Source organism: Camelus dromedarius, chromosome X, assembly GCF_036321535.1.
Source record: "Camelus dromedarius isolate mCamDro1 chromosome X, mCamDro1.pat, whole genome shotgun sequence".
In the NCBI taxonomy this organism is placed as follows: domain Eukaryota; kingdom Metazoa; phylum Chordata; class Mammalia; order Artiodactyla; family Camelidae; genus Camelus; species Camelus dromedarius.
Window position 1 is genome coordinate 17,015,239 of NC_087472.1, and position 72,089 is coordinate 17,087,327.

Genomic DNA, 72,089 nt, shown 5'->3' on the forward strand with positions numbered 1-72,089 from the left:
CCTAGTACTACCCTCTCTCTCTGTGCACTATTTTGGGCACACTTGTGGTGAAGCACTTAAAGTGGTTTCCTGAAGTGCTTACATTCTGTGATTAATCAAGATAAATACCAAAGAGTTCTTTGTTCCCTTCTAGCCATGACTCTAGGGTTTGTACCAATGTGTTAGATTCTACTGTACATTTGTGCCATTGCTTAAATAAGGGCTTCCTTCTCTTCCCATCTTAGGACCTAAGATAAAGGTGTTTAGGCCATTGGAGCCTGAAGAAAGATATTTAAACTAGGTTACACTGTGTCAATATTTCTGATCAATTCAGTCAAACATATAATTAAATAGTAGTACGTTCATAAAATGACATTAAGTTGTTGATTGACTAAAACTTTGACAGAAAGAGTTTAATCTTTGCATATATGCTGTATCTCCCCCACGAAATGATTTTGCCAGTTTTTAAACAAATTTTCTGGCCCATCCATACTTTTTTTGTAAATTATACTCAAACAACCTGTTATGATGTTAAGTGAATGTGTGAATTACTTTTGCTTTTTAACCAATTTTTCCAGCTGCGATTTTAGACGTGTCCTAATATGTTAAACTATCTATATGTTGGTAAAACAACCAGTCAATCCAGTGAAAGTGGCATGAAATATACCAAACATCTGATGGATTTACTGAAATCTCACTCTTTGCTCAATTGTTCTGCTACCTGTTTTCAATTGACAAAGACTTAAAATGTGTAGCTCCTTAATCTCCATATAGGCCTAAGCAAAATCTGATTAATCAAAATGATTTCACAAAGACAACAGTTACCAGGGATTGTGAGGTGGGACTAGGCAAGTTTGGGGATGCGTGTTCCCAGAAGCCTCTAGAAAAAAGTAGGACAGATTCAATCAGTTTTGCACAATTTAGGTAGATAATAGAGCAGATGAACCACTGATGACTCTTTCAGCTTTAGAATTTTCTGTAGATGTAGACATAGCATCAAATTCCTATAAGTTGTAAATAAATAAAATGTAGTATATCCATACGAATGTTATTCAGCCATAAAAAGGAACAAAGTACGGATGCAGGCTACAACATTGATGAACCTTGAAAACATTATGAAAAGTTAAAGAAGCTGCTCACACATGGACCCATATATGAGTCCATTTATATGAAATGTCCACAGTTGGCAAATTTATAGAGACAAAAGGTAGAATAGTGACACTGTAAGACTGGAGGGAGGATTGGTGTTACAGGGGTAATAGTTGAATTGTACAGGATTTCCTTTTGAGATGATGAAAATATTCTAAAACTGGTCATATTCCACAGGTCTGTGAAAATACTAAAAACCATTGAATGATATGGTTTAAATGGGTGAATTGTATGGTATGTGAATTATTTCTCAATAAAGCTGTTACCTTAAAAATCCTTCTAAGTTGTATAGTTGTAGCAATGCTTTGTCCAGCTGTATTCTTCTGGGACTCCAGAGGCTACCTGGTCAACTAGAGAAAGAAAACAGAGGAGCTCTGGAGTCACTGGGAGTTGGTTTCTCATACCTGCTCAGTTACTGATAAGCCACACCATCTTGAAAAAGTCATGTATGAAATGGGAATATACCTAACCTCTTACAGGATTGCTCTAAGAATGAAATGAGATACTCTCAATAAAGAGCCTAGCACAGTGCTTGGCACATTTATAGCCACCCAAGAAATGTTAGCTCCCTTTCCACTTTCACAACCATGTAGAATTTCTCATCTGCTCAGATTTCATCCTTGTGAGCATGTACCAAAATGCCATTTCATCCCATCCTTCCTTGTGAGGTTACCACAGTACCATCAAACAAAGCAGCCTGAAGTTTTAGGTTTGAATAACAAGTAAAGAAAACTTGACTGTGTAAGTCATTAAACTTTGTGTAGAAGTGGGAAAGACACAAAAAGAAATAAAAATTAGGACTGGAGGACAGCAACAGAGAAGGGCATCTCATTCATAACAGAAGCGTTTTGCAGTTGGCGACACCCCCACAAATGACTAATCTCCAAGAAGAAATTTGACTCCTTCAACTGCAGGAAAAGAAGTTTAACACAGGCAGCTGTGGTGATAAATCTTCCTATCAGTTGTGGTTATAAGGCTGGAAAATCTTGAGTTAACTGTGCTGGTGAATCATACACATTTATTTCTACTTGTTTGAATATATTTTTCCTTTATGTACACAGAGATGGCTTGTAGTAAAGCTGCCATTAAACACTGGTGTCAAAAAACCACCAAAGAGAATGCATTTTCTAGCATCCATGATAATAATACAGATGCCAATTCATGACACATGAATTTCCTTTCTCTGTACAAATATTAAAATAATATTTCTGCTTGCAGTGTTCAAGATATTGTTTTCTTAATCCCAGCCACAGAAAAATAAATTAAAGAGAGGACTTTTTGATTATATGTACAAATTGTTAAAATACTCCTATTTACCAAAAATGTATAGTCTAGGTTAAAAAATAATTCACAATTCAGGTGCAACAATGGAAAGAAAGTCTTGTGGTGATTGAAAAATTCATACTTCAGGCTCAAAGTAATGTTTCCACTTTAGGAACAAAAAGCAGAAGGTCCCTGCTTTGCAACTGAATTGTCTAATGCAAACAGGGCGGGAGGGAGAATACTAAGGTGGCCGAAGACTAGACAGTCGCTGTATTTACCTAACTAAAATGAATGTTTACTTTCATCCTAAAGTACTTGTTGAGAATTTCTAAGAATGGGAAATTCAGCAATGATTCTGTGGAAAGAAGGACTAATCTTCTAAGAGAAACTTTTTTCTCCTTGGGCAAGTTTTGATGCATTCATTCTCTTCTCCCATAGTAACTGTTTAATTAGTGCTTTCAGGAAGTTTTCTCTCTTTTTTTTTTGCACTTCCCCACCACCACCCCAGATTTATTGAGATATAATTGACACATAACATTGCATAAGTTTAAGGTATGCAATGTGATGACTTGATACACTTATGCATTGCAAAATTATTACTACTGCAGGGTTAGTTAACACCTTCATTACATCTCGTAATAACCATTTCTTTTTTACGATGAGAACATATAAGATCTACTCTCTTAGCAACTTTCAAATATATAATATAGTATTAACTATAGTCACCATAGTGTACATTAGATCCTCAGAACTTATTCATCTTATAACTGAAAGTTTATACTGTTTGACCAACATCTCCCCATTTCACCCCCAGCCCCTCACAACCACTATTCTACCCTATGAGTTTGAATCTTTTAGATTCCACATATAAGTAAGATCATACAGTATTTGTCTTTCTCTGTCTGACTTATTTCACTTAGCGTAATTCCTTCAAGATCCATCCATGTTAGTTTGGGTTTAGCAGATACAAACTACTATATATAAAATAAATAAACAACAAGGACCTACTGTATAGCACAGAGAACTATATTCAACATCTGTGGTAACCTGTAATGGAAAAGAATCTGAAAAAGAATATATATATATATATATATATATATATATATATATATACACACACATATAACTGAATCACTGTGCTATACACCTGAAACTAACACAACATTATAAATCAACTATACTTCAATAAAAAATAATAACATTTAAAAAAACAGTCAGTGGGCCAATTTTGGCTCTTATGCTGCAGTTCACCAACTGCTGGTTCTAGAAGGGATGATGATTACTCCTGGAATCATATTCTTTAGCCTGGACACCACTTTGCAGTTGCTTTTTGCATTGTACTAACTGGACACCACTCATATACTAAAGGTCACTGCAAATAGAGGTTCCTTAAGCATACACAGCACTCCTTTGTGGATCTCTGTGCCCTCTGAATCCCTCCTACAACTAAGACCTGGAAACATCCTGTTGACCTCACAGTCCCCACCCCCAGAGTCCTCTGAGAAGGCTCCTTTTTTTTTCAGTTTTAGTATATTTTTTATTGACGTACAGTTTACAATGTGTCAGTTTCTGGTGTACAGCAGAATACTTCAGTCACATAGGGATATACATACACTTGTTCTCACATTCTTCTTCACCATAGGTTACTACAAGATATTGAATATGGTTCCTGTGCTATACAGTATGAACTTGTTGTTTATCTATTTTATATATAGTAGTTACTATCTGCAAATCTCATTTGAGAAGGCTGTTTTTAAGCCTTCCAGTTTTCATATCTCCTGCCCCTGGAGAGTGAAATTTCTGTCAATCTAATTATGAGGTGACAGCAATTTGCAGGAATTAGCACCCATCATGTAAAAATTCAGGTTTCCTTCAGTGAAACTAATCAATACTCAGACACATTGAGAGCCATTTACCAAAACAGTCTAATCTCCATTTGCACCAGAAGTTATGAGCATCCTTGGATGACTGAAGCCACTATTGGCACTAGGCACTTGGGTAGAGCACATGATGGAGAAGAGAAACTAGGGAGTAGGGCAAGGGGATCCCTGTAAGATGTTGAGTCCAAATGACTATTCTACCTAAAAGAGACCAGAAGTCTAGTAGTCGTTTCCATTGCTTATGTAAAAGCATGGTTCCCACTTGACTCTAGACTGAGTATTAGCTTTTCAAATGCTTAGAATTCTATTTTACTCAAATTTTAGATTAACTGGAAAAAATGGAATAATAAGGCTCTGTCTTACCCAGTCTCAATTCAAAGGACAACTCAGGCTAGAAGTCCTGAGGCCAGATTTCTTGTCCGGGTCTTTCCAGAACACCTGGGGCTTCCATTTTCGCTTCTGCAAAACAAATGGATCTCACTGGACAATTCTTCATTTTAACCACCGTTTTTTCTAATCGAAAGAGAAAACATGAAAGTCACAGAAAACTGTAGCTTTCCATGTTTAATTGAACTAAAACCACAGTGAATCCCACTGTTCAGTCATAATCACTAACAACATTTGGACCCTTTCCCTATTCCTATAACTGTTTTCGCAGTCATTATGTCAAACTATAGAATATGCTATGACCTGTTTCCCATTCCAGCATTTTCCCATGGCACTAGACAATCGTTCAGGACTCTACTAGCTCTATGATTTCAGGTATGTTTGGTTTCTTATAGTTGGTATGAAATAGACCATCAAAAATCATGGTGAATAATATTGGATTTTTTTAACCAGTAGTATAAAGCTTTTCATGGAAAATAAATGTAACAATTGTAAAAATAAATTATTCAGAAACTTAAGAAGAATTATTACAATCCTTTATTTACATTTGTTGTCCAGTGATTGGATTGTAGTCCAAAGAAAAGGCCAGTATGGTAAAGTGAAGACCTACTATACAATGCCTTTTTCCCCTGGGAGAACCATATTGTCCATAAGGCTAGAAGTTAGATTTTGTGACAAAGTAATGAAGATGAACAAAAATAATGTTTTAAAACCCTGAAAGATCCTCTAAATTAAGTAGTACAGAGTCTACATTTTTACCACCTGATAAAATATTGAAACAATGTCTATGCTATGTGGGAAACAAATGAAGATGATTGCCTTTGAGGATGATTTATGTCAGACTTTATGTGACAATAAAACATGATTGAGAACACAATAAAACAATGCTGAAAGTTCAGATGTTGGCAAAATATTGGCAGAGCACCTCCTACATACAAGGCATTGGCCCTTGGCACATAGCATCTCAGGACAACTAAAACACTGTTGTTGCCTGCAGGAACTCACACCTAGCTTGGGTCGGGGGTGAGGGGTGACACTGGGATAAGATGAAAATTGGTAAGCGTCCTAGCAGACAGGCATCTGAGGTACTGTAAGAATTTCTTTCTTCTTTCTTCTTTTGACCTGGAGCAATGTTCCAATGGATCATTCCATCCCAGGAAAGAATCCTTGGGCTGAGCAGTGTCATGTATCAACACAGAACATGCAGTAGTAGGCTTTTCCTTTCCACTTAGTAGAGACCTAAAGCGAATCCCAAATGTAACTCAAAAACAGCAGCATCTTTAGTAAATGGGGAGGTGAACACTCTCAAAATCCATTTATTAAAACAGCCGGGGAAGGAGGTGGAATCACACCTGCTATAGGCCATGGTATCAAAGGTTTCAAAGTCGCAAAGGGAAATGATTTCAAATCCTCCAGGATTAAGTCCCCGAGATGCAATTAGAAGGCTGTTCATGTGAAAGAGTTCAGAAGTACTTACAAGAACATGCCCAAGAGAGTTTCTTTCTGCATTATTAGTGCTAAATTTGCTCTCCTCCTTATTTAATTCTCTAGGTCTTTGGAAACATAAAAGATTTCATTGCCTTCTTCCAGCTTTTGGTTCTAAATGGCCTGGGAATCCAACATGTGCATTAAGTGGTACCAAATACCAGGATGAAAAGCAAGCAAATCTGCAATAGTCACCTGGATTGTTGATAAAACATTTAGTTTGGTGCTAACATCACTACCTGAGGGTAGCATCCTTGACTCCTCGGGAAGAAATCTGGTTCCTTTTCTCATGCTCACACTTACTTCTCTATGTTCTAATTATCTGTTCACTTGTGTGTCTCCAACACTGGCCTAATGGAATGTTCTATGGTGAAGGCAGTAAGGAAAGGACGCTGCCAAGGGTCGGCCAATACCTTGGAGATTTGTTTAAGTGGGTGGTGGTGCCATGGTTAGAGCTGCACCAGTGTGCAAGGATTTTTTCCTCACGCCAGTTGAGGGAGGTCAGGAATGGGGCTGGGGAAGCCAGTGTGATATCCTGGTACCATTTTCATCCCCAAATGAAGACCTTGGAGCCCATTTGGTACCGTGCCAGCATTTTAAAGATGGAGAAACTGCAGCCCAGAAAGGAATAGAGGTGGTCACTAAGGCATTAGCTAGCAGAGGAGACTTTCATACCTGTTTCTCCAGACATGCTGGTCAGTGTTTGTGCCTCTGCAATCAGCTGCGTCTCTGAAGAGCTCTGGAGCTCTACAGGCTGGACATTCCGTGGCAGCTCCACAAAGGAAGTAGCTGCATGGCCAAGGGAATCCTTTTCCCTTTTGCCACCTCAACTTCCCTGTTGGGAAAATCGGCCTTACAACATGTGACTCCCGGGGCCACTGTGAGCTTGGCCTGAGAGGAAAGAGTGCGTATAATGTTCCTAGCAGAGTGCCTCTCATGTAATTAGTTCTCAACTCTTAACTCCCTTCTCCTCACCTCTAGCGCATGAGGCCTTCCAGGAAAAGCAAAGGTGATGAGTGTCCTTAGCGGCTGGCAATGGTCAGGCATACTGGGGGTGTTACTGCTCGGACCTAGCTCATCCCTCAGGAAGCAAATTCAGAACTCAACCCGCATCGATGTGGTTTTGCTCTAAGGAGACTCTGCCTGCTCACTCCTAACATCCCCCAAGGAAACACAGCCTTCAAAACACAGGCTTTCCAATTTTCCTAGTAAAATGAATGAAAGACGCTTTTGGGGAATAAAGTGATTTCCTTTTAGCTCCACTTGTTTACTTTTCCACAAGCTCCCGAGATGGCTTACATGTTAGCTGTTAATCACACCATCTGTTCAAACAGTACTTCAGTAAATGATTCAATTCATACTTTTTCTTCTAAAAGAATCTTTTAAAAGACAGTGTTTATATCTCTGTTACCATTCATTTGGCAATGCAGCACGAGCTATTTTAACGTTGCTATCATTGTAAATACATATTGAATTCCCCATTCCTTAACTGTGCAGAAAATAGGACAAATTCTCTGCATTTGTTCCACTTGACTCTAGACTTGGAGGCAAGAGACTGCTAATAGACAGAGATTCTATATTTTTAAAAAGAAAAAAAATATGAAGACACAGAGTTCCAGCCAGTATTTCTTCTGAAATCTTGAATTTAGTAACAATGAGTAGGTTCCAGCAGCTTGAGACTTTTCAGGCCAAGGAACGGTGAACAGGGTGTCCTTAGCGCTTGGGAAGAGTCAGCTGTGATGAGAGGTCCAGCTGCTCAGATCCTTTTCATCTGCCAGAAGGCAAAATCACTGGTTTATAAGGACTTCTAGGAAGAAAGGTCTGACCCCTTACCCCCGCCCCAGCAAGTTCAGGCCCAAAGCTCTTCTGAACACAAGCCTTGGGGTAAAGCAAAAGGACTACTGTGGCTTCAGGCCAAGAGACAGCCCTGGAATGAGATTGAGAGGAGTAGGGGAATAGTGGTGGATTTCTTTTTGCTGCAGGCTGTTCTATGGACTGCTGAAGCCCCATCTCAGTGAGTGTCTGGGGAAGTTCACACAGCAGCATGGGTATGTCCTACCATTGGCCCACATGGATGCCCCTCTTCCCTGCTTTCTAAGACGTTTAGCCACAGGGGGAGTGCTGTATTGTAAAGTCATGTACAAAGTGTACTGAGTGAACAAAGGAAATTCATGCATGGGAGCCCTGATTAAAGAGGATCTGATTCTTCAGGCCTGCTTCAAGCCTTCCAAGATCTGGACTCAGCCCGTGTGCATAGAGTAACTTTATGATCCCTCCAATCAAACTTACTACTGTTCCAGTTAACATGTATATCCAACTCTGTGTACAGGATTGATGCAGTGTCTGCAAAATGCATGTGATTCTCAACTAGTGGAATTCCTACCCAACCCTGGGATCCCAGCAAGAACGTCTTTTCTAATATGAGCCGTCTTCACCTCACTTTATCTGGGCCTGGACAACCAAGGCCTCCTTCATCAGAGTGCAGAAACTGACCTATCAAATGCATTTGCCCACATCCCCCCATCCCCAACAACAGATACTAAGAAATCTACCTTTGAGGGAACAGGAGAGATTGCTTCACTTTCTTCACTTTCTTACTATGTCAACCCTCCTGCTCTCTATCACAGGATAGTTTAGAGAGGTCATCATCATTTTGATATCATACAGGTCATTGCACAGGACTCTGACAGTGATGACGTCATGCTAACTTGAGCTGATGAACAGCAAGTAGAAGATGCTCTGCGTACCTTAGGAAGACACGTGCCTGCCAGTGCATGAGAGAGAAACCCCATCAAAGTCAGGGGCCTGCCTCACTAGTGATGTCATTAGGAGTCCAGTGGCCTGAAATGAGTTGCCACACCTTTGCACTCTTTTTCCACCACCAGGAAAACAGCACAATACCTTATGGTCTTCTTTGGATTTTGTAGAGAACAGGCACCACATTCAGGTGTGCTGCTCGAATCCATTTACCAGGAGATCCATAATATTACCATTTGTGAGTGGGGCCAGAAGACAGAAAAGGTACTGCAGGAGAGCCAAGCTGTGATAAAAAACTGCCCTACTGATTGATTGTTATTCAGCAGACCTTAGAGTATTAGAATTGTTGAAGTGTCTGTGGCAGACAGAAATGCTCTGTGTAGCCTCTGGCAAACCCCAATGGGAGAATTACTGCCCAGATGCCTAGAGTTTTGAGTAAGGCATGCCCTACTTTGTCAGCAACTCTCTATTAGAAAAGCAACTCCTGGCTTGCTACTATGCCCTAGTAGACACAGAACACTGTATTATGGAATACCAAATAACTATTTAACCTGAATTTCCCATCATGGAATGTGTGTTGTTAATCCATCAAATCATAACATTGGATATATTAAGCAGTATTCCACTGTCCAGTGAAAATAGAATCGAAGGGCAGAGCTGCGTAAGTATGGAAGGCAGGAGGAAACTGCATGAGCAGATGGCTCCGGCCTCCATTGTTCATGCTTCACTGCTTTTCCTTCAACCCCCATAGAGTTTCCTGTGGCCAGTTAACAAGGAAAGAAAAGAATAGAACTGGTTTACATATAGATCTGCATGGATTGTTGGAACTACCAGAAGCTGATGGATGGTGTATTGTAGCCTTACTCTGGGTTAGCCCAGAAAAGTAGTAGTGAAATAGTACTCCTGGTCAGAACTCCAACTGTATACTGGAAGGAGAAATGGCCTAGAATAGGTATCTATTCATGGGCAGTAGTTAGTAGCTTGACCAACTGGTTAGCGACTTGGAAAGGGCAACATTGGAAGACTGGTGCCTAGGAAGTGGGAAGACATATATAGACGTACCTCTCCGTGTGAGCACAGAGTGTAAGATGTTTATGTCCTGTGTAAATGCCCACCGGAATATATCTACTTTAGAGAAGGCTCTCCATACTTAACCAGGCAAGGTGTGACAGGTTGCGAAATGACTGCAATTGATTCCTGTTTCTTAAATGCATGTCTCTTAGCAAAGTGACTTTGCCACTGTGCCCATCAAGAGGTAGAACCTGTTACTCCACTCCTTAATTGAGGCTTCACTGGGTGACTGGCTGTGGTTAGTGGTGTTTTAGCAAATGTGATGCATTCAAAGTGATTATGAATTGGTGCTTTCTCTTCCATGCTGAGTTCGGAACCCTGAGTCCATCTTCCTGTGAATGAGCCTGAGATAATTTACTGAAGAGGTCCCGTGGAGAACCGAGATGCTTCAGTCCACAGCCTGCCAGTCAACAGGTATGTGACTGATGTCTTACAAGATCATTCAGCCCCATTGCCAACTGACCTCACAATCATCTGAGGCATCCTGAACCAGAAGGATCAACCAATCAGCCCACAAGACAGTGAGAAATAAATATTTATTGTTTTAAGCCAGAAAAGAGAAACTATTTTACACAACTCTATGTAAGTAAATTTGGAAAGTTGGATAATTTTTATTATACTACTACTTGCTGAATGGACTCCAGTAGAGATAAAAGGTCTAGTAGGCCAGTTGCAAAAGAAAATGAAATAAATTTAGATAGAGATCTCTCTTTCTCCAATAAATGGCACCAAATTATGAAGACTTCACTGGAGAATTCTACAAAACCTTTAATAATAATCTTATTCCAATACAATTTAAACAACTTCAGAGCAAAGTAATCAATGCCTTCTGCTTCATTTTTAAACTTTTATTTTAAAATTATTTCACACAGAAATTTTGCATAGTACAAAAATTATCATATACACTTCACCCAGACTTTTCCATTTATTGTCCAGGATCATGCGTTGCATTTAGTTGTCGTGTCTCTTAATCGTTTTTTAATCTGAAATAGTTCCAGTCTTTGTCTATTATGACTCAATTTTTTTTGAAGAATATAGGTCAATTGTTTTTCAGAAAGTTCTTTCAATTTGGGTTCATGGGATGTTGCCTCATAATTAGATTCAGATTATCCTATCCGTTTTGGGTGGAGGGGTCAGAAATACCACAAAAGTTATTTTACTTCCTTCTAATTTCATAATATCAATATCGGAGGCACATGGCATTGTTTTGTTCCAATATCAATGGTGTTAACGTTGAACACTTGGTAATGGTGATGTATGTCAGAGTTTACTACTGTTTTCCCCTTTGCAGATATTTCATATTTCATAGGGAAATACTTTGTAAATATCTTATTTCTTATAAAAGTTCTACCTAATAGTTTTAACATAACATTCTCACTTTCTTAAGCATGATAGATTTTTTTAAAACCTTTTAAACATAATTCCAGAACTACAGAAAATTTGAAAGCATAGTACAAAGAATTTCCTTATATTTATCACTAGGATTACCAAAAGGTTACTAACACATTGTAAATTGAGTATATTTCAATAAAAATTTTTAAAGTTTATTTTATTATATTTGCTTTATCATTCTCTCTGTATTTATGTATGTATGTGTGTGTGTGATTTTTTTCTGAACCACTAAAAATAAGTTACAGGCACAATACTTGAGTTTCTATTTCTTAAAAGCAAGGGCATTCTCTTTAAAAACCATAGCACAATTACAAAAACCAAGAAATTAACCTTAACACAGCTGATCTACAGACCTTATTCAAATTTTTACCAATTATCTCGATAATGTCCTTTATAGGGAGAGAAAATTTGAATCATGAGTTGCATTCAATTGTCAGGTTTCTCTATTTAGTTTCCTTTAATCTGGAGCCATTCATCAGTTTTTCTTTGTCTTTCATAACCTTGACATTTTTGACGAATACACAGCAGTTATTTTGTAGAATGTCCCTCTATTTGGGTTTGTCTGATTTTTCCTCATGATTAGATTCTGGTTATGCCTTTTTGGCAGAAGTATCACAGAGCTGTTGTGTTCTTCTCAGTGTATTATATCCAGAGGCAAAAAAAAAAAAAAAAGTCCATTTATCCCATGACTTATGCTGTTAACTGCTATAATTTTAATCATTTCATTAAGGTGGTATCTCCCACTGTGAAGTTATAATAGTCCCCTTTATAAATAATAAGGATATCCTGAGAGAGGCTTTGAGACTAGGTATTAATCAGTTATACACCAAATGTTTAACCCTCGTTTTAGCATCCATTGTTGATTCTTGCCTGAATCAGTTTTATTATGATGGCTGCCAAGTGGCGATTTTCTAACCTTATCATTTCTTCTACACTTATTCATATTCATATTCCATTGTAAGGAAGAGTTCTTCCTTCTTCCACATGTATTTATTTATTTCAGTATAATGGATTCTTTTTTTCCTCAATGAATTATAATCTGTTATTGCCATTATTTATATTGATGTTTAGATTGGTCCTCATTTGGCCATTGGTACACACTTTAAGCCAGCTTCCCTGTCCTTTTGACACATCACACCATCCTTTGACCACTTTCTTCTCTTCTCAACAACATGATATTCAAGGGTCATCATGTGCTTTCCCCGTCTCAGCCCTGGGATTAGCCAGTTCTTCAAAGAACCTTGATTCCTTGTGGTAGAGAATGGTATTTCTGAAATAAGATTTGAATAAATAAGATTTGAATACTAAGTATACTCATTGCTAGCGTGGTGTCACATTTCTAGGCTCTCTCATGGACAGAACTAGGAAATATGTGCATGTATACACATATATGTACATTATTACGTGTGTATGTAAATATATATATACACATACATACATATAGACATACACCTATATCTCTTTCTATATATGTTTGTCATTCTGTCATTCTACCTATCTATCTATATATCTATAGCTACTTCAAAAGTAAATTTTGTGTAGATATCCCAGGTAATAAGTTCGTTTTTTACAGTTACACATTACCAGTTTTGAAACTACTTTCTGTGGACCCTAGTGTTAAGCAAAAAAGTAAATACATTGTGGCAATGGAGGCCAGGTTTCTCACTGTCAGAGAAGGTAGTTACAAATATGAACAGGAGAATACTAAATAGAGCCATGTTTTATTAAGTTGGAATTGAAGGTATTAGTATGAACTCATGGTTTGATAGAAGACAGGTTAACAGATAGATACATAGATAGTTTCAAGTGCTACGTCTTCAAGTTCACTAATCTTTTGCCATTCCTAAGGTGATGTTAATCTTATCCAGCATAGTCTTCATTTTAAATACTGTAGTTTAAGCTATAAAATTTTGATTTCGGCTCTTCTTATATCTTACATGTCTCTTTTTATCCTTTTGAACATAGACATACAGTTATAATATGTTTTAATTTCTTTTTCTGCCAATATTAACATCTTTGTCTGATTCAGGTCAATTTCAATTGGTTTCTCCCTCATTATGGGTTGTATTTCCCTAATTCTTTGCATGCCTGTAATGTTGGTTTGCATGCCAGACACTGTTACTTTTACCTTATTGGATACTGGGTATTTTTGTATTTCTAGAAATATTTTTTTACCTTTTACTAGGATGCAGTTTAATTACTTGGAAACACTTTGATTCTTTGGATTTGTTAGGTAGCACCAGAACCATGTTTCGTGCAGGAAATATTGTCTCCCACTACTGAGGTAAGAACTTTCTGAGTACTCTAGCCAATGCTCTTGAATTCTGTTATTTTTAAGTCTAGCAGGTAGAAATAGGTTCCATTCTTAGCCCTGCGTGAGTGCTGGGTACTGTTCCCTCCAGCCCTTTTGGATAGCTCTTTCCCCAGTTTTGGGTAGTTTTCTCTCTGTGAAATCTCCTTCCTGGTACTCTGTCTAGCAAAATGTAGCCACTTCATTTTTCCCAACACTTCTTCCCATCTTAACTCAGGGAGTCTGCCAGGCTCTGCTGATGAGACCTGGAAACTCAAGGCAGTAAGCTGGGACAATTGCGGTACGTTGTCCGTTGTCCATCTTTAAGGGTCACTATCCTTTGTAACACGATGACCAGTGCCTTGATAACCATTGTTTCATTTATTAGTAGTTTCTGGTTGTTCATGCATGAGAGTAAATTGGTCTCCATTATTTTATACTGACCAGCAGTGGAATTTCCTTTTTTAGATCTTTAAGCATTGTAAGCATAGTTGTTTTATGGTCTGTGTCTAATAATTACATTCATTGAGATTTTGTGTGGCTTATTTTTGTCTGTTTTTCTGCTTGTTCTTGCCCACGGGGCCTTGTCTGTTTATGTGCCTGGTTATTTTGGTCATCATACTTTATCAATTATCTGTAGCAATAACTTTATGCTGGGATGGAGTCATATTTCCCCAGAAAGGATTTCCATTTGCCTCTTCCAAATGGAGCATTTGGGAATTATTGTGGGACCTCTCAGTTGAGGACAATCTTAAAGTTTGAGGCTTGGGATTCCCTACATATCAGGCAAGTAGAACCTGGGAAGAAATTCTGTTTGAGGGCTGGGCCACATTCTACACCCTGGGAGTGGAGTCTTTTTGGGTGCCAGCTCATTAAAGGAAGGCTGTCATGTTAGACTCCCTACTTTGTATACATCTTGACCATTGGTTTGTGCTCCTCTTCTCCTAAGAGGTTATCAGAACAGTTTTGTGATTTGGGAAATACTCACATGGTAGATAGATGTGGCCTGTGGTCCTCATTTGTCTCTCTAGGTTTCCATTTTCCCTTTATTTTGTCCTCACTTTACAGCTTTTCAAATAAGAAAGTATTGTTTATATTTTATGCAGCTTTTTAAAAGTTGTTTTCAGAGGGAAGGTTGGTATAAATAACCTAGCTTATCTTAACAAAAACCTGGAAGTGTGCCATGGATTTTTGGAGGGTGGCCTCCGACCTTGGCAAAGAGATGCTAGTGAAACTGCCCAACGTGATCATACACTATCTGGTCGTTCTTGTCTTTGAAAATATTGTTTTGGTGCACGACCTTGTTCTTCTATTTGCTAAAATTATTCTTGAGATACATTCATTAGGAACACTTGGTTCTGTTTCTTGAATTTATACCTAGTTTATTAGCAAAGGGGTCATGGGCTGGACACATCTGGTTGATTAGGTGATATAGCCAGTTAGCTCTCCAAAGGACCTGCAGGCTGGCTTTTGAAGGAAGGTGCCTAATTCTGCACTGAGGCTCTGCCTGCCTGGACTGCCTTCATTTCAAGTTTTCTTAGCTGGGGTTCAGCCAGGACAGTGAACAACTCGACATCGTTAACATACAGAGCATTTAAGACATTCCTAAATTTGGGGGTAGAAAAGTAGTTAAATGAGGGAAACTGCGAGCTGTGCAAGTTCTTGGTCAAACAGAACTCTGCGCTTGTGTGGCAGGTCAGCCTTTGGGGAACCCTGGGACCTCTGACTAGTCACTATCAAGCAGAATTATACACTTGAGTGGGCTCAGCACCGGCTGCGTGGAAGCCTGGCTAGTGTCCCAGGGGCAGCATTTTATCCCTGGGCCCTAAAGCTGTGCTCCCAGGGTAAATATTTACGCCAGAGGGCAAGGCTTTCTATCTGTGCTGGAGGGAGAGTCTCCTTTCTCCCAGGTGTTCCCAGAGAGCACTGGGACTCTAGCAATATACTGTCAGGCCTGTCTCCACACAGAGCGTAGCAGCAGCATCACCAACACCAGGGCTTCGTAGACAACTAGGACCAGAAAGCAGTTAGCAACCGCCAGACACTGTTTGATGAAACCAGGGTCAATGTGAAAGACAGCAACAAGAACCTCTAATGGGAAACACCAAAAAGAAAAAAAAAGAGAGAGAGAGAGAATTTCTGCAGCCTAACTATGAGAGTCTAAGATGACAAATTGAATAGCTAACATATATGCCAGGTATTGTCACAAGTGTGACAATAATCCCATAATCACTCCACGAGGGAGGTACTATTACAATCCTCATGGTATACATGAGGACACAGAGAGGTTAAGTGACCAGCTCAAAGTCACACAGCTAGTCAGATGTGGCCCATGACCTTAGCCTACAGTACTCCTAGTTGTTGGCTGGGCTATGCTGAGGCCAAGACCGAACCTGGACCCCCGTCCTCTACCACGTGCACAGCACTGGTCCCGTCTGATTTTATTGGTGGAAATAGTCGTGCACACTGTGTGATCAGGGAAGGGTGAGGATTCTAAAGGGAGGAGTGTTCCAGTGTGAGCAGGAAGTCGTTTTCAGCCTTTGTTCACTCAAAGACCTGTGTGAGAGGTGAGAGGAAGATATGGGGGTGCCAATTTGTCCTGAGCCCTAATTTCAACCCCCTGATGAAGACAAACTTGAGCTGGGAAAAGGCCGCCCTCAGCTCCTGAGACAGGAGGTATCCAGCCAGGTCTCTGTCGGCATCTAGTGGCCACTGGGGCATAGGACACCCACTGTGGATCACGTAGGTGTGAAACTGACTGCAACCTGGGGGGACAGAGAGAGCAGCGGATCTGAACTTGGGTGTCCAGTGGAAGGGCACGGAGGTTCTGTGAACATAAAACCTCTTGGGCCATGTGTAAAAGCAATTCTGGGGCATTTCTCTGTCACTGTCATCAGGTCTTTCATCCACCCCTGTCTGTACCATATGCTGTTTTTCTGGTGAAGTAATATGTAAACTATTCATCCTGAATCCATCCCTTAACCTAGCACTTTCTTTCACCTTTCATTCACTGCTCACCTGACCTCTAACCCTAACTCCAATCCAATAACTTAACATGTGTAAAATCAGTACTTTCCATGACTGATTATACAGAAAACAGGTGTCCCCCCATGCTCACAAAATTTCTGATTCATCCCATTCCCTAACTCCTGTCCTAACATTCATATAATAATCATAATAGTAAAAATGCTGTTTTGACCATTTAATGTGAAAAATGGACACACATGACCCTCAACACATCACTGACACTCACTTGGTACCTTACTCCTATCAAGCCCCTTTTCAGTTATAGATCAGTCTCAGTGTTCTTGTAATGTTCAAAACAAACATCTCTGATTTCATCCCATCACTGACCCCGAAACCATCTTTAAATCTCACCAACTATTTGAGTTACACCTGCTCTTTTATCCACTGTAATACCAGTGATTGTGTGCTTAGCAAGGAATATGAGAAAGAAATATCCTTAATTTTGAATCCATCCCTAACCATCATCCTATTTAAAATCACTCTTTGTGCTCTGAGTCATGTTGTAAACAGAATTCTTTGATCCTCATTCACACTATTGACAGCTGCCATGTAATTCTTCAATTTAAGATAAACCACTATTTTATATTATCAAGTATCTCCCCCCAAAATGAACCTTTGTAATGCTCATCATACACACGATCCTCATCCATCACTAACCCTTACATCGCATCTGCCACTCAGTCTTCCTAATCTTTATGTCATACTTGATGACCATGCTATTCTATGTCTTATGTAAATTCTCCATTTTCCAAAATCACCAAGTAATATAACAGAGATGATTCTTGTATACCTGTGGACATCATTTAGCTCCATAACTGTGCATCAGAAAAAAAGAAAACACATTACTCTGGGAGGATGAGGCTAGAGGTGTTAATGAATGTGTGTGTGTATGTGTGTATGCAGGGAAATTCACCTCTTTCTTCCTCTCTCTTCACTCTTATCTGCCCTGTAACTGCCATTTAGAACTGTCCTTTGTGGTTCTTCATCCTTGTCTTCCAAAACTTGGCTGCAGAGGGAGGTACAATAGCCATTCTCCTCCTCCCTTCCCTGGGAGCCCAGATGACCAGCACCCAGATAATTGTCATTTTAAGGATACAACTATTGACAATGCTGGGAAGCATTCAGGGCATAGCAGGGCCAACACTTGCAGGAACAGATTTAAAAGAACCTAACAGTTCTAAAAATCATTCTCCTGTTTCTGTGGTTCCCAGCTTCTTTTTGACTCCTAGACAGTCCCTAATCCAAGGTCCCAGTGGTCTCTCAGATTCTGCCTTGATTACCCCTCTTCTCAGCATGCTGCCTTTAGACCAGAAGATAGAAAATAGAGCTCCACGAGGTGCCGTCTTGATTCTGTGTGACAGTGGTCTGAGGGGCTTTTGAGAAATGGTGACCTCCTACCTCCCCATTCACTAGGGCTCTGCCTTTCACTCAGGAATGATTTCTGTTGGTTTCGTGTAAGAGCATATCATAGATAAGGTTGGTACTTGTATGTGGTAGTCATTCATTCTAATATACTTCTGGGGCCTGACCTAACACAAATACTAGTCTAGACCATTATCGGATCACTTTAGTGATGCCATCCCTGTGAAGAGGAAGTGCACGTATGACCACACTGTGGTTTCTAAGAAAATGCTTTCTTTAACTAGGAAATAATGTGGGTGAAGATATCTTTAGTCCTAGATGAAGAGGACAGCAAACTTTCTGCAAAGGGCCAGATAGTGACCAATTTAAGCTTTGCAGGCCATTTATGGTCTCTGTCATATATTCTTAATTTTTTTCTAACAACTCTTTGAGAATGTAAAAACTTTTCATAGCTTTCAGGCCTTACAAATACAGATCAATGGCCAGATTTATTCTGCAAACCATAGTTTTCCAACCCTTGTTTAGAGAGTCTGTCTCACCTCCCAAATCCCTCAAAGCCCTCCACCATTCCTTGGGCTTTCCATAGTACCGGTACAGACTTGTGATGAATTTGCCGTCTCTGACTACCTGAAAAGGGACAATGGAATCGAGTTTTGTATGTAGTGTGAGGGAGGAGTAAAGTTTCACTTGTACACATGGATACCCAATAGTTCCAAGACCACTTATTGAAAAGGCAGTGGTTTCCCCATAGACTTGAAATGCTACTACTATCATATGTCACATGTCTTATTCAGATAGCTAGGATTTCTCATCAGTAAACATGGAAAGCAGAAGACAATGGAACATCCTCTTTCTTGTGATTTCATTTTTTAAAAATTGAAGTATAGTTGGTTTACAATATTATATTAGTTTTAGGTATACATGGGACATCCTCTTGAAAGTGCTGACAGGAAAAAAAAGCAACCCAGAATTCTGTATCCACTGAAAATATCCTTCACAGATGAAAGTGAAATGTTTTCAGACAAAATAAAACTAAAATTCTTTGTTACCAGCAGACATACACTAAAATAAATGCTGTAGGACATTCTTCAAGCTGAGGAGAAGTGACACCGGAGAGTAATAGACATCTCCAGGAGCCAACAAAGAACATCAGAAATGTTGAATATCTAGGTAAATACAAAAGACTATACACTAAGTACTCTGTATCCATGGGTTCTGCATCTGCAGACTCAACCAACCGTGAATTGAAAATATTTGAAAAATAAAAAATTCCAGAAAGTTTCAAAAAGCATAGCTTGCATTTGCTGTGTGCCGTTAACTATTTACATAGCATTTACATTGTATTGCAATTACTTACATAGCATTTAAGTTATATTATGTGTTATAAGTAATCTAGAGATGATTTAAGGTGTACGGGAGGATGTGTGTAGGTTATATGCAAATACTACACTATTTTATATAAAGGACTTAAGCAGCCTCAGATATTGGTATCTGTAGGGGTTGGTCCTGGAACCAATACCCTGTCGATACCGAGGAACGACTATTTCCACTTAGTTCCTTTAAAATACATACAAATTATTAAAGCAAATATTATAACATTATTTTGTGGAGTTTATAATTTATATAGATGAACTGCATATGACAACTATAGCATAAAGGACACCAGGGAATGGTAAGTGGACCATTATTGCTGTAGGGATTCCATATTTTGCATGAAGTGGTAACCCTTTAACTCTAGGTAGAGTATGAAAACTTAAGGACACATAGTTATTTCATTACTTTTTTTTCCAATTGTTTGCTCTTTTTCTAATTTACTCATTTTTGCTCTTATATATTTATTATTTCTTTTCTTCTGCTTACATTGGGCTTAATTTGCTCTTGCTTTTTGAGCTCTCTAAGGTGGATGCTTCAATGAATGGTTTTTAAACATACTTTTTTTCCTAATACAGTCATTTTAGAGCTTTATACTTGTATCTATGTATTGTTTAACCTATATCTCACAGATTTTGGCATATTTTTTATTACTTCCAGCTCAAAATATTTAAAAATTCTTATTATATTTCTTTTTTAAAAGTCCATGAGTTACTTACAAGTGTGTTGTCTAATTTCAAAATATTTGGAGATTTTCCAAATATCTTTGGTATTTTTATTTCTCTTCTTTTTGTTATGGTCAGAAAACATATTCTGAATAATTTCAATCCTTTCAAAATTTATTGACACTGGTTTTTATTCCCAAGCATATAGTCTTCATTGGTGATTATTCCATGTCTATTTAAAGAGAACATATATTTTTCCATTGTTGTGTGGAGTGTTTCCATAAGTCAATTATATTGATTAGGTTCTTATTATTGTTCAAGTCTCTTCTATCCTTACTGATTTTCTGTCCACTTGCTCTTATAATTACTGAGACTTATGAAATTGCCAAGTATAATTGTTGGTCTCTATATTTCTTCCTTTAGTTCTGTCAGTATTTGGTTAATTTTTGAAATTGTTTTAGTCACATGTTATACAGTGTTCTATTTCTTTGACAAATTAAACTTTTATTATTATGAAATATCCCTCTTCCCCTCTGATAATACGTTTTGTCTTAAAAATCTAGTTTACTAACAATTACATACAGGCAGACCTTGGAGATATGGGTTTCGTTCCAGACCACTGCAATAAAACAAGTATCAGAATAAACAAGTCACACAAATTTTTGGTTTTCCAGTGCTCACAGAAGTTTTGTTTACACTATACTGTAGTCTAATTGTGCAATAGCATTATGTCTAAAAAATGTGCATACCTTAATTTTAAAATACTTTATTGCTTAAAAAGTGTACCATTTGACAATGCAGGGTTGTCCCTGCAGCCTCTGTGACCGTCCAGGGCCTGCATGGTGTGCATTTAATATCTCCATTGTCGAATATTCATTCACTTAAGTGCTTCCAGGAAGAACAATCCATTAATCCATTCTTTAAATTTTATTTAATTTTTAAGGAGTGCTTTTAACACTTGAAAACAAAAATCAGCTTGTTTTGTATATAAAAACTGGTTTAGGGGGTTTTGTTTTTGTTTTTGATGCTAATAAATCAGGCACTGTTAAAAAAAATACCTTACAATTTGTTAAAAAAAAAAACAAAAACGCTTTATCTGTAAAGTCCAGTAAAGTGAAGCACAATAAAATGAGGTATGCCCATAGCTACTTTAGTTTTCTTATGATTTGTGTTTATGTAATGTAACTTTTCCATCTGTTTAATTTTAGTCTATGTTCTGCGGTTGTAATATACATTAAACATCATATAGGTGAGTATTCCTTACTTATCCATACTGGCAAATTCTGCCTTTTAATTGGAGTTTAGTCCATTTATATTTAATATTCATATGGTTGGGTTTATATCTACCATTTTGCTCTTCTCATTTAGTCTAATATGATCTTTCTTCCTTTTTGCTCCTTTTGTGTCATCTTTGGAATTACTTGTGTGCTTTTAAAAATACCATTTTATTTCCTCTCTTATTAGATATACCACTATTTGTGGTCAATGCTGGAATTTAAAATATAAAAGTACCCTCAAATACTATTATACTAGTTTAGATATAAAATAATGCAATCAAGTTACAAGAGGGTAATTCCCTACTCAAATCTTCTGGTTTTATTGACAAATATTTTACTGCTACATGTTTTAAATACCACAATACATTGTTATTATTTTTATTTTATGTAGTCAATTTCCTTTAAAGAAATTAAGAAAGTATAAGGCCTGTTTTATATTTGCCCATATATTTACTATTTCCATCAATCTTCCTCTCTTACAGCCCGGAGTTTCCATATGTCATCATTAAAATTCAGCTTGAAGAACTTTCTTTAACATTTATATTTGAGCAGATCTGCTGATATAACCAATTCTATCAGCTTCTGTTTGCCTGAAAATATCTTTATTTTGCCTTAATTTTTGAAGGCTGCATTTTCTGGATAGAAAATTTTAGATTGACAGATTTTTCTAACAGTAATTTATGGGTGGTAATCCTTTGAATACTTTGCATCAAATTTAATGAGAAGTCATCCATCATTCTTATAGCTGTTCTCCTCTATGTAACCAGTCTTTCCTCAGCCTACTGTTAAGATTTTCTTTTTATCAGTGATACTTAGAAATTTGATTTTATTTTCCTTATTTTGGTTTTCTTTGGGTTATTTGGGTTATTTGATCTTCCTCACTCAGAACATTTATAATTTTTATTTAATCTGACAAATGGCTTACTTTTATTTCTGCAAATACGTTCTGCCCTTCACTCTTGCAATTTCTCTCTTTTCTTCATGAACTCAAAGTACATAAATATTATTTTGATGTTGTTCCAAAGGTCACTGTGCCTCTTTCCATCTTTTAGTATTATTTATCTTTGTGCTTAATTTTGGGTGATTATTGTTATGTTTCATATTCACTGATATTTTTCCTGCAGTTTTTTGAATTAGCCATAATTTTAATTAATTTTTTTTCATTGAGGTCCAGTCAGTTGTGCTGCAGTCTTGAATATGCTATTCAGCATCTGGTGAGTTTTTCATTTCATTTCATATAATTTTTCAGTTTTAGAATTTCCATTTGGTTCTGATGTTTAGTTTCTGTTTTTTAATTTAATTTTTTGTTTTGCTCTCTTTGTATGCTCAGATTTTCCATAACTTTGAATGTATTTATAAGAACTCTTTTATAATCCTTGTTTGTTCATTCAATTTATCCAGTTACATCTGGGCCAGGTTCTATTGACTAATTTTTCTCTTGGTTATGGGTCACATTTTCATGCTTCTATGTACATCTAAAACTTTAAATTGCATACACACACATACTTCTACAAACATATAAGGGAGTCTTTCTTAGACTTCATAAAGACTAACTTCCAATCTCTCTATCTCACACTATTGACTTAGAGGAAACCAAATTATTTGACCTTCGAGATCAGACTCTCTCAGTTTACTCCGAAAAAGAAACAGAAAATGAAATACTGTTTTCTCTCTCTTATGATTACCTACAACCATAAACACATTTGGATTCTAAAGAGTGAATATGCACAAAGCAAAGTATCTGGAAAGTTTCTAAGCAAACTAATAATGGGATCTACCTCTCAAGAACACAACGTAAATGATACGTCAAGTACATCTCAATAAACCTGGGGGGAAAATAGTACAAGGTAGAAACTACACGGTTTAATTATGCATGTCTTAAGGATTAAACTTTTGAAAACAAACAAGGGCTACTTTTGACATTCACAGAAAAGAAAACAAAAATGGTCCAAATATAAATTTAATGAAACTGCAAGTAATAAAGGATCAGTTATTATAAGATGCTACTTTTTCTGTAAAAATAGACATAGTTCTATGTACATGCTGGAATGATTAAATGTCCTACTTTTAATGGTCACAGAAACAAAAGCTTTTGGCAAATTATTACTTAACATAAAATCCAGTGTTCTTAGGTATATTTAATGACATTTGAAATGGCCTTGCTACAAAAGATTTGAGAAAAGTGTGGAAAAAGGATAAATTTCAAACCACAAGAAAATCCCATATTTAGGTGATGTCAGTTAAAAGTTATAGCCAAAAACCCCTGTCCAGAAGCACAGAAACACACATACATGCAGACAAACTCAATGCATATAGAAGAAAGGGCAGAATGCAATAGATTGAAATATCAATTGTGTTTATGTCATCGAGAGTATCCTCTTTCCTGTTTTATAATTTATTAATTTATCATTTCTTTGCCGAATGCATATTATCAGTAGAGTTGATCAACAGCAAAGGAAATTTATGAGTATCCATTATCCATTGCTGAGTAAAGAGGCAAGGATGCAAAACTTCACCTACAGTATAACCAGGATATAATTGAGGAAAATAAATAATGATGTGTTCATCTGTGGTTGAGTGTTTGTGTATTTTAAGCACTGTGAGAGCAAATAGGGGAGTTTATTGATGAGCAGTAGGCTATATTTATTTAGTTAAATAATATTAGCTCTCATGAATGAATGGTTGTATATTTTGTTTACAGCATTTGATCACATGGACCGATTAAGCTGTCTGTAGTAGTTCCCTTGGGATAGGTTGATTGGGGATAGGTTGTCATTCAGAGATGTGTGCCTCCTGCAAAATTCTTCACAATATTTATATTAATGCTGTAATTCAATAGCAAATCCAGGACAAACATGTGCAAAAAAAATTATTGATAACAAGTGTGCTGTGTTGACCTCATGAGAACTAAGGAATCTGAGCATACACAACAGGAGGACTGAAGATACAACCATATTACAAGTCCTTGTTTGTTGAAAGTGGCATTGCTGTGACTTCCTTGGACTTCTTCATAAACTGGCTGTCATACCTGGACTTACTATTAATAAGCATGTCTAATTTTGAGAAATTCCAAACTTAAGAGGCTATTTTTAAAAAAATAACCAGTATTTCAAAGAATATTTAATGAAGTTTGGGAAGTAGTCTAGCTACAATAAATGCAGAAAACATATCTGAACACCAGAGGTCTGAAGGAATTTGATTTTTCAGAAGTTATTAGTGTGTTATGTAAGGAAGAGGTGAGAATGCCATTTTAAAAGTCTTTATTCTTGTTCGGATTGAACTACTATTATTTTTGGCTTTATGACTTCTCAAAATTTGAACAGTTTGCCTACATCAGGTATTTCTTTTGTAAATCTCTTGAATAATAAGGGTCTTCCTACAGGAGAATAAAGAATTTCCAAGTTCTCCAGATACGTATATGTATATGAGAATATAGAAACTGTATAAGATAATGATTTTGTTCAGAACTAACTTCAGTATGCATCCAGTTATGTTTAAAAAGAAACAAACACGTATTTGTACATTTATATATAGCCATCTATATGTGTACACATGTATAAAAATTATATATTTTAATCATAGTGATTATTATAATAAGAATGCCATTAAACTTCACCCAAACTTCACCCTCAGTGTCCATATATGCATGTTGTGGAGTTTGTGTGTGTATGTATATGTGTATATACGTATGCAAATGTAAACTGATATCTAGCTTCATACACAATAATACGTTTATATTAAAATGGGATTTATTCATATGTAATGGCTTGGATCATATTTTCACTTCTGTTTCCTGGACAGTTTGTCATTATCATGAAAAATTGGAAAGACTTCATTTTTAATAAATAAATAAATAAACATTGATGAAATACTATTGATGACTATAAAACATGTGAATGCTTTCACCTTGAATCTTTGATAGAATACACACCTGGATCACAATGTTAGAGTGATACAGAGACAAACTTTATTTATATAGTAATGTAATCTGTTATATTTTCTAATAATAAAATATTAAGATTCAATTTTAGATTAAAATGTGGGTTAAATTTTTGAGAAGGGAGAAAAACTAATTTCTGAGGCACACATGTATTGTCATTCAATATTTGTCTAAGAATATACATATATATATATATGTATCATGTTAGCATAATAAAGATTAGAAAGTAGTTCTTCAAGTAATAATACCTGAGGGGTGGCATCATAGGCATTAAATTTCCAGTTGTTAAATAAGTGTCTTATGAACTGAACATTTCTTCATTAAGATCCTAACATTTTTGATGAATGTGGCAATCAAGAAGCTCTTTGCCAATGTTTTATTTACTAAAAATCAGGTCGTGCAAATTTTTCATGAAAATACAAACCAAATTGTGAAATACAAATAAATCTTGTTTTAGTGTAAACTAATTTTTGTGTATGAAGCTAAATATACATGTGTGTATGTGTGTACTGAAACGAGTGCATGAGCATATGGGAAGTGAGTTTGTATGGGCATGGTGAAACATAATCCAAATGTTTATCAGCGGTACTAACGAGTGCTGTTTATGGCAGAGCTTTACTCTTGATCAGCACATGGTTATTTTCTGAATCCTTTTCAAGCACCATGTCATAATTATGTATGATAAAATGCTATATTGTTGATACTTCAGACATAATCAGTGAAACACACATACACAATAAAGTCATAGGAAGCCACTGAAGGCCCTGTAATGATATTAGAATGTGACTGTGTTCCAATGTTAAATTATGAAAACATGAGGCTAAATCATGTCTTCTCTGATTGGAATTTATACATATTTGAGTATGTGTATCATTTCACATGGACATTGTATAGCACGTACTCTTGAGAACTATCTAGACACTTCTTTTAGGGTTCCAGACAAATAGTTGCTTCTCCTTAAATACACGCAAGACCCAGTACCCAGGCCAGAAAATGGAGGAGGACTCCCAGGGAACCTGGGAAGTGAGTCAGGTCAAGAACCATGTGTACAAGTGTCTAGATTTGCTGTTCTCCAAGCTCTTAGGTGCAACCATTTTCTTTTCCGTTTTAGGCCTGGATCCCTGAGATTTGCCTCTTGATATCCCAAGATAATTTGATAGCAAGAGAAAACACTGGCAATGTAATGCTAAGTGAAGAAAAAGCTGAGTTCACAAAGATTGGGTAAGTGGAAGTTGAGTTCTTAAACAAAAAAGACACCTGATGAGAGTGTAGGTTTAGTCCTCAGTTTGATTGCAGATGGAAACCAAAGGCAAAATCACAATAGTGTGAGTGGGTTTCTGCAAACTGGGCAAGAAGCAAGGCAGCCATATTTCTTGCCGCCTGTATCTCTTGGTCACATTTTTTTCATGCTGGACGGGCGGGAGAAAAGGGCATGGGACAGTGTTAAGATAGAATTTCTGCAGCAATACTGCCATCATGAGGAAATTTCTGGAAAAAGTCCCAAGGTTTCCTCTCTGAAAGGACTTTTAGTTTGGAAAGGTCCCTTCTGTGAAGAGGCTGAAGGGCCGGGCCCCAAGATGGGCTCAGAGCCTCCTCCAGAAGCCAACGGGAGCTCTAGACAAAGGTGGGGTTCAGGTGTAGGAGCAGTCATTGGGGAGGCAGGACTGCCAGCAGTTGCCAGGAAGTCCAGGCACAGGAAGTCATGGGGTGGGGTCTTGGTATTCTGCCAGTGTGGGCGGGACCAGAGGAAGCCACTAACAAAGTACTAGGCCTGTGGGTATTTTTCTCTTTCCTAGCCCTCAGAGCACGTGGCGTTCCCATGCTCTGAGAACTGGGCCCTTTGTGGTAGCAAAGCGCAGAGGACAGGACAATTCCTGGAGGCTTATAGCTGGACCCAGTGTGCTGCTGGAGGTCTCAGGTGCACCAAATTGGAGCTGGGAGAGCCTGAAGCAAAGTAGAACCGCCCAGCCAAGCCAAGAAGGGTGGGCTTCTGCTATGAGAGCAGACCTGGCACAAACAGATGAGAAGCAGAAACAAGTGAAGAGGATTGAAGAGGAGCCCACATTTTAAAAGTCCTTGTCTGCAGGAGGTGGCATTACCTGTGATCTCGCTTCACTTCTTCATATATGGCTGTTGTAGCAGGTACATTGTAAAGAAGCATGATTATTTCTAGAAATGCAAAAACAGGTGGCAAAATTTAAAAACATATCCTAATTCCAAATAATATTTAGTGATGTTTTTAAAAGCATCCAAGCTGCAAAGTAGGAAAACTTGTTTTAATGCTCAAAGTAAAAGGGAATTTGAACATTGTTTTTTAAAGTACACATATATGCAAAGTGAAGAGATAAGAATGCATGGCAAAGATGTTTTTAAGTGGTTATTTCTTCTGATTGAGGTACAGATTGTTTTCTACTTTATAATTTCTCAGAATTTGAATGCTTTGTTAGTAGGAGGTATAACTTTTGTAATTTCTTGGAATAGAAAGGTCTTCTAGAGTAAATTATAAAAATATTTTCAATCATTTAAAATATATTTTGATATGCAAGTATGCAGACGGTATAAGGCAGTGCTGAAGATTGTGTAAAATTACACTCAGTACGTGTGCAATTATGTTTAAAGAGAGGCAACCTGTGTGTGTTTGCGTGTGTGTGTAAATTGTTTATATATAAATATATTTATAGATAAGCATTTTAGGAAGCTACATATCTACAATGATGGTCAGTGTTATAGTGAGTATGCTTTTTCAACTCAGTCGACATTCTTATATCCATATTTATATTTATATAAAACAAGGCATTAATGAAAGATTATAGCTGCATGTAAAGGGTGTGAATGCATCCACTGTAAAGTTTTCTTAGGGTACACATCTGGGTGATGGAATTTCAACCTTCAATTATTGAATTCTGTTTTCTTTCTTTATAGTTTTAAAGAAAATTTTAAGATAAAAATTGGGTGTAAATTTTGAGAAGTATTAAAAAAAAGAAACCCTAATGTTCTGGTGCATAAGTATTCAGTGTCTGTTCAGTGTTCATTATTAGTTTTAGGGAAAAAAATACATGTATATGTATGTCATATTAATGATTAGGTAAGGCAAATCTCAAAATCAGGATTCCTGAATGGTGGCATTATAGGAATTTTATGTCCTGTGTATGAATTAAAAATGATTAAGTGAGAACCTAATTAATATTCTTTAATTAATAGATCAATCAAGTTGTTTCTTGCAAATGTTCTATTGTCTAAAATCCAGGTATTGCAAATGTTTCATAATTTCAAACTACCCAGGAATCAGAAGTGAAATCTGAAGTTTGGGTCTAAAATAGGATGCATATATAAATCCAATTTAAATGTAAATTTATTGTAGTTTATTACCATAAATACAGAACTATGTGTGTGTGTTAAAAGAATGGAAGTACATGTGCAAAAGGTTCTCAGTGCTTAATACAGGTTTTATGACAGCCCTTTTTTAAATCTTGATTAGCACATGGTTATTTTCTGAACCCTTTGCAAGCACCATTTTTTATTTGCTTATGAGAAAATGCTAAAAGACTGATCTCTAAGACTTAATTAGTGTATATATGCATAATAATAAAGTCATAGGAAGCCACTGAAGGTCATAATCACATGCATGGGAACATAGTTGTGTTTCAGTGTTACATGATGAAACTTTGAAACATAATCATGTCTCTTCTAAGTGGAATTCATTTATGTTGAGTATATGCATCACTCCAAGTGGAACATTGTATGAAATTCAGACTTGAGAGCTATCTGGACCCTTCTCTTAGGGTTCCAGCCAAATGGTTGCCTCCCACTCAACACAAGGCCTAGTGCCCACTCAGAAAATGGAGGACTCCCAATGGAACTGGCAGTGAGATAAGTGAAGAGCCACATGGCTTAATGCCCAGATTTGTTCTTCTCCAGGCCTTTATTTCCCTCATTTTCCTTACTCTTTTAGCCCTGGATCCCTAAGAATTGCCCATGAAAGCAAATAACATGGAAAAATTTGGGGATCAAGGCAGAGTGAAGAAGAGCTAATCTGCAAAGCTTTGGTAGAGTAGAAATGAAATTCTTGAAAAGAAAACTTGGCTGATGAGGGTAGGTGGTTTATGCCTCAGCCTGATTTATGAGGGAAACTAGGAGAAAAATTTGTCCTTTTGAGCAGATTTCCACCACACAGGGTGATTAGCAAAGCAGCTTTGTTTCCTGACCCCTTTGTCTCTTGGTGGCTTTTTTTCATATTGAATAGGCGGGAGTAGAGGCCTGGTGTGGGTTGGGGGCGGGGCTGGGCCAGTTGCCTTTTCCAGAGCAATACCGCCGCCAAGAGGAAGTAGTCTGACAAAACCCAAAGTTGTTAGAACTCCTGTGAGGCCTAGGAGTTGAGAAAGGTTTGGCCTTTTGTGAGGCTGAGTGGACATCCCTGAGCTGGGCCTCCATTTCAAATCTGAAGCATTTGGGTGTAGCTATCCCTTGAAGCTGTTCTTGCTTAAGGGTAGCCAAGGAAGACTGGGAGACATTTGAGAAAGCATGTCCCAATGGTCAAGTACCCTATGAAGACGTGCAGTGACCTCTTCACTCTACTTCAGCTAAGCAGATAGCAAAGAAAGCCTGCATCAGATGAGCTAAGCTGCCTGCTTTGTTGTAACAGTTTGACTTGATCATATGCTGGACTGGGGAAGCTGGATATGTGAAGACAGTCACCCATATCTGAAGTTAGAGTTGTGTGTGACAGAATTCCCTAGGCCTAGAATTCTTCATGCTCAAGAATTTTGAGTTTACACCTTTTGGTATACATTAAGAGACTACATTTGGCCAGGAAGTGGATGGAAAGCTGAAGCAACAGCACCTTTCTGAGTCTCAGGAGTTCAAGCATGACACCTTGGCCTAGTGACAGGAGATTGTAACTATTGCCAACCCTAACTATTCCTCAATCATTGACACTCATCTCAGATCAAAAGCTGTTTCAGAATGAAAAGTTTCAAAAACCCCACCCAGTAAGAAAGGTGGCAAAGGAAAGAGCAGGCACAATAAAAGGCCACGCAGCACCGAAGTCTTCTTAGCAGAGATGTTCAAAATCACCAGTACCAAAGTAAACTGCAGTTCAACATGTTCTCCCATAATACCCTTTGCTCTTCATTATAAACCTGAGCAAGCCACTGAAAATAAAGCCATTAATATCACCCAGTTTGTGTAATGATTTGTAGAATTATACAAGTTCCTAACCAGGTGAGAAGTGTTGTCAATTGGCTAAACTCTTTGGAGGTCAGTTGGTCAACATTGGTCAATCTTTCACAGATTAAAAGTCCAAGAGACTCTACCTCTCAAAACTGATCACACAGCCACACTCCCACAGGAACGCAGAGAGGCAGGGCCAAGGAGGATCACTGAGGCTTCCTTTGTAAGAGTGGATAGTGGGGAAGGTAAAAGGATCCATTTTCTGGGTTTGGCTACAGCAAATTCAGCTATAGCCAGCAGCCTTCATTGGCCTTTAGAAAGATTAAAATCTATTCTGTTGAGTCCTTATCAGGAGAGATGTCCATACCTTTGATTCAGGGAAGAAAAGCACAAGTGTTGGAATTTCAGGATCAAACCATCCTAGGTGGCTAATACAAGGAAAATGAAAAGGAAACATAAAGGCTGTCTTTTTCTACTTATAACATACAAGATTAATTCAAGTCGAACACATAAACACATGAATTCTAAAAATTGAATAGTCACAAGGGAAGTATCTAGAAAGTGTACAGCCAAACAACTGACAGTGTCTGACTTTCTAGAGTGATGTTTCTAATGGCTCACCTTCAAGTTTTACCTACTTGTCTGAAGTCTTGAAGTGTTGAAAGCAAGAAAAGCATTAGAAATTAAAAAAAAAAAAAAGCAATGAACATCACCCCAATATGCAATTAAGACAGGGATGTGTTACAAAATCTGTATTTCTTTTAAAAATGTGCACAGGTCTGTGTATACACAAGATTTAAAGGCCTCACTCTTAATTGTTATTCAAACAGAATAGTATTTCCAAATTATGCTTAGCAGAAAACCTACTTTTCTGAAGCATATTTAATGTCATATGAAGAGGCTTTTATGACAGACGGCCTAATCTTTCACAGATTAAAGTCCAAGAGACACTGCCTCTCAAAATTAATCACACAGCCAACTCAAACTGCAAGGATCTTCCACATGTATCATGTAAGTCAAAATCCACACCAACAAACCCTGACAGTCATTACACAGGTGCCCACACATGTACAGTTATATAATAAATGTAACATAAAAGCAGAATGCAATAGATCAAACATCAATAGTGTATCTATTGAGTCCTAGTGAGATAAATCTGTCACTTCTTTACTACTTTATATTTGCTGAAATAACTGATTCCTTTCCAGATGCATGTTATTCTTAGGATTTGATCAACAATAAAGGAATGATGTGAGATTTAACCATGAAAAACTACCATGTTGCTCATGAATAGTTAATACTATTGACAATTGCCCACTGTCCAGTGTTGAGTAGTCAAAATTTCATAGCACCAAACTCCATGTACTGTGTGACCAGGGTTTGAAGAAAAATGAAAACATTTAGTGTGTATGTGTGTGTGTTTAGTACTGTGCTGAAAAATATAGGGAGTATAATGATGACATGTAGACAAAATCTATTTAGCTCTCAAGAATAGTTTTTTTTAAATAACTTTTATTAAATTTAAACCAGCATACTCATCAAGCTGTTAATAGTTCATGTGGGAAAAAGTGGGATTTGGGATAAAGTGTTTCCATTTGTTTTTGATAGATTGTGTATTTTAAGAAGCCAATAATAATATTTGTAATTTGAGAACCAGTCTAGAAATTCTCAAATGTGTACAGAAAAAATTATTGATACAACTTATTTGTGGCCATTTGAGACCTTATGTATTTATATCTCTAACTAATCACAGAAAACAAGAGGATTCAAGACACCCATGTTTTGGAAATCCTTGTCTGCTCAAATGGGCATTACTTGTGACCTCATCGAACTTTATAGATGGCTAATGTAGCTGGTAATTTTTTAGACAGTCTGCTTAATCCTAAGAAATGCAAAAGGAGGCAATGTTAGAAATATAAAGTATTCAAAGTCATGTTAATGATGTTTGCTAACAACTCAAAACTATAATCAGTGTTTGAACACTTGACATACAAGGGAGCTGGGATTTTAGGCTAAAAATATATATATGTGTGTGTGTGTGTGTATATATATATATATATATATATATATATATATGCATGGGAAACATGTAACATTGTATGGCAGAGATGGTTTAAAAGTTATTTCTTCTACTTTTGATTGAGGTGCCATTTACTTTTGGTTTTTTAATTTCTCAAAATATGAACAAGTTGCCAACAGTAGGTGTCATTCTTTTAATTGCTTGGAAGAGAATAAAATGTAAAGAAATTTCAAGCTGGGGAAAATATATATTAATATGAGGCCATACAATTTATATAAGGTTATGCAGAAGAATTTGTGCAGAAACTACACCCATAAGTCAAATTATAATTAAGGAGAAACAAATATGTATGTGTATATATATATATATATATATGTAACAAATACCTTATATATACTATATATTAAATATACGATAAATAGGGCATAAAAAGTCCTACTTTTCATGATTTATTTGCTAAAATGAGGATTTGCAAATTTGATATAATATTCTCTAAATGCCTAGGAATCAGGAGTGAAGATGTCTTGTGGAACCACAATGTTCTAACTTGTAGTTTTACTATAAATTTGTTGTTGTGTTTGAACACAAATATAGAACTCTGTATCAAGAGGAGTGGAAACATAATCCAAAAGATAATCAGTGGTCATAAGTTTTACGGCAGTGCTTTACTCCTGATAAGCACATGGTTCTTTCTGAATCCTTGGCAAGCACATCTTACTTACTAATGAGGAAATGGTTTTAAGACTGACCTCTAAGAGACAAATGGTGGGGTGGGGATATATAGCTCAGTGGTAGAGCGCGTGCTTAGCATGCACAAGGTCCTGGGTTCAATACCTCCATTAAGAAAAAAAGAAGATAAATGGTAACACAGACACATACACCTCTACCTCCAATAAAGTCATAGAAATGTAATTGGAAGCCATTTAATGACATGAGAAAGTGCTTGTGTTCCAAATGGTAAATGAAAGTATGAGACAAAACTGAGTAACTTCTGACATCCTGCCACTGGGGCACTGAATAGCATATAGTGATGAGAGCTATGTGGACCCTCTTCTTAGGGCCACAGTCAAGTGGCTGCTAACAATTCAACACATAGAACCTATATCTTTACCTGGAAGATGTAGGAGAATTTGAAAGCTGCAGAGATGAGCCAGGCAAAGACCATGGATGTATAGAGATACCCTCCTGGTTGGATTTTCAGCACTCTCTTTTTCTGTTTAGGCCTGGATCTTTGAGACTTGCTCCCAGGAGGAGTCAACTTGGGAAAATGCTGGCGATGTAATGCTAAGTGAACAAAAACCGAACTGTGAAGACTAGGCCTAGTGGAAACTGAATTCTCGCAAAGAGAAGATGCCTGATAAGGGTGGGTAGTTTGAGGCCTCAGTTTGGTTTCAGATGAAAACCAAAGCAAAAGTACATTAGCATGAGCAGGTTTTCTCAAACTGGGCAAGATACAAAGCAGCCATATTTCCTTTTGCTTTTGCCTCTTGGTAACGTTTTTTCAGACAGGATGGGCGGGTGAAGAGGGCGGGTGGGGCAGGGAGGAAAATACTTTTTGGCATAGCTGATGCACTACTGCCATCATGAGGAAATAGTTTAAAATATGCTTACTGCGGCATTGCTTTGTTTCTGTGAGGACTTTCAGTTTCAAAAGGTCCATTCAGCGGAAGAGCTAAGCAGGACCTGGTCCCAAATTGGGCCTTCCTGGCTTCTCTGAGTTGTTATAGGTGCTTTGGCCAAAGGCCTGATGGTGGTGTGACAAAGGTGAGGTCCAGGTGTAGGAGCTGGCCGGTGGGGTTGGCTGGACTGAGCTCTCAGCTCCCAGGAAGTCCTGGAACAGGAAGTTGTGGGGTAAAACTATCAAGTAGTTAAACACAGACTAATACACATAGAAAGACACATCAATGGTCAAACTCCTGAAAACAAAGATAAAGAGAAAATCTAGAGGATAGCTGGATACAAGATATTTCTTGAGATTTCTAGCAGACTGGTCAAACATTATTTAAGCTATAAGGACATAAACTAGCATCTTAAGAGTACTCAAAACAAAAATAAAATGTTCGACCCAGAATTTTGTACCATCAAAAATGTCTTTCAAAATAAGAAGAAATACTTTTTTTCAGACAAAAACTAAGAAAATTCATTATCAGCAGACCTTCACTACGATAAATATTAAAGAAAACTCTTCATGCAGAAGGGATGTGATATCAGACAGACACCCGAGATTGACACAAAGAATTAGAGATCTATAGAAACTGTTCAAATGAAAGTAAATACAAAAAAAAATTTTCCCTTATTTCTAATTATTTTAAAATATATTTGACCATCTATTAGAAAGATAGCAGCATATTTTAGAAGTAAAATGACAGCGCAAAAGATGGGAAGAAAGAATGTATTGTCACAAGGTTCTTATACTACATGAGAAGCAATGTATTACTTGAAATCTTGAAATCAAACTGGGATTAGTTAACATGTATTTTTTTAAACACTGGATCAACCACATACAAATTTACAAAGGAGTATAAATGATGAACTAATAGTGATAAAACTGGAATCAAAAAATACTAAGCTGCTCCACTAGAATTTCAGGAATGATGAACAAAGGAACAAATAGGAAACAACCAGCAAAATAATAGATTAAAATTCTACCATATTAATAACTACATTCAATGTAAATGATCTAAACAATCCATTTAAAAGACAGATTTTCAGATTTTACTTATAAAAGTAAGAGCCAGGTACATTCTGGCTACAAGAAATCCACTTTAAATATAAAGATATTGATATGTTAAAAATAAAAATGATGGGATAATATATACCAAGCAAACACTAATCAAAAGAGAGCCCCTAACAATGAAAGATATAGACCAAAACATAGAACTATATTGGAGAAGATCAACGTAAAGGGAGAAGAGAGCTTTAAAAAAATTATTATAAATATCATCAGACAGGCAAGAGACAATATTACAACTGTGATAGAAGAAAAGGATACAATGAAAAAGATAGTTACAATGAAAAGGAACACAGCAATTAAAAATAATATAGCAGAAATATAAAACTCATCAAAGAGCCTGGAAAAAGACCATACTTAAAATTTTCAAAACTGAAAAAGGAAAACAACTAAGAAAATTATAGTACATCTGTAAATGTGATTTATTATCCCGATAATAGTTCCCAGCAATTTCACAGAAATATAAAAAATGATAATTCAGATTGAAAGGAGCCACCAAGTTGCCAGCACACTGGATAAAAAGAGACCTATCTGAGGACATATTATTATGAAATTTCAGAACACTAGTAACAGGGAATATCATATAACTAACATACAAATATGAAGAATCAGAATGACTGAACTTCTGAATATCAACACTGAAGACCAGAATGCAGTAAAAAAAAAAAGTCTTCTAAAAAAACCAAAAATTTTTTCCAATTTAGAATTCTATACACAGCCCAACTTACAATGAAGTGTAAGGGTAAAGATATCCTCAGATATGCAAAGTCTTAAAAATTTACTTGCCATGTAACCTTTTTCAAAAAATTACCTTAGCCTGTGCTTTTAAAAAAAGTTCTAGAAACTATTAAAAAGGGGAAAATACGGGTTTTATGAAATTGAAGATCCAATAGAGGAGATATGAAAAAGAAATCCCCAGAATGTTGATGAAAGGAATGTCAGAATGACAGTTAAGTATCATTCCCCAGACATACTGGAAACCAGGACACATTGAAGGGGGTCATAAAATTATGAAATAAATATTGCCAAGTAGATCAAATTGGTACAAATACTTAATTATGAATGAGATCCTTTTGAGAGATATTTTATTTATTTATTTTTAACATTTTTTATTGAGTGATAGTCATTTTACAATGTTGTGTCAATTTCCAGTGTAGAGCACAATTTTTCAGTTATACATGAACATACATATATTCATTGTCACATTTTTTTCGCTGTGAGCTACCACAAGATCTTGTATATATTTCCCTGTGCTATACAGTATAATCTTGTTTATCTACTCTGCATGTGCCTGTCAGTATCTACAAATTTTTTGAGAGATGCTTTAGATAGCTTGTATACTTCCATAGAGGATATGTATAATAAATTTATTTTGGTCATTATGCATGAGCAAAATAGGATTTTAAATAACATATTTTTGTCAAAATATATCTGAAGTCTAGGGATATTTCATAAATAACTATGGTCAATTAATGAAAAAAATGGAGTTAGAGTTAATTTGTTTAAGGTCTAGAAAACAAATCGCAAGAATATAAGATTTTGGCAAGATGTTCATATTACAATATGTGAACAAAGAATGACATAAAAGTATATAGTAAATAGAAACCTATTTTATGAATAAAAGCTATTCATTATTATATCTGCAAGGGAAAGAAAAGAGCCACAAAATTTAAAAAATTCTAGTTATGTATAAAAGGTGGGATTATGAACACTGATTAAAATTTCTAATTCATAATCTCTTTAGTTTTGAATATTTTAAAGAGGTGTGTATCACCTTAATCTATGTGGGAAAACAAAGCTAACTCATAGTTAAAAATTAAGAAATTAAGGATATGGGCCCATGTGAAATAATTACTATGTTAAAGATATAGGACAAAACTGGATTCAATATGATCCAACACGTTATTTAAAAAAAATTTCATGTGCAAACATATACACCAAATACATCTCTGTTGGCAGAATTATATAGTTCATACCAATGTGTGTAAAAAGATTACTAAAGAAATATGTATGAAAAATATCATTTAAAATGTACATACAATAAAATATAGTAATTCCACCTGAAAAGCAGACATTGGAAACAACATGGAAGTTCAAAAATAAAGACAGGAATGCATTGAAATCCTAAGTTCCAATAATATGTTCCCAAGTTTCACTGGAAACAGAATAATCTTATATCTGTTTTAAATAGAAAGGCAGAAATTAGCTTCTGCTATAGAAGTGACAGAAACAATGGAAAAATAATAAATATACATTTTAAAATTAAAACATAAATATAAGGGTACACTTGGTGTCCCAGGTAGGATGATGTGTCATGAACCAGTACGAGATATTTTAGGCCTTATGGCCTAAAAATCTCAGTGGCTTATTCAAAAAACAGCTTTCCACTGAAAACAAAAGTATTAATGTGTCCTAGAAAATGGATGGAGACTCCCTGGGAATCTAGGAAGCTCTTGAAGTCAGGTGCCTTGAGATGACCTTCTCCAGGCCTGGAACTTACAGAGTTTTCTTCCATTTAGTCCTGGTATCCTGACACTCGTCCCTAGAAGACAACTTGATAATTGGGAAAATGCTGGAGAATGAATGCTGAGTGAAGAAGAGCTGAACTGTGAGGCCAAGATCTGATGGAAAGGTAATGCTCAACAAAAGGAAATGCCTGATGAGGAGGAGTGGTTTAGGCTTCAGATTATAAATGGAAATGGAAAGCAAGATCCCAGTAGACTGAGCAAGTTTCCTCAAACTGGGCAAAACGTAAGGCAGTTTTGTCAGTATTTTGTTAGTGGTCTTTTACCTTTTGTTAGCGTTTTTTTTTTCCAGACTAGAAGGGTGGGAGAAGAGGGCCTAAGGGCCGGCCTGGTTGACATTTCTGGAGCACTACTGCCATCATGAGGAAATTGTTTGGTGAAGCCGTAAGCCCCTGGTATTTCCTCCCAAGAGACCAGGAAGTTGAAGAATGGTGGACCTGCGGAGAGGTTGAGCATTCCTTAGCTCCAAGCATTGTATCCTTACCTTTATCTCCAAGGCTTACAGGATACATTGACAAAGGCAAGATATAATTGTAAAAGTTGGCTAGTGAGTGGCCAGGACTGAACAGGCAGCTGCCAGGAAGTCCAGGCACAGGAAGTCATGGGGGTGGACCCCCTCCCAGTGCAGGCAGGACTAAAGGAAGTGATTCACAACCAAGTGCAAAGCTTATGATCATTTGTGTCTTCCTGTCCCTTGAGCATGAAGCCAACATTCTGGGAGAAAGTACTTGGCACACTGGGGCCTTGGTCCCATTTGGCAGCAGCGTCAGAGCTCAGAGTTGAAGGAGAAAAAATTCACTGTTTATCATAGAAGATATATTGAAGAGTATATTTCAAGCTGAGAAGCAATAATTGATCATTGACAAAGTGTTGTTAGCTCTCAGGAGTGTCTTGGAGACATTTAGGCAGAGCAAGCCTCAACAATCCCAGGTGCCCTGTGCATGTGAAAGGTGATCACTGACCTCCAGAAATTATTTCTGCTAAAACAGACCAAGAGAGAAAGCTTGGACCAGATATGCTGGGGTGCCTGCCTTGGAATAGTCTTTAACTTGGCCACATGCTTGAATAGTCAAATGTATGGAGACAGAAGTGTAAACAACAATAGAAGTGGCCTCAGCTCTGGAATTCTGTAGGCTTAAGAATGTTGTTTTCACCTCACCCCAGCGATCCTGAACAGAAGCCAAATGGACTGAGAGTGGATAGAAGCCTAAGGTATTAGCCCCTAGCTGTATTTCAGTGTTTTAGTTATAATAATGGAAATAGCAAAAACTGGAAACCAAGAACAACTGCTGTTAATGTTTACTGCCCTTCAACCATTGACATCCATTACACATCAGTAGCTGTCCCAAAATGAAAAGCTAAAGGAAAACAGTCTAACAGGAAAGGGGAAAAAAAGAGCACGACTCGAACTCCTAGAAGAAGGGGGCCATGGAACAGAAAAATCAATCTGTTGGCAGAGGTTCTCAGATTCACCAATACCCAAGTAAATTACAGTTCAAGAAGTTCTCAGCTATGCCTCAGTCCCAACTAATATATCCAGAGTGAGCTGATGAAAATGAAGACATCTATATTGCCCAGTTTATGTGATTATCTGTAGAAACAGACAAGTTCCTATGAGTTGGGAAGCATTGTCAATTGGTTTAACTTGTTTGAGGACAATTTGGGTGCATCAGTAAACCTTTCATGTGTCCATATCCTTCTTTCAGAGACTCTGCCCTTCAGAAGTGATCACACAGCCACATTCCCACTGGAAAGTAGATTCTCTGAGCTTTCCTTTGCAATGGCTGACACTGTGGAAGGGAAAGGACCTATTGTTCACAGATACATTGGATCTCAACGTGGTGCAGCTACACTAGGTGGTCCTTTTAAGTCCTTGCAAAGACTGAATTCCACTCTCTGTCCTGATCAGGCAAGATATATTACACCTTTCATTAGGGATTAAAGCAAATTATTACATCTTCAGGATTAAACCATCCTAGTTTGTTAATATAAGAATAGAGAAAGGGAAAAATAGTCTATGCTTATCACATGTATTAATACCCTAAGTTGAATACATAAATATATATGGATTTTAAAGAGTGAATATGTACAAAGGAAGGGTTCTAAGCAAACTACTCATTATGTCTACCTTTCTGGAGTAATTTTTCTAAGGTTATGCTGTCAGGTTCTAACTTTATACATATCTGCAATTGAAATATTAACAAATCTGACTTATGTTTCAAATCAAGAAACCAAGGTATACCCCTCAGGCTTTAAAATAACCTCCAGTGTAAAATTCCATTTCTCTACAAAACATATGCGTAGTTCTATTTACATATGGAAAAGAAAAAGGTCACTTTTTATAGTAAAGAAAACAAAAATCTTTGACCAAACTTCTAAGCAATACGAAAATCCAATCATCCTAAGGATAGTTAATGACATGTGAGGTGGCCTTGTGATCTAAGGACTGGGAAATGTATGATAGAAGGAAAAAACTCAAAACCCAAGGATATCCCCATATTAAAGTCATACCAACAACCCCATGGAAGCTACACATGCAGACATTCAAATGAGATAAATTTAGAAGAGAGAGCAGGAAAAAGAAGGTAAAAATATGAAAGCTTGTTTCCATGGACTGCTCACCTTTCTCTAAGGGGTTATATACTGAGATCATCTCAGGTATAGAAGAGTGAGTAGCATTAAAATAGGCAAGTGTTCAGGGGTCCGGATGTGCTCAACTCTCCAAAGGATGCTATCTTGTGAGGCCTACAAGGAACCCTCATCAGTAAAAGGCCAACAAGCAGGCAAAGAGAATAACACTTGATATGAATGAAAGATTAGGTCCCAAGCCCCAAGGGTCTCATCTTCCTTAGGGGAAAGCCAACCAGTAAAGAACCCATTTCTGTCCCTGATGAGAGCAAGTCACTCTAAGTGGGTAGGCCTTCACATTGAGCCCTAGAAAAAAAGCTGCAAAGCCCTAATCTCCTGGGCTCAGGTAATAGCTCCAGGCCTTCTCAATTGTTGGTTTCCCTCTAGTTGTTACATCAGTACTCCAACTGATGTTCTGGAGTTCACTTGCTTGGCATGGCAGGGTGACATGCACTCTTTCTCAGGCCATCCTTGCTCCAGGCAATGGGTGTACCAGACTTTTGGGTGTCCCTGAAAACTCCAGATCACAGACCAGCTGCTGTTAGATGTCACATGGAATGAGACTCTTATCCCCCACCCCAACTCTGACCCTGCTGACACAGGGGGCCCAGGCCCCAGAGTACAGGGACGTCTTGTGCCACCCCAACTCTCTCATTCTGTAAGGGATACGGACAGCAGACAAATGCCCAGAAGTTCTGGATAGGTTCTGAGTGCTTCTCTCTAGTTCTGCCCACAGTGGGAGGAAACAAAAACCATGCCACAGTCCTGGCCCTTCACTCAGAAGCTTCTTTACCAATATTGTTCTTCTGTCCAGAGCTCCTGGAAGGCCTTGGAGTTCAAGTAAAGGAGACCTAGCTTGGTCGGGACCCATTCAGCCTTGGAATTAGCCAGACATTTCTTAAAGGCTAGATCTTCCGGGAATTCATGGTAACAATTTTGGCTTTTCTAAAACTACTTCCTCGTGATGGCGGTATGGCTTCAGAAAAGCCAACCAGCCCTGCCCCCAGGTCCTCTTCTCCCGCCCGTCTAGTCTGAAAAAAACACCACCTGGAGACAAAGAAGCCAGGAAACATGGCTGCCCTGAATCAAACCCAGTTTGGGGAAACCGCCTAGCGGTGCCACACCTTTGCTTTTGGTTTCCACTTGAAATCGAAATGTACCTGAAAACCACCCACCCTCATCCGGCGTCTTTTCAAGAGTTCCCTTTCCACTAGACCACAGCTTTGCCCATCCGATCTCCTCTTCTTCAGTCAATATTTGGCCTGTAGGATTTTCACATTTTCAGGTTTTCTGATGCAGGACTCAAGTCTCAGGGATCCATGCATGAGGACAAGAAATTGTCATCTCAAAGCTTGCAGGAAGCCATCTGCAGACATTAGATCTGTGGTGTTTGACTAGGCTTATTTCTCAGGCTCCTGTGGCGTCCTCCATTTTCTGGCCCACACATTTAGAAAGTAACCAAAATGGCGTCTCTCTTTTTAAAAGTCTTTACAGGTGGAGAGCTCACTAGTAAGTATGTCAGTGGCTCAAACCTGATGCTCAAAATAAATATTCATATTTAGTTATTTCACTTAAGGATATGTTAAAAAAAATTCAAGTGAGTAAATTTTAAAGATCTGATTGGCTCTATTGAGTGATTAGTGACTGAGGCAGACCCTCACCTAGCAGGTATAGGGGAGCTCCAAAGGGCTACCAAAGGGGAAAAGTTTTCAAAGGTGGGAAAAGAAAATCATAAACAGAAAAAAGTTTTATTTCAGAATAGGTCATCTCTCTTTTAGGAAAAAGGATCTTATCAAGTGGGTTACCTCACCTTACTTTGGGGGATGGAGAGGGCCCTTGTGACATATTACCTCATGGATGCTGATGAGAAAGTTACTGACTGGTTCAGTTAAGACTACACTTCTGGGGGAGGTTGAAGCTTCAATTAGATTAGCTATTAAGACTGGGTTTGCTGGAGTGGCCTGGCATAAGTGACTTCATTTTGGGCCTGAGGTTTTCTTTTTAAAAGAAATTAGAGTCAAGTTTTACACAGGTTTTGAATGCATATGTTAAAACTCAACTTTATCATACGAGTTTTTCTTATGTTTTTACACTTTGATGCCTCATATATATCCATATTTTAATTTTGGCATAAGTATTAATACTTTATAAGAATATAGAAATGTGTCTTTAATAATGAATTTGGTCATTAAATAGAGAACATAAATTGTGTACTCTCCTTAAGTGCTTACATAATTTATTGTCCAAGTTGGACAGCTGCTATAAACTATGATTTCCCAAGGAAAACTAAGAGAAATGTTTACCCTATAATTCTGCAGTCTTGAGACAAATACTGATTACATCTTTATTTGATCCTTACCATGATTTACATAAATATATTGATACATTTTCATTTATATATATACACACATGTTTACATTAATTAGGTATTCTCTTGCATATCTTTTTTATACCTTTTTCCCTTTTGTATTTTATGAGCATTTTGACAGTATACTTTAGTTATCCCAAAGCATAATTTAAAATGTGAAAACAATTTTTCTATGTATGAAAAATAACCTTTTTTCAATATAAAATATTTAATTAATATGGAATTCAGATAAAGTGAACACAAAGTTACCTATAGTATTACTATAAACTATGTATGTTATCTTTATACACAACTTTGATAATTATGTTGGAATTTTTTTTCTACTGGCTCTCTTTCTATCCTCCACTTTTTAAAAATTTTATTTATTTTACATTGAATTATAGTTGATTTATAATGCTGTGTTTCTGCTGTACAGCATAGTGATTTAGTTACACATACATGCACATATACTTTTTCTTATTTATATTTTTTCCACTCTTTTTTTCCTCTTTTTCCACTTTTTCCACTCTTTTTTTTTCCACTTTTTCCACTCTTCATTTTTCTCTACTTCTCTGTGTCTCAAATGGTTGACATGTATTGATTACATAATCTGGCTGTCTTGCTCTGAGTCCTGGTTATGTTCTGCCATAGAGGGTTCTGGTAGAATTTCAGAGATAGGTTGGGGTATTTATTTAATCAGAACTGTGGATTTAGCTCTATCCCTTAGCCAGATATCACTGATCTTAACAGTATCCAGGAAGAGTAATGGAAATATTTGGTAAATAGCCAAAATAAATATCATAATAGGATACTAAAAAATACATAATATCAACACACATGTACCACATACACGATTAAACAATGTCAGTGCTTTTCTGATTATTGAAGCACTGGGACCTGAATGTAGTTCCATCCCTCTCCACTCCTATTACCCCCATTTCATCTGTTTTTTCTGAGCCAAAGGAGTCCTTGGATCTATAAGCTGAGCGTTAAGTGGGGCCTTTGTGGGAATTTCTTCCTTGGCCTACTTAAGGAAATAAAAATTAGATCAGGGGGCTTTGGGAAGTTTCAAGGTTTGCAATAAAAAGCAACACATTGTGGAAAGGGCTGAACCTGGGAAATAAGTGGACTAAAGGTTGGAAGGTCAACAGAATCTGACTTATTTCTACCTCTTGTCCTGTTTGCCAAGAATCCAAGATAGAACTGAACTTGTTTCCTGAATCTTCTCTGCACCTGGGTCTTAGAGAATGCAAGAAAACCAGAAAAAGTTGGGAGGCTTCCTCAAAGTGCCTCAGAAGTGAGCTTATAATTTGCCTTCCTAATGCTTAAGAGTGTGTGCTCTGAAGTCTGGCTAATCTGATTTTTAAATTGTCTCTATTATTAGCTATGTGACCTTAGAAAGGTTTTCTAAACTTTTTGTGCTACCTTTCCTTATTTATTAAGTGTCAAGAATCATACTTCTTGCCCAGAGGGATGTTGTGAAGAATCAATAAATATATGAATTTTTATCAAGATCCTTGGAATATTTACTGGTACACTGTAAATGCTCAATAATTATTAGCAATTGTTATGGCCTAGAAATGCCCTAATCCTGCCCTTGACTTTCCAGAATTTTCTTCTTTCTCTTAGGCCTGGCTCCTTGAGACTTGGCCTCAAAAGCAGACTACTTGATAACTTGGGAAAATGCATCAGATGTAAAGCTGAGTTAAGAAGGGCAGAGCCAGGTCAAGTAGAAATTGAGCTCTTGCAAAATATGCCGGATGGGGATGGGTAGTTTAGGCCTCAGTTTTTATTTCAGATAGAAACCAAAAGAAAAATAACAGTGTGAGCAAATTTCTTAAAAACTGGCAAGATACAAGGCAGCCATGTTTCCTGGTGGCATTTTTTCAGACTGGTTGGGTGGGAGATGAGAGTGCAGGGACTAGGCTTGCCTGCATATCTGGAGCACTACTGCCATCGTGCGGAAATAGTTTCAGAACATCAAAAAACCCTCACAACTTCGTCCCAGTGAGGCCAAAAGTTGAGGGAGATCATGCCTATGGGGAATTGGAATAGGTTTAGACTGAAGCTGGGCCTCCTTGCCTTCTTTTCTATGGCTTTATAAGATACTTGAACATTGGTGGGATCTTTGGTGTACAGCTTGGAGAGTGAGAGGCTAGAACTGAGCTAGCAGCTGCCAGGTGGTCCAGAAAGTCATGGGCAAGGCCTTGTTCTCCACCCACTGTGGACAGGATTAGAGAAATCCACCGAAGGACAAATTCAGGCTCTGGTGGCCATTTGTCTGCTGGTGCTGTTCCTTGTAACAAGAGGTAACAAGCTATCAAGCGCTGTCCTGGTATTCTGGAGCATGGATCTCTTGTGGCAGCAGTGTCAGAACACCAGACAGGCCAGTTCCAGATGGCATCACGATAGGAGCAGGTGTCCCTGCTGAAGTTCTTGGGTACATCCAGATATTTAAGGCCCATTGCTTGGAGTTCAGAGGGCCTGAAGTGAAGAAGAACCACCCAGCCAAACTGAGAAGTTAAAACTTGTAAGGTACCAAAAAAGTTAAAAGAATTGAAAATGAACACATTTAAAAATCCTTTCCTGCCAGAGGTAGCATTACCCATGACCTTGCCTCACTCCTTCGTATGTATCTGTTGTAGCAGGCACATTGTAAAGAAGCATGATTATTTCTAGAAATGCAAAAACAGGTGGCAAGATGATGTTACTGAAGGTGGTAATGTAGGGAACTCCAGTGATTCATCCCTCCATAAAAGGAACTAATGAGCCGACAAGTCTCAGAATGCAATTTTATGAAACTCTAGATCTAGTTGAAAACTTAAGAAAACCAAACACAGCTTGGTGAAGAAAGAATCGACTACTTAGCAGTGAGAGGGGGGCTGTGGCATTTTAAATTCCCCACCTCCTACTCCCCCAAACCATACTGCCTTAAAGATGGCTCTTGCCATGCTGGTGCATGATGTTAGTCCCTGAGGGAGCAATATGGACTTTATTCTTAAAGAATTGTGGTTGTCCATTTTGACCTATCTGGAGGCTCCCTGAAGGGTTGGTGCAAGAGCTTGCCTTTGTTTTGACTTATTTGGTGTGTTTCTAGGGCTGGGCAGTCTTGCAGAAAGGCATTTACTAAAAGAATTTAAAGGTCTAAGTATTGATCAGAGCTCTCTGGGGCAAGGGACAATAGTTAGGACAAGTAATAGATAGATGGACAAGCATAGGAAGGAAGAGAATGTGAAAGGAAATGTGTTGGAGGAACTGAAAAGTACAATAAATGTTACAAAAATTTACTAGAATATTCTAAAAGCAGATTTGAATAGTTAAGAGAGAGAATCAGGGAACTTGAAACTAGATCAATTGAGATTATTCAGTTTGAGGAGCAGAACAAAAAAATAATGAAGAAAAATGAATAAAGTTTATGAGACTTGTAGGACATGATTTAGTATATCATCTTATACTTGAAAGGAGTTACTGAAGGAGGAGAGAGATAAAAAGGCAGAAAGCAGAGTTGAAGAAATAATGACATGCACTACAAATTTGATAAAAGACATGAATATACACATCTAAGAAGCTCAAGAAACTCTTCGTAACATAAACATAAAGAGATCCACGTTAAGTAACATAATCAAACTGACAAGATCCACAAAGCAAGAATCCTGAAAGCATCAAGAGGGTCTCATCATATACAAGATATCCTAAGATTAGCAGTTGATTTGTCTTCAGAAACCATGGAAGCCAAGAGGCATTTAAAATTTTAAAAGAAAAAATAGAAAAAAACTGTCAACCAAGGAGTCCACATCCAGCAAGACTAAATTTCAAAAAGAAAAGGAGAAACTAAGACATTCCTAGAAAATAAAAACAGATGGAGTTTGTTACTAGAATACCTAGCCTACCAGAAATGCAAAAGGGAGTGCTTCAAGGTGAAATGAACACAATAGTCAATAACTCAAAGTCATACAAAAAAATAAAACAAAGGTAACTACATAGATACATATAAAAGCCAGAATATTGTAATTTTCTTTTGTAATTCTTTCTTTCCCTACGTAACTTAAAAAGCAAGTATACAAGCAATAATTATAAATCTTTTAATAGGCGTACAGTGTTTGAAGATATAATTTGTGAAAACGAGATTCTGAACCAGTAGAGGGGCGGGTTTTGTATACTATAAAAACTAATTTGTTATTTAATTATTAAGTATATATTAATTACACATACTTGATCAAGTGGGAATTGAAATCTGGAAAAGAGAAGATGCCTGATGAGATTGGGTGGCTTAGATCTCAGTTTGATATCCAAGGAAAACCTAAAGCAAAATACAAAGACTATGAGCAGGTTTCCTCAAACTGAGCAAGATACAGGGCAGCCATATTTTCTGGTGTCTTTGTCTCTTCATGGTGTTTTTTCAAACGTGAAGGGCGGGAGAAGAATGCTTGGAGCAGGGCTGGTTGGCTTTTCTGGGACTATACTGCCATCACGCGGAAATAGTTTGATGAATCCCAAGCCATGAATGCTTCCTCCATGCAAGGCCTAGCAGTTGAGGGAGCTCAGGCCAATGGGAGGTAGAACAGATCCTGAACCCAGCCTGGCCTCCCTACGTTTCTCTCTGTGGCCTGGCAGGAGCAGTGGACAGAGTCAGGGTCTTCGTGTAGCATCTGATGAGCGAGGCGCCAGGGCCCAGGACCTGGAACCCAGCCAGCTGCTGCCAGGAAGTCCAGGCACAGGAAGTAGGGAGGCGGGGCCTCAGTGTTTGCTAACAGTGAGGGCAGGACATAGATCCAAGTGCAGAAGCTGGGGACGTTTGTCCTGTGAGTATGCCCTTTGGGGCCTAGGCATGCTGGCTATTGGTGTGTTGTGGGGCCTGGTCCCGTTGTGACAGCAGTGACAGAGTGCATTGGACAGGCCGATGCCAAGAACCCCAAGTAGCCGATGTCACGGATGGAGCTGAGGCATGCCAAAAGTCTAAAGTACCACTGCCTGGAGCAAGAAGGACCTGTATAGAAGGAATGGGAATACACTGACGTGCCAGCGTGGGCCAGCACATCTTCTGGGAGACTGGAGCTGCTCAAGTGGGTGAAAACCTTGAGGAATACTCTGAGCCCACCATCTGGCAGCTCCTGTTGCTTTGCAGGTTCATTGTAAAGCCCAAGGTCCATCCCTTTGTCCTGACAGGCCCCTGATGTTATCTCAGTTGTTGTAAGGAGGGCAGAGAGGTGGCTTTGGGCATTGGAATGCCCCTGAAAAGGATGGCATTATTCCTTTCCTGTGATTTAGGGTGAAAAGCAAACTGTTGGACCGCAAAGATTAAAATATAAGTTTTCCAACACCAGGTAAAAGAAATGGCAAAACAAATTGTGTTTTACTCTACTTGTAACATATGTGATAGATTTGAACCAAACATACATTTATGTATTCTACAGAGCCTATATTCATATGGGATGTATGTTTAAAATTTTGAAGAAAACAACTAACAGTGTCTTCATTTCTAAAGCAGTGTTTTTGAGGATGTACTTTCAAGTTTTGCCTATATATAATTTTCAACTAGAAAAAAAATGCAGAACCTGAACGTTGAGAATTATGTTTTATTTGTTGGACTTTAGAGGACTTAAGCCCAGGAGGCAGCCTCTCAGATAGCTCTGAGAGACTTCCAAAGGGGTAAGAGAGGAGCAAGGATATATAGGAGTTTTTGCAACAAAAACCGGGTAGTGGGAACATCAAAAGATTATTGTTAATTAAAGAAATACTGGACATCTCAAGTTAAAGAATTTAGTGCTTTTTTTTTTTTTTTCATGTATGGGAAAATGGAAGACTCTGTGCTCATTGAAATCATTCCATTGTTAGGCACCTCAACTGTCTACAACCAGCATCCTATTCTTTCCCATCCTGAATTCCCTCAGGGTGTAACTTTGGGCATGGCTGCAATGGCTGAGGGCTTGATGGCCGGTTTATTTCCATCTTGAGTTCCCTCAGGGCTCCCCTTTCTGGGGGCAGCTGCAGTGGCTGAGGGCCTGATGGCCATAACATCCTTTGTTTGCTGATATGGCAGGCAGCATTCTTTGTCCACATAATGAAGGCTTGAAATGTTAACAAACAAGGCTTAGTTTTGATAATATTCTGTGTAATAATTATATTCTCTAAAAAAGACATACAGCACTATCTACATGATAGAATGATTAAATATCTTGCTCTTTATAGTCAAGGAAACTAAACGCTTTTAATAATTTAGTTCTTAACACAAAATCCAATCACCTAAAGTATATTTAATGAAATTCAAGTAAACTCTCTACGTAAGACTTGAGAAAGTGATAGGAGAAATCTCAAGCCACAAGGAAATTCCACATAAATGATGTCACTTGAAATCCATGACAAACACAATTTTCATGTATATACACACCTGTTACATCCAGTAAAAATACAAGTAGAACGATCAGAATGCGATAAATCAAAATACTGAGTTTCTGTTGAGCCTTTGCCAATAGAAAATATCCCTGATTTACTTCTTTAGAATTGTTCAATTTTGTATTTCTTTGCCAGATACTTATAATATCCTTAGGATTTGAGCAACAGTAAAGAAGTGTTATGAGATATAGCAATAAAGTACTATCAGTTACCTCGTGAATACTTAATGTCATTGGAAGTTTCCCATTAACTAATATTGTGTGAAATATCCATGGCACTGAATTGTACCTATAGTGTGACCAGGATGGAATTGAACAAAGATTTAATGCATTGTCCACAAATGTATGTGTTTTATGTGATTTGAACACTCCTTTGAACAAATAGGGGAGTATATTGATGAGCTTATATCTATTTAGTTAAATGGTATCAGCGTTCATGATCAGTCATATATAATATTTGAATGTGTGTATCTATCAAGTTGGTAATGGTGGTTGTGTCAGGAAAGTGTGATTTGTGATCAAGTATTTCTATTTGTCCTTCAAATATTTGTGAATACTAAGATTTTCAAGAAGCTGTCACATGAAGAAGTTGAAGAATGTTTAATGACATGAGAAAGCGCTATGTTCTAATGCTAAATGATGAAACTATGAGACAAAACCCTGCCTAACTTCTGATTGGATTTTATATTCATGTAAGTAAAGGTATCATGCCTTGTGGAGCAGTGTATGGTATATATACTGATGTGAGTTACCTGGACCTTTTCCAATAACTTCTCCCCAACACTTGCCAATTATTCAACACATGAGGCAAAAAATGGAGGACTCTTTACCATTGCCTGGGTAGGAAGCCAGGTCTAAGACCACTTGGATTTGTGAATTGGTGGCTAGAGATGATCTCCTACAGACTCCAGGCAATTTCTTCTTACTTTTCACCTGGATCCATGTAACTTATCATTTGAAGCAGACAGTTGATGCTATGTTAAAGTGCTACAAAGTACAGTCATCTAGGACCCTGTGTAGATGCCAAAATCCCTGGAAGCTCAAGTCCCTTATATAAAATGGCGCAGTATTTGCATATAACCTAAGCATATCCCCCCTGAACTTTAAATCATCTGTAGATTACATATAATAGCGAATACAATGTAAATACTATGTAAACAGTTGCTGGCCCACAGCGAATTCAAGTTTTGCATTTTGGACCTTACTGGAATTTTTCTTTTTTTTAAAATTTTCAATCCATGCTTGGTTGAATCCTTGGATGCTGAACCACAGATATGTAGGGTCAACATAATATTGAATGAAAAAAAGCTGATGCATATAGACTAGTTTGGGTGGAAATTTAATTTCTGAAAAATAAGATGCCTGATGGTAGTTTTAGAACTCAATTTGATTTCAGACGCAAACCAAAGTCAAAAGTACAACCAGAACTGGGCAAAATGCAAGGCCGCCATGTTTTCTGGCTCTCTTGTTTCTTGGTGCTGTTTTTTCAGACAGGAAGGGCGGGAGAAGAGGGCTTTAGGACAGGGCTTGTGGGCACTACTGCCATCGTGCGGAAATAGTTTCAAAATACCCTAATTTTGTTGCAGCCTCCTTCCCGTGAGGCCTACCAGGTGGCATATTGCAGGAGCCACTGTGCTTCCTGAAGGTCTCCGAGGCACCCAACTGTCTAAAGACCCGCTGCTTGGAACTAGGAGGACCTGAATGTAAGTGGAACAGCTAAGCAAAGAAGGTTTAGGTGTTTGAGTGGAGCAGATAAGTATAAACAGATGGGTACCAAAAACAGTGAAAAGGATTAAATATCAATCTACATTTTAAAAGTCCTTTTCTATTGGAAGTGGCATTACCTGTGATTTTGCTTCACTTCTTTATACATGACTGTTATAAAGGTATGTTTTAAAGAAGCATGATTGTTTCTAGAAATACCAAAACAGGTGGCAAATTTGACATCAATGAATATGGCAGAGGAGGAAACTTCAGCTCTGTACCCCTCTGCAAGAGCAACTGAAAATAGTCAACAAAGTAGAAATAGAAGGGAATTTCCTCAACATAGTAGGGGCGTTTGTGAAAAACCCACACCTGATAGTTTGCTCAATAGTAAAAGACTGAATGCCCTGGCTAAAATGTTCAATAGAATTGACAAGGTGGGCACTCTTATCTTGTTCCTGATCTCAGGGGTAATCAGGCAAGAAAAATATATATTAGTTCTAATTAATGAATTCAGAAAGCACTGCAGGATAGAAAAGCAACTCACAGTATTTGTATCCACTAGCATTGGTGGATTAAAACAATTTCATTTATAATAGTATTAAAAGGAATAATATACTTAGGACAATATTTAACTAAAGACTAGTATATTGAAAATTACTGACAGAATTAAAGATGACCTAAATAAAAAAAAAGATTTCCTTTATTCATGGATTGGAAGGCTAAATATTGTCAAGAGGGCAATACTACCAAAGGGATCTACAGATTTCATATAATCGCTGTCATTATTCCAACAACTGTTTTTGCAGAAATGGAAAAACTAATCCTAAAATTTGTATGGAATTGCAAGTGACTTCTGTCGCCAAAACAATCTTGAATCTTGAACAAGCTAGAGGACTCACTTCCATATTTCAAAACTTGCTACAAAGCTATAGTAACGAAAGCAGTCTGGTACTCAAATTAGAATAGACACATGGATCAATAAATTGAGTGCAGAATAAACCCATACACTATGGTCAATTGATTTTCAAAAAAGGTGTCTAGGTAATTCAAAGGCAAAGAGTAGTCTCTTTAACAAATGGTGCTGAGATGACAGGATATCCACATACAAAAGAAAGACTTTAGACACATACTTCAGACCATATACAATAATTAACTCAGTATGGGTCAAAGTTCTAAATGTAAGAGGAGGAACCATGAAACGTTAGAGAAAAATATAAAGACAAATCTTCATGTCCTTGGATTTGATCATGGTTTCTTAGCTATGCCACCGGAAGAACAGACAAGAGAAAAAATAAATGAAGTTCATCAAAATTAAAAAAAATAAAAACGTTTGTGGGTCAAAGGTCCTAGCAAGAAAGTAAAGACAATCTGTAAAATGGGAGAAAATTGTGAATTATTTATCTGCCAAAGTTCTAATATCCAGAATATATAAAAAAAACTTTTACAACTCAACAACAAGAAGGCAGATAACCCAATTTAAAAAATAGAAAAAAGACTTGAAAATATATGTTTCTCCAAAGAAGATACATAGCCAACAAGCACATAAAGATATGCAACAGTCAAAACAGAAATGTAAATTAAAACCAAGTGATACCACTTCATGCCCACTATAAGTTTAAAAAAAAAAAAGGAAAGAAAAGTACAAGTATTGATGAAGATGTGCAGAAATTGGAGCCCTCATACAGTGTTGGTAGGAATGCAAAATGTGCAGCTGCAATGGAAAACAGTTTGGCATTGCTTCAAATATTTAAACATAGAAGTACCATATGGCACAGAGTTTTTTCAAGAATTTTACTATCATGTCTTTGTGTCTGAAGGCGGGATCTTTCATTTGAGAACAATAAAAACGGCAGGTAAATTGTGGAAAAAAAGGCTATTTGTTACCCCATTAAAAAAATTTTTTTTAAAAGTTAAAAAAAAAAGAAAGAAAAGAAAAGGCTATTTGGAGTTCTTTTAGAACTTACCCTGCAGCAAAACAAATGAAATTGAATATTTAATGAAATCTCAAAGTCCAACCAATGTCAGCAGAAAAATGCCAAGATGGTTTTAAAAATTTATGACCCAGTAATTCCACTCCAAGGTGGATACCCAAAAGAACTGACAATAAGTATTTACACGACAGAAGTACACGTATATACATATGCCATAACAGCCTATTCACAGTAGCCAAAAGGTGGACACTAGAGAAATGTCCATCCCTTGAGGAATGGATAAACAAAATGATGAGTGTTCCAGCATGGACGTACCTTGAAATCATGCTAATTGGAAAAGGAAAGAGGAGAGGTCACATACTACGTGGTTCCATTTATATGAAATAACTAGAGTAGGTAAATCCATGGAGGCAGAAAGCAGATTAGTATTTGCCAGGGGCTGGGCAAATGGGTAATGGAGAAAAACTACTTCATGGATCTAGGGTTGCCTCTGGGGAATGAAAATAACTTGGAAGTAGATAGAGATAATACTTGCACAGCATTGTGAATATACTAAACATCGTTGAATTATACACATTAAAATGGTTAATTTCATGTGACATGAATTTTACCTCAAATTTAAAAAGTGGCAATATTTTTAAACATGTTAGTATTCCAAAGATTTATAAATGGTATTTGAAAAGCATTCAAGCTGTAAGTGATAAAAACTTATTTTAACAATCATAGTACTGGGAAATTTGAACAATATTTTATAAAAGTACATATTATATGTACATAGGGAAGGGATGATAATGCATGGGAAAGACATTTTGAAAGTGGTTATTTTTTCTCACAGTGAGTGACGTACCATATGTTTTTGACTGTATAATTTCCTAAGTGTGTTCTGGAATGAAATATAAGAAAATTCAAGCACTCAGAAAGAGTAATTATTAATATGGATATATGTAAATGGTATATGGTGCTGCTAAAGATTTTGTGCAAAAGTAAAAACAAGCTGTGTCTTAGTAATGAGAAAAAAATGTAAGAATAGTCCTTAAGTAAAAAGCAGTGACAAGGATACATACTAAAGTGTAAGGCCATTTTTGACATGGAAAATGCTTGTTTTCTAATGTTATATGACACCATGAGACAAAGTCATGTGTCTCATCTGATTGGAATTTATAGTCATTTAAGAATGTATCATTCCAAGTAGGGCATTGTCTGGCATTCAGTCTTAAGAGATACCTGGATCTTCTTCCTAGAGCTTCACCAAATGGCTTCTCCAACTCAACACACAAGGTCTAATGTATGAGTCAGGATAATAACCATGTGGCCTTTCGCCTAGATTTGCTCTTCTCTAAGCCCTTGTGTAGAATCATTTTCTTTTCTTTCTTAGGCCTGGATCCCTGAGGATTGCCCCTTGATACCCCCCAACAATTTGATAGTATGAGAAAATGCTGGAGATATAATGCTGAGGGAAGAAGAACAGATATGGGAAGAATTGTTCAAGTGGGAATTGAAATCTGGAAAAGAGAAGATGCCTGATGAGATTGGGTGGCTTAGATCTCAGTTTGATATCCAAGGAAAACCTAAAGCAAAATACAAAAACTACGAGCAGGTTTCCTCAAACTGAGCAAGATACAGGGCAGCCATATTTTCTGGTGTCTTTGTCTTTTCATGGTGTTTTTTCAAACGTGAAGGGCGGGAGAAGAATGCTTGGAGCAGGGCTGGTTGGCTTTTCTGGGACTATACTGCCATCACGCGGAAATAGTTTGATGAATCCCAAGCCATGAATGCTTCCTCCATGCAAGGCCTAGCAGTTGAGGGAGCTCAGGCCAATGGGAGGTAGAACAGATCCTGAACCCAGCCTGGCCTCCCTACGTTTCTCTCTGTGGCCTGGCAGGAGCAGTGGACAGAGTCAGGGTCTTCGTGTAGCATCTGATGAGCGAGGCGCCAGGGCCCAGGACCTGGAACCCAGCCAGCTGCTGCCAGGAAGTCCAGGCACAGGAAGTAGGGAGGCGGGGCCTCAGTGTTTGCTAACAGTGAGGGCAGGACATAGATCCAAGTGCAGAAGCTGGGGACGTTTGTCCTGTGAGTATGCCCTTTGGGGCCTAGGCATGCTGGCTATTGGTGTGTTGTGGGGCCTGGTCCCGTTGTGACAGCAGTGACAGAGTGCATTGGACAGGCCGATGCCAAGAACCCCAAGTAGCCGATGTCACGGATGGAGCTGAGGCATGCCAAAAGTCTAAAGTACCACTGCCTGGAGCAAGAAGGACCTGTATAGAAGGAATGGGAATACACTGACGTGCCAGCGTGGGCCAGCACATCTTCTGGGAGACTGGAGCTGCTCAAGTGGGTGAAAACCTTGAGGAATACTCTGAGCCCACCATCTGGCAGCTCCTGTTGCTTTGCAGGTTCATTGTAAAGCCCAAGGTCCATCCCTTTGTCCTGACAGGCCCCTGATGTTATCTCAGTTGTTGTAAGGAGGGCAGAGAGGTGACTGTGGCGGTTGGTATGCCCTTGAAAAGGACGGCGTTATTTTGGCCTTGAGGAAACATCATTTGCCTCATACTGTTATGGGACCAAACTTGGGTCTGCTTGCGGTGAAGGAAAATGCAGCATTTACTGCAGGATGCCTAGCAAGGAATCCAGGTAGCTAGTGCTCAGAAGGCCCAAACTCCCTGATGGCTTTCAGGGAAAAGTTGTTAAAGTCAGGGTGAGAGAGCAGGGTTGTGGGATGTGTGACCATCTCGTGGACATTCTTCTGACTAGTTGGTGGTGAGGTCATCAGGAGTCAACGTCATCAACCTACTGGTTCCAACTGTTCTGGGCTGTACATGCTTGTGGGCAGCATATAGTTAACTTCTCCCGCCTGGTGGGGTTTCAGTATCTGTAAAACAGTTCACAGGATCTGGCTCAGGACATTATCTCTAGCCCTTGCTGAAGAACCAAAGGTCCTTTGCTTTGTTTAATGGTTAAACAATTACTATTTTGTCTTGTTTGACTGTTTTCCTTTCTTTCTGCATTTTATTCTCCAATTAAATGTACTCTTTGGAACTTGGGGAAGCCTAGGAGACTAAAGTTTTCCTATAGACAAGCGGCAGGTGGAGGACTTGCAGGGGATGGGTATCTGATCCTGGAAGGCCCCATAGGGTCTTGCTCACTAACAATCCTAGTTAGTGTTCTTCTCTGTGCCTGCTTCATAGGTGTATTCCTCAACAACCTTATAAGATATCCACCCTCTTGGTATAGAGACTCCAAATACCTCATGGCTAATAATTATAGAATCAAGAGGGTGACTAAAAATTCATGGGTGCCTCTCTCCTCATGGCATCCTTCTTAATCTCTTATGTCAGTATATAAAGCTTTTAAAAGAAAGGAAGTGATATCAGACTGTTGCTCTGCTGTGACCTTTTAGTGGTTCGAGGTGGTTTTTAGGTATGGCCTCTCCTGGACTCTGATAACCCAGGAAGGCATTCCGCTTTGAAAGGTAAACTTCCATTAATACCAGGGGAAGAGAACTGGCTTTTGTGACATTCTCACCTGCTCCTAGCTCTCCTTCAAGCTGGTCATGGTTGAGTTCACTGGTGGTGTGTAGACATTGGTGCTATTGGCAGATATGTTTCTTGGAGAGCTTTTGGGAAACATGCCTCAATGGCTCTAGGTCATGTGAAAGAGAGAAATGACCTCTAACGTCCCCCTCCTGTTTCACCTTCAGTAGACCCAGAGAGTTTGGACCAGCGTAGCTGGGCTGCCTCTTATGGAGGAGTAGTCTGACCTGACCATTTTCTTGGAAGGGCACAGCCATATATTTGGAGACAGTGTCCCCATATCTGAAGCTAGAAATGTGGTTGGTTCTAGACCTGAAATTCCTTCAGCTCCACACTGTTGTGTTCATCCTTTGTGGACTTTCTTTATTAGAGGCCCCGTGCCTAGTAGTGAATGGAAGCCTAAGGCAGTCTCACGTAACAAGTCTCAGTGATGGAGCCAAGTTTCATTAGTGTTTCCTTTGCAAGAGCTGATAGTGTGGATGGGCAATAGAGCCATCATTTTGTTTTTATTTTAATTTTTTTAATCCATTCATTTGAGCTCCCTTCAGCCCTCACAAAGCCTGAATTCCATTCCCTTTGTCCTAATAGGAAGAGACATTCTCTTCTTGTGTTTTAGGGAGAAAAGCCAACAGTTGGACTTTGAGAATCAAACCATAAAAGTTTGCTAACAGCAGGTAAGAAAAGAGGCAAAGTGTGTTTTACTGTGTTTCTAACATGTATGATTATGTTGATCCAAACCCATGATCGTATATATTCTAGACAGCCAATATGTTCTTTGTGTTGTATGTATAAAATTTCAAAAAAAAAAATTCCCCCCAAACTAATGGTGTCTTTCTTTCTAAATCAATCTTTTGAGGGTGTACTTTTAAGCTTTATATATATATATATATATATATATATATATATATATATATATATATATATATATATACACATACACACACAATTTTATATACATAAAATGAAGGCTTGTAATATTGGCAAACAGGGTTTATTATTGATAATATTAATGTCAATTCGTTCCCCTCAATACTTTTGTAAACATCTGGTCTGATCCAAACCACCTTGTTTACATAAATCAAATTTTAAGACAGATTTACTTGTGTGAAACTAAATCTAGAAATATGTGTATATATATTAAAATACATGATATAAATAAAAAGGTTATCAGTTGTAAACATGTTCTAAGATAGTGCTTTTCTTCTTGATCATCATATGATTATTTTCCAGATCCTTGGCATGCATGATTCCTTAATTTACTAATAAGAAAATATTGTAAGCCTTTTACCTAAGAGATGATGTTTAACACATACAGACACACACAAATGCCATAAAGTCAAAGGAAGTAATTGAATAATATTTAATGGCATGAGAAAAGACTGTTCTAATGTTAAATGATGAAACCATGAGACAAAACTCTGACTAACTTCTAATTGGAATTTAGTCATATGCACGTATATGTATCATCTCATTTGTGACATGCAGTAATGGCAGCTGTCTGGTACTTTCTCTCATGGCTCATGCCAAACTGTTACCTAAAATTTGACGTAAAAGGTGACAAAATGGAGAAATATTCCCAGGTTGTCTGCCAGGTGATCCAGGTCAAAGACCATTTGAATTTCTGACTTGTTGGGTTGAGAGAATGTCCAGGCTTCAAGCAATTTCTTCCTTTTCCATCTGGATTTACCTAATTTATCCCTTCAAGGAGACAATTTGATGTGACAGGAAAGTACTGGCCATATAAAGCTGAGTGAAGTAAATCGGAAGTGCATAGAGAAGGCCATGTGGGAATGTAATTTCTGAAAGAACAAGCTACCTGATGAGGGTGGGTGGTTTTAGGCCTTAGTTTGATTTCAGATGGAAAACAAAAGCAAAAGTGTAGCAGTGTGAGCGGATTTCCTCATACTGGACAAAATGCTAGGAAGTCTGGTTCTTTTGTCTCTTGGTGGCGTTTTTTCAAACTAGAAGGGCGGGAGAAGAGAGTGCTGAGGACAGGGCCTGTTGGCCTACCTGCAGCACTACTGCCATCGTGCGGAAGCAGTTTCACAACACCCTCAGTTGTCATAGCTTCCTTCCTGTGAGGCCCACCCATCAAGGAAGGTTGGACCTATTAGGGGATAGAACAGGCTTGGGCTCCCAGCTGGGTCTCCTTGTCTCTTCGCCTAAGGTCGTATCTGGATGTTGGCAGTATCTTGGGGTAGAACCTGGAGTGCGAGGGGCCTGGAGTGAACCAGCTGCAGCCAGGAGGTCAAGGCACAGGAAGTGCTTTAACACTTCAGCCAAAAGGACTCAAGTCCCATAGCACAGGGATACCAAGTGAAAGCCTGTTAACTCTTGCGGTAAGGGGAAGGAACAGGAAACAAACGCCTACAGATTTGTTTTTGTGTGAATTCTTCTAGGCCTGCCATATTGGAAGGAAACCTGGACCCTGCCCCACAACTTCCTGTGCCTTGACCTCCTGGCAGCAGCTGGTTCACTCCAGGCCCCTCGCACTCCAGGTTCTACCCCAAGATACTGCCAACATCCAGATACGACCTTAGGCGAAGAGACAAGGAGACCCAGCTGGGAGCCCAAGCCTGTTCTATCTCCTAATAGGTCCAACCTTCCTTGATGGGTGGGTCTCACAGGAAGGAAGCTATGACAACTGAGGGTGTTGTGAAACTGCTTCCGCACGATGGCAGTAGTGCTGCAGGTAGGCCAACAGGCCCTGTCCTCAGCACTCTCTTCTCCCGCCCTTCTAGTTTGAAAAAAACGCCACCAAGAGACAAAAGAACCTGACTGCATAACATTTTGTCCCATATGAGGAAATCTGCTCACACTGCTACAGTTTTGCTTTTGTTTTCCATCTGAAATCAAACTGAGGCTTAAAACCATCCACCCTCATCAGGTAGCTTGTTCTTTCAGAAATTACATTTCCACCCTACCTCGCCTATGCATTTCTATTTTTCTTCACTCAGCATTTTATATTCAGTATTTTCTCTTGGCATCAAGTTTTGTGCCTCAAGGGAGAAGTCTGAGATATCCAAGTTTAAGAGAGAAAGGAAAATCCCAGAAGTTCAAAGCCTAGAATAGGATATCTCTAGCTGTCCAGCCTATCTCTGAGGCTGTCAGAGATTCTGATTCCATTTTTGGTCTTAGCACTTAAACCTCTATTTTGTAGGAAGTAGCCCTTTTCTAAGCCTCACAATAGGGCCTATTTAGTGTTCTTCACTCTATTCAAAATGATGCCTTAAGTGCAGTGACACATTTCTCTACACTCCTTTCATAATAGACATGCTCTTTTTGTAGCATATGCTTGTTGTGGGTCTCATTTAAGATGGCAGTTTCATTAAACAGCTTTCTTCTATATCTTGAGATTTTTGTTTATTATTTATTGAACTGTGTTACCATTTTTCAGTAGAAATACCTTTTATTTGTAAATGGATAGAGGAAATAAGGGAATGTTCTCCAAAAAAGAAAATCACTGACGTAAATGGACCATATCAATCAAAATAATCAATGATTAAATTTATGGGTATTCGCTTCTGATTCTTTTGCTTTACACATACACCAATCTTAAGCCCTCAAAGAAGACATAGAGAATTGAATTAATCAATAAACATACATTACTTATTAAATAAAGTTTTGAAATCTTTATATGCATTAGTCATTTGTTTGGGACAAAAATCACTTAATATATTAAGATAGTATTTTATAGTTTACATTGTCTTACTAGTAATTTTAGAAACGATTAATGAAAGTTACCAAATTTTATCTAATTTGAAATTAAGGTATATGTTTTAAATTTCATTTGACTCAAATAGGAAATAAAAGGGAACTGACATAGCATTCAAGAAGGAATTAAAGAAAGAAGACACCAAATCAAATTCTATTATTCCTGTAGATGCTTTACTCAGAGGAAAGCTTTCATCTATAAATGCTTTTATAATTTTTAAATTAAAGAAATAAGATAGAAAAAATGAACTCATTTTACTAAATGTTAATAAACAATCAAAGGATTCTCCTCAAAAGGAATGACTGAGTCAATCATCATTAAAATCTATTCAAGGAAATAGAAAGCCAAAAATGCAATAAAAATAATAAATGAATTCCAAACTGATTCTTTGAAAACATCAATAAAATATTCACCCTACTGTAAGTCTGATTAAAATATAAAATGATTATCAACCCAAAGAGGACCACACCAAGACACATTCTAATTAAAATGGCAAAAATTAAAGATAGAGAATATTAACATCAGTAAGGATAAAGAAACAAATAACATACAAGGGAACCCCCATAAGGCCATCAGCTGACTTTTCAGCAGAGACTCTGCAGGGCAGAAGGGAGTGGGATGACATATTTAAACTGATGAAAGGGAAAAACTTACAACTAAGAATACTCTACCCAGCAAGACTCTCATTCAGATTTGATGGAGAAATCAAGTTTTACAGACAAGTGAAAACTAAAACAGTCCAGCATCATCAATCCAGCTTTACAAGAAATGTTAAGGGACCTTCTTTAAGTGAAAAATAAAAGACCATAAATAGAAATATGAAAATCATGAAATGCAAAAGCTCATCGGTAAAGCAAACATATAGTAAAGGTTGGAAATCACACACAAAGCTAGTAGGTTAAAAGACAAAAGTAAAATCATATATATTTACAATAAGCAGTTAAGGGATACACAAAACAATTAGATGTAAAATATAGTATCAAACATTAATCATGAGGGGAGAAGAGTACAAATACAGGGTTGTTACAATCCAACATCCAAAATCTATGAGATGCAGCAAAAGCAGTTCTAAGAGGGAAGTTTATGGTGATACAAGCCTACTTCAGGAAATGAGAAAAATCTCCAACCTAACCTTACACCTAAGGTAACTAGAAAAATAAGAACAAACAAAACCAAAGTTAATAGAAGAAATAATAAAGATCAGAGCACAAATAAGTGAAATAGAAGTCAAAAACAAATAAACCAAAACAAAAACAAAAACCCACTAGAAAAGACCAGTGAAACTAAGAGCTGGTTCTTCAAAAAGATAAACAAAATTGATTAACCTTTATCCAGACTTGTCAAGAGAAAAAAGAGAGAGGGCCCAAATCAATAAAATCAGAAATGAAAAAGAAGTTAAAACTAATACCACAGAAACACGAAGGATCATAAAAGACGACTACAAACAACTATATGCTAATAAAATGGACAAACTAGAAGAAATAAACAAAGTCCTAGAAATGTACAATCTTCCCAGACTGAACCAGGAAGAAACAGAAAATATGAACAGATTACCAGTACCAAAATTGAATCAGTACTAAAAAACCAAAAGTCCATGATCAGATGGTTTCATGGGTGAATTCTAGCAAACGTTTAAAGGAGACTTAACACCTATCCTCAAACTATTCCAAAAAATTTCAGAGAAAGGAAAGAGTCTGACCTCATTCTATGGGGCTAGCATCACCCTGATACCAAAAACAGACAAAGACATCACAAAATAAATTATAGGTCAGATCTCACTGATGAACAAAGATGCAAAAGTCCTCAACAAAATAGTAGCAACTGAATCCAACAATACATTAAAAGGATCATATATGATAAAGTGGAATTAACCCAGGGATGCAAGGATGGTTTGACATCAACAAATCAATCAATGTTATACACTATATTAACAAATTGAAGAATAAAAATATATGATCATCTCAATAGATAAAGAAAAAACCTTTGACAAAAATTCAAGTCCATTTATGGTAAAAAAATTCTACACAAACTCCATGTAGAGGGAACATATCTCAACATAATAAAGGCCACATATTATAAGCCCACAGCTAACATCATACTTAGCTGTGAAAAGCTGAAAGCATTTCCCATAAGATCAGCAACATCCTCTCTCACCACTTTTATTCAACATAGTTTTGGAAGTCCTAGCCAGAGCACTCAGACAAAGAAAAAGAAATAACAGGAATCCAAATTGAAAAGAAGTAAAAATGTCACTGTTTGCAAATGATATGATACTCTACATAGAAAATACTAAAGATGGCACCAAAAAACTATTAGAGCTCATCAATGAATTTAGTGAAGTTGTAGGATACAGAATTAATATGCATAAATCTGATACATTTCTATATACTAACAACAAATCAGGAAAAGAAATTAAGGAAACAACCCATTTACAATTGCATCAATAAGAATAAAATACCTAGGAATAAATTTAACTTAGGAAGTAAAAACCTGGACTAGGAACACTATAAGACAGTTTCCTTCCTGATGAAGGAAACTGGAGATGACACAAATAGGTAGAAAGATACATGCTGTTCATGGATTGGAAGAATTAATATTGTTAAGATGACTATATTACCAATGGCAATCTTCAGATACAGTGCAATCCCTATCAAAATACCAATGGCATTTTTTACAGAACTAAATCAAATAATTAAAAAATGTCTATGGAAATACAACAGACCTCGAATATCTAAAGCAATCATGAGAAAGAGGAACAGAGCTGGAGGATCATGCTCCCTGACTTCAGACTATACTACAAAGCTACAGTAATCAAAGCATATGGTGCTGGCACAAAAACAGACACATAAATCAATGGAACAGAATAGAGAGCCCAGAAATAAACCCTTGAACTTATGGTCAATCTATGACAAAGAAGGCAAGAATATACAATGGAGAAAGGACAGTCTCTTCAATAAGTGGTGCTGGGAAAGCTGGACAATTACATGTAGAATGAAATTAGAACACTTTCTTACACCATATACAAAAATAAACTCAAAATGGATTAAAGACCTAAATGTAAAACCAGAAACCATCAAACTCCTAGAAGAAAACATAAGCAGAACACTCTTTGACATAAATGATAGCAATATTTTTTTTTGGATTTGTCTACTAAAGCAAAAATGAAAAAAGGGACCTCACTAAACTTAAAAGCTTTTGCACAGCAAAGGAAACCACTGACAAAATAAAAAGAGAACCTACTGAATGGGAGAAAATATTTGCTAATGATATGACTGATAAGGGTTTAATATCCAACGTACATAAATAGCTCATACAACTCAACATCAAAAAAACAAACAACCCAATTGAAAATGGGCAAAAGATCCGAAGAGACATTTTTCCAAAGAAAACATACAGATGGCTAACACACATGAAAAGATTCTCAGCATCATTAATCATCAGAGAAATGCAAATTAAAACCACAATGAGATAGCACCTCACACCTGTCAAAGTAGCTGTCATCAAAAAGATCACCAATAAATGTTGGTGAGAATATGGAGAAAAGGGAACCCTCATAACACTGTTGGTGTGAATGTAAATTGGTATAGCCACTGTGGAAAACATTATGGAAGTTTCTAAAAAAACTAAACATATGACCCAGAAACTCCCCCCAAATAAAAACACTAAATATACATACACCTCAATGTTCATAGCAGAATTGTTAATTGCCAAGATCTGGAAGCAGCTTAAGTGTCCATCAGCACATGAATGGACAAAGAAGATGTGGTACACACACACATACACATAGACACACACACTGGAATACTACTCAGCCACGAAAAAGAATGAATTTTTGCCATTTTCAACCACAGGGATAGATTTGGATGGTATTATGCTAAGTGAAATAAGTCAGACAAAGAAAGACAAATACTGTATGATATCACTCATAAGTAGAATCTAAAAAATAAAACAAACTAGTGAACCTAACAAAAAGGAAACAAACTCACAGATATAATTAGTTATCAGAGGGGAGAGAAAAGGGGAGGGGCAAAATAGGAGTAGGGGCTTGAGGTACAAAGTAGTATGTATAAAATAAATAAGCTGCAAGGATATATTGTACAACACAGGGAATATAGCCAATAGTTTACAATAACTATAAATGAAGTGTAACCTTTAAAAACTGAATCACTATATGTACACCAGTAACTTATGTAATATTGTATATTAAGTATATCTCAATTATAAAAAAGGTAAAAACAAGACATATAAATGGCCAATAGGTATATGAAAACATGCTCAATATCACTAATCATCAGGGAAATGCAAATGAAAACTACAATGAGGTATCACCTCACTTATGTTCGAGTGGCTATTATCAAAAAGATAAGAAGAGGTGAAGTCAGCAACATGGCAAATTGAAAAACTACCCTTTTCTATCCCCTTCAGCTTTCAACCAGTAAAACATCCAGTTTAACAAAGGTGCCTCTGCCCAATACAACAGGAAGCCAGAGAACTTTATGCATCTGTATATGTAAAGGTAGGTGTATTGGGACACATAGAAGAGGCAGAACAGTGTAGTTGGTGCCTATAATCCCAGCCCTCTGAAGGTAGCAGCTGAGTATGCAGGTTTAGAGAACTCACTAACAGCAGTGAAAGGGTTGTACATGACTGCAGCCTCCCTGGGCCACAGGTAATGGGGCAGCAGTGGCAATGGGGACTCTGGGTCCCTGTCTCTCCAGCTACTAAGCACTCACAACTCTGGTCCCCATGCTCCCATCTGCAGAGGTGGAGACTACAAATCTTAGAACACTGGGCATGGTAGAGGCACTAGAGTGATCCTGGATCCTCTAAATGTCTCCTTCAACCCATGGAAGATCCTGCAACCCAGGGGATCCTGGGCACAAGGTGAGAACCCACCATCCCTGTGATGACAGTGTCTCTGGTAGAAGCAAGGCAGCAAAGACCCCAGAGCCACAAGAAGCAGTGACAAAAGCATGGAACCACACCTTTTACAAAGACATCGGAGGCTGGAAAGTCAACTCTCAGAGGCAACATAACCAGAGGCAGCACAGGTAAGCAAAACCAAAAACTTGTGTTACGTTGCCACCTATCAGGGAACAAAAACAGAATTCTAACTTCCAACCTATCATTTAACTTCAAGTGCACTGGCAGAGGAAAAATTCATCAAGCACCATGAAGAACTACAGTAACAATGTGCCTGTGTTACACAATAACAAAATAGCTTTTTGTACTGTAACACAAAAAGGAAACAACAATTCTCCAGAAACCAGACTTAAAGTTATGGAGTATTGTGATCTGATAGAGAATTCAAAATATTGCGCATGAAGAAACCCAGCAAGCTACAAGAAAAGTCAGAAAGGCAATTTAATGAATTCAGGAATAAAATTAATGAACAGAAGGAATACTTTACCAAAGAGATTGAAACTCTAAAACAAACAAATCCTGGATCTGAAGAACGCAATAAATGGGATGAAGACTGCATTAGAAAACACTGGAAATAGAGCACATCATATGAAAGAGAGAATTAGCAAGATTGAAGATAGAAATCTAGAAACAATAGAAGTAGAAGAGGAAAGAGAGATAAGATATTTTTAAAAATGAAGAAATTCTACATGAGCTATCTGACTGTTTTTATGAAGGGCAACATTAGATTATGGGTATCCCAGAAGGAGAGGAGAGGGAGAAAGGAGAAGAGAATTCAAAGAAATAAAAGCTGAGAAATTCTCAAACATGGAGAAGGAACTGGATATACAAGTTCATGAAGCTAAGAGAACATCTAATTACATCAGTGCAAAAAATCTTCTTCAATATATGTTATATTAAAACTGTCAAAAGTCAATGACAAAGAATTTTAAAGGCAGCCAGGGGGAAAAAGATGATAACCTAGAAAAGAACTCCCATTAGGATATCAGCAGATTTCTCAGCAGAAACTCTATCGGCCAAGAGGGAATGGAATAACATTCTCAAAATATTGAAAGATAAAAACTGTCACCAAAGAATACTCTCTACAGCAAAGTTATTATTCAGACACAAAGGAGAAATAAAGACTTTCTCAGACAAACAAAAGCTGATGGAGTTCATCAACACTGACCTGCCTTACAAGAAGTGTTGAAATGAGCTCTTCTACTAGAAATGAAAAGGTAAAAAGTATACAAAACATTGAGTAAGATGATAAATAGAATCAGAAACTAACAGCTGAGTCTCTGAGAAGATAAAATTGACAGGACTTTAGCTATGTTCACTAAGAAAGAAAAGGATCTGATAAATAAAATCACAAGTGAAAGAGGAAAAATAACAATAGACACCACAGAAATACAAAGGATTTCAAGAGAATATTAGGAACAACTGTGTGTGAACAAATTGGACCGTGTAGAAGAAACTGACAAATTCTTAGAATCATACAACCTTCCAAGACTGAATTATGAAGAAATAGAAAATCTGAAAAGACATATCACTAGTACAGAGATTGAAACAGCAATCAAGAGGCTCCCCAAACACAAAAGTCAAGAACCAGACAGCTTCATAAGTGAATTCTACCAAACAAAGACAATTTAATGCCTGTCCTTCTCAAACTATTCCGAAAAAATAAAGAGAAAAGGAATGCTTCCAAAGTCATTCTACAAGGCCAGCATTACCCTGATAGCAAAACCAGACAAACACACAACAACAAGGAAAAAAAAAAAAAAAAAAAAAAAAGAAGAAAGGAAAGAAAGAAGAAGGGAGGAAGGAAATGACAGGCCAATATTTGTGATGAACATAAATGTAGAAATCCTCAACAAAATATTAGCAAACTGAATTCAACAATTCTTTAGAAGGATCATACATCATGATCAAGTGAGACTTATTCCAGTGATGTATGGATAGTTCAATATCTGTAACTCAATCATCATGATATAGTGCATTAACAAAATGAAGGATAAAAACCATATGATCATCTCAATAGATGCAGACAAAGCTTTTGACAAAACTCAACACCAATTTTATGATAAAAACTCTCAATAAAGTGGATAAATAAGGGATTTACCCCAACATAATAAAGCCTATATATTACAAACCCACAGCTAAACCGTAAAAACTCCACCAAAAAAGCTGCTAGAACTAATTAAAAAATTCAGTAAAGTTTCAGGACACAAAATCAATATTCAAAAATCTGTTGCATTTCTATATGCCAACAATGAGCTAGAAGAAAGAGAAATTAAGAAAATAATACCATTCACAATTGCAACAAAAATAATAAAATACCTAGGAATAAATTTAACCAAGGAAGGTAAAGACCTGTACACCAAAAACTATAAGATGTTGTTGAAAGAAATTGATGACAAATAAGTGGAAAGTTATCCATGCTCATGAACTGGAAGAATTAGCTTTGTCAAAATGTTCATATACCTAAAGCAATCTACAGATTCATTGCAATCCCTATCAAAATCCCAAGGACACTTTTCACAGAAATAGAACCAAAAATTCTAAAATTTATTTGGAACCACAAAAGACCTTGAGTAGCCAAAGCAATTCTGAGAAAAAAGAACAAATCTGGAGATATCACACTCCCTGATTTCAAACTATATTACAAAGCCAGAAAAACAGATACATAGATCAATGGAACAGAATTGAGAGCCCAGAAATAAGCCCATGTATTTATATGGAAAGTTAATTTATGACAAAGGGGCAGAGAACATATAACGGAGAAAGGATAATCTCTTCAATAAATGGTGCTGGGAAAACTGGACAGCCACAAGCAAAAAAAAAAAAAAAAAAAAAAAAAAAGGAAACTTGACAACTGTCTCACACCATGCGCAAAAATCAACTCAAAATGGATTCAAGTGTGAATGAAAAGTTTGAAATTATAAAACTCTTAGAAGAAAAGGTAGGCAGTGTGCTCACTGACATTGGTCTCAGCAATATCTTTCTAGCTGTCTCCTCAGACAAGGAAAAGAAAAGCAGAAATAAACAAAAGGGACTACATCAAACTTAAAAGCTTTTGCACAGCAAAGGAAACCATTAATAGAATAAAAAAAGAAACCTGAGTGGGAGAAGACATTTGCAAATGATACATCTGATAAGAGGTTAATATTCAAGATATAAAGGTCAACAACAATTTAAAAACTTGATTAAAAACAGGCAGAAGAGCTTAATATACATTTCTCCAAAGAAGTCATACAGATGGCCAAAAGGTATATGAAAATATGTTCAGTATCATTAATTATTAGGGAAATGTAAATCGAAACCACGTGATATCACCTTACACTTGTCCAAATGGCTATTATCAAAAAACCTCCCCCAAAACAAAAAACAAGAATAACAAGCATTAACAAGGATGTGGAGAAAAAAGAACACTTGTACACTGTTGGTGGGAATGTAAATTGGTATAGCCCCAAAACAGACATATGGATCAATGGAACAGAGTAGAGAGCCCAGAAATAAACCCACACATCTACCATCAATTAATCTTTGACAAAGGAGGCAAGAATATACAATGGAGAAAAGACAGTCACTTCAGGAGGTGGTGTTGGGAAAACTGGACAGCTGCATGTAAATCAATGAAGTTAGAACACTCCCTCACACCATACACAAAAATAAACTCAAAATGGCTTAAAAACTTAAATATAAGACATGAAACCATAAAACCCCCAGAAGAGAACATAGGCAAAACATTCTCTAACGTAAATCACAGCAGCATTTTCTTCGGTCAGTCTCCCAAGGCAATAGAAATAAAAACAAAAACAAATGGGACCAAATCAAATGTATAAGCTTTTGCACAATGAAGGAAACCATAAACAAAATGAAAAAACAAACTCAGACTGGGATAGAATATTTTCAAATGATGTGACCAACAAGGGCTTAATTTCCAAAATATACATACAGCTCATACAATTCAATAACAACAACAACAAAACCAAATAAGCCAGTCAAAAATGGGCAGAAGACCTAAATAGACATTTCTCCAAAGAGCACATACAGATTGGCAATAAGCACATGAAAAGATGCTCAACTTCGCTAATTATTAGAGAATGCAAATCAAAAATACAATGAGGTGTCACCTCATACCAGTAGGAATGGCCATCATTAAAAAGTCTACAAATGACAAATGCTGGAGAGGATGTGGAGAAAAGGGACCCCTCCTACAATGTTGGTGGGAATGTAAATTGTCACAGCTGCTATGGAAAACAGTATGGAAGTTCCTTAAAAAACTAAAAATAGACTTACCATATGGTCCAGCAATCTCACTCCTGGTCATATGTCAAGAAAACTCTAATTTGAAAAGATGTATGCATCCTAATGTTCATGGCAGCACTATTTACATTAGCGAAGACATGGAAGCAACCTAAATGTCCACTGACAGATAAATAGATAAAGATGAGTGTATATATATATATATACACACACACACTACACATATATACATACACACACATATATATGTACACATAGTGGAATACTACTCAGCCATAAAAAATGAAATGATGCCATCTGCAGCAAGATGGATGGACCCAGAGATTATCATACCAAGTGAAGTAAATCAGAAAGAGAAGGACAAATATATATCTCTTATATGTGGAATCTAAAAAATGAAACAAATGAACTTATTTACAAAAGAGAGAGAGATTCACAGACATAGAAGAAAAAAACTTATGGTAACCAAAGGGGAAAGGGAGGGAGGGATAAATTAGGAGTTTGGGATTAGCATATACAAACTACTATATATGAAATAAACAACAAGATCTTACTGTATAGCACAGGGAACTATATTCAATATCCTGTAATAATAATGGAAGAGAATATGAAAAAGAATGTGTATATATATGTATATGTATATGTATATATATACACACACACACAAACACACACATATATATATATATATAAAACTGAATCACTTTGCTGTACATCTGGAACTAACATAACATTGTAAATCAACTACTTCAGTTTAGAAATAGCAGGATGAATTGGTGCGGTCACTATGGAAGGCAGTATGCAGTATGGAGTGTCTTCAGAAAATTAAGAATTGGAACTACCATATGATCCAGCCATCCCATTTCTGGATATTTATGCAAAGAAGTCAAACACACTAATTTGAAAAGATATGCACCAGTATGTTCATAACAGTATTATTTACAATAGCCAATGTATGGAAACAACCTAGGTACCCATCAACAGATGAATGGATAAAGATGTGCTATACAATAGAATTCTACTCAGCCATAAAAAGATGAAATCTTGCCATTTGCAAGAACATGGATGGACCTTGAGGGTATTATGCTAAGTGCTCTAAGTCAGATGGAGAAAGACCAATACTGGATGATTTTACTCATATGTGGAATGTAAAAAACTAAGAAACAAACAAACAAATAAATGAACAAACCAAATCAAACAAAAACAAATATGTAGATACAGAGAATAGAGTAGTGATTACCAGACAGGGAGGGATGGGAGGGGGAGAGTAAAATGGATAAAGGGAATCAATTGTAGGGTGAGAGACAGAAACTAAATTTTTGGTTGTGAGCACATTGTAAGGTATACAGAAGTAGAAATATAATGCTGTACACATGAAACCTGAAAATGTTATAAACCAATGTTACCTCAAAAAAAATTTAAAAAAAGGAGAGATAACAAATGTTGGTGAAGATGTGGAGAAAAGGGAATCCTTATAATACACTGTTGGTAGGAATGTAAATTCATATAGCCATTATAGAAAACATTATGGTAGTTCTCAAACAATTAAACATTGAACTGCCATAATATTTAGCAATACCCTTCCTGGGTATGTATCTGAAGAAACTGAAATCAGTATCTTGAAAAATATGTGCACACCCATGCTCATTGCAGTATTATTCACAAAAGCCTAAAGGTGGAAGCAACGCAAATGTCCATCAATAGATATATGCAAAATGGAGTATTATTCAGCCTTAAAAAGGAAGGAAATTTTTGTCATATGCTATCATGCTATCATATGGATGAAACTCGTAAACACGTTAAGTGAAATAAGTGTCACAAAAAAGACAAATATCATATGACTTAAATTATATGAGTTATCTAGAGTAGTCAAACTAAGAAAAACAGTAGAATGGTGGTTGCCAGAGGCTGAGGGGGGAGGGGGAGGGAGAAATGAAGAGTTGTTGATTAATGGATATGAAAAAGTCCTCATATCAATACATATCAATGTGAACATACTTAACATTACTTAACTGTACACTTGAAAGTGGTTAAGATGGTGAATTTTATGTTATATGTATTTTACCACAATTAAAAAATTGCAGTACTATTTACACTTAAAATTTTAAAATTGCAGCATTATTTACAATAGCCAAGATATAGAAGCAACCTAAGTGTCCATCCATAGATGAATGGATAACAAGATATAGTATATATAGATATATACACAATGGAATAATACTTAACCATAGAAAAGAATGAAATCTCCCATTTGCAACAACATGGGTGGACCTAGAGGGTATTATGTAAGTGAAGTGAGTCAGAGTGGGAAAGACAAATACTGTATGTTATCACTTACATGTGGAATCACAAAAAGAAAACAAATGAACAAAGAAATAAAAAAGAACCCCAGAAACAGATCCATAGATACAGAGAACAAACTGGTGGTTGCCAGAGGGGAAAGTGTGAAGGACGGATGAAATAGGTGAAGGAGATTAAGAGGTACATACTTCAGCTATAAGATAAATGAGTCATGGGAATGTAATCTACATATAGGGAATATAGCCAATAAGATTGTAGCAACTTCGTCTGGTGACAGATGGTAACTGGTCTTATTGCAGTGATCATTTCATAATGGATAAAAATATAGTCAATGTGTTGTACACCTGAAACTCATATAATATTGCATAATAAATATAAGAATATAAAAGTTACACATGAAGACCAGTGAATTTAAATTGTGTTCAGGGGATAGCATAATATATTGCTAGCACAACAAGGTGGTAGAATTGCTTGACCACTTGCTTTGTATTGCTTGCTCTAAGTACAGATACTGTGTTTTTTGTGTTATGTATTATTTTGTACAACCAAATTTGAATAAAATTCTTGCTAACACCTAAGATGTAAGTAGTAATTAGAATTATCAAGTCATCTGATCTCATATAAAAG

At 37.2% G+C, this 72,089-nt stretch overlaps 1 long non-coding RNA gene across 6 annotated transcripts; it reads left to right on the top strand.

Moving 5' to 3' along the window:
* Positions 1–8,051: 8,051 nt before the first annotated feature.
* On the top strand, positions 8,052–59,911 carry LOC105106464 (uncharacterized). Of its 6 annotated transcripts, none has more exons than XR_010379319.1 (12): positions 8,827–10,385; positions 21,287–21,327; positions 22,524–22,569; positions 26,407–26,516; positions 27,092–27,437; positions 33,706–33,847; positions 37,735–37,847; positions 49,669–49,799; positions 50,694–50,810; positions 54,121–55,138; positions 56,892–56,949; positions 58,675–59,911. It is a non-coding gene; the product is annotated as an uncharacterized LOC105106464 (long non-coding RNA). The 6 variants fall into 6 exon arrangements; XR_010379316.1 differs by having other exon boundaries at positions 8,831–10,385; positions 54,121–55,076; XR_010379315.1 differs by having other exon boundaries at positions 8,053–10,385; positions 54,121–56,949.
* Positions 59,912–72,089: the final 12,178 nt, after the last annotated feature.